The sequence below is a fragment of the Malus sylvestris genome, chromosome 1 (genome assembly GCF_916048215.2).
Source record: "Malus sylvestris chromosome 1, drMalSylv7.2, whole genome shotgun sequence".
Taxonomy (NCBI): Eukaryota; Viridiplantae; Streptophyta; class Magnoliopsida; order Rosales; family Rosaceae; genus Malus; species Malus sylvestris.
This window is the reverse complement of record NC_062260.1, coordinates 22,468,550-22,538,385: the sequence shown is the minus strand read 5'-3', so window position 1 is coordinate 22,538,385 and position 69,836 is coordinate 22,468,550. Positions and strand designations below refer to the sequence as shown.

General features: G+C 40.8%; 5 protein-coding genes and 1 non-coding gene across 18 annotated transcripts; 5 read left to right on the top strand and 1 right to left on the bottom strand.

The window, feature by feature from the left end:
* Nucleotides 1–15,030: 15,030 nt before the first annotated feature.
* On the top strand, nt 15,031–17,073 carry LOC126631297 (ras-related protein Rab2BV-like). Of its 2 annotated transcripts, none has more exons than XM_050301474.1 (3): nt 15,031–15,175; nt 15,273–15,481; nt 16,216–17,073. In XM_050301474.1, exons 2-3 carry the CDS (start codon nt 15,317–15,319, stop codon nt 16,696–16,698), a joined length of 648 nt encoding a protein of 215 aa, XP_050157431.1. In that variant the 5' UTR covers nt 15,031–15,175; nt 15,273–15,316; the 3' UTR covers nt 16,699–17,073. The 2 variants fall into 2 exon arrangements, with proteins under 2 accessions (XP_050157431.1, XP_050157435.1); XM_050301478.1 differs by having other exon boundaries at nt 15,031–15,179.
* Nucleotides 17,074–31,748: 14,675 nt separating this feature from the next.
* On the top strand, nt 31,749–34,540 carry LOC126614625 (protein NRT1/ PTR FAMILY 5.6-like). The gene is made up of 4 exons (XM_050282275.1): nt 31,749–31,908; nt 32,182–32,399; nt 32,612–33,156; nt 33,477–34,540. Exons 1-4 carry the CDS (start codon nt 31,749–31,751, stop codon nt 34,336–34,338), a joined length of 1,785 nt encoding a protein of 594 aa, XP_050138232.1. The 3' UTR covers nt 34,339–34,540.
* A 3,704-nt stretch (nt 34,541–38,244) lies between these two features.
* Nucleotides 38,245–42,359, top strand: LOC126631241 (uncharacterized). 10 transcript variants are annotated; one of them, XR_007626345.1, is made up of 9 exons: nt 38,245–38,754; nt 39,118–39,294; nt 39,401–39,550; nt 40,067–40,168; nt 40,257–40,327; nt 40,430–40,497; nt 40,881–41,012; nt 41,141–41,228; nt 41,377–42,359. XR_007626345.1 is itself a non-coding variant. In XM_050301425.1 (7 exons), the coding sequence occupies exons 1-7, from the start codon at nt 38,503–38,505 to the stop codon at nt 40,943–40,945; spliced, it is 885 nt and encodes a 294-aa protein (XP_050157382.1). In that variant the 5' UTR covers nt 38,245–38,502; the 3' UTR covers nt 40,946–42,359. The 10 variants fall into 10 exon arrangements, 3 of the variants coding, with proteins under 3 accessions (XP_050157382.1, XP_050157403.1, XP_050157374.1); XR_007626350.1 differs by having other exon boundaries at nt 41,808–41,956; XR_007626347.1 differs by having other exon boundaries at nt 40,881–41,228; nt 41,377–41,452; nt 41,808–41,951.
* A 221-nt stretch (nt 42,360–42,580) lies between these two features.
* Nucleotides 42,581–46,468, bottom strand: LOC126631227 (protein DA1-related 2-like). Of its 2 annotated transcripts, XM_050301406.1 has the most exons (11): nt 45,963–46,465; nt 45,637–45,803; nt 45,130–45,217; nt 44,901–45,024; nt 44,630–44,750; nt 44,455–44,538; nt 44,248–44,367; nt 43,926–44,138; nt 43,782–43,844; nt 43,539–43,654; nt 42,581–43,439 (listed from the first exon to the last, which is right to left on the bottom strand). In XM_050301406.1, the coding sequence occupies exons 1-11, from the start codon at nt 46,006–46,008 to the stop codon at nt 43,046–43,048; spliced, it is 1,536 nt and encodes a 511-aa protein (XP_050157363.1). In that variant the 5' UTR covers nt 46,009–46,465; the 3' UTR covers nt 42,581–43,045. The 2 variants fall into 2 exon arrangements, with proteins under 2 accessions (XP_050157363.1, XP_050157359.1); XM_050301402.1 differs by having other exon boundaries at nt 44,901–45,217; nt 45,963–46,468.
* Nucleotides 46,469–57,153: 10,685 nt separating this feature from the next.
* On the top strand, nt 57,154–62,842 carry LOC126631281 (serine/threonine-protein phosphatase PP1-like). Of its 2 annotated transcripts, none has more exons than XM_050301460.1 (4): nt 57,154–57,324; nt 59,507–59,744; nt 59,842–60,055; nt 60,164–62,842. In XM_050301460.1, exon 4 carries the CDS (start codon nt 61,898–61,900, stop codon nt 62,840–62,842), a length of 945 nt encoding a protein of 314 aa, XP_050157417.1. In that variant the 5' UTR covers nt 57,154–57,324; nt 59,507–59,744; nt 59,842–60,055; nt 60,164–61,897. The 2 variants fall into 2 exon arrangements, with proteins under 2 accessions (XP_050157417.1, XP_050157424.1); XM_050301467.1 differs by having other exon boundaries at nt 57,159–57,324; nt 60,164–60,756.
* On the top strand, nt 60,917–61,017 carry LOC126634077 (U6 spliceosomal RNA). The gene has a single exon (XR_007627190.1). It is a non-coding gene; the product is annotated as a U6 spliceosomal RNA (small nuclear RNA).
* Nucleotides 62,843–69,836: the final 6,994 nt, after the last annotated feature.

Sequence of the window (69,836 nt, the reverse complement as noted above, 5' to 3'; positions counted from 1 at the left end):
GATTATTTGGTGGTGGATAGCATGTCCCCTAACTCGTTTTCTTAACTTGTGAATTAAAATCTATTGGTATTATTTAAAATCTGTTTCTGTACTGTTTTTGTACGATTTAATTTAAATAGCAAATCAACTCCAAAAATCCCAAAAATTTGTGAGACTGTCGTACTGTGTGTCTAGTTTATGAGTATAAAATTTCGTTGCATTTGGATAAGTGTAAGTTAGTTTAATAATTATTGTTCGGTGGCTGGTCAGTGGAGACAGCCACCCTGTTTTTGTGACATTTTTAAGTATTTGGATAAAACAATCTTCTGCGGGAAAGACCCTTATTTTCATATGCTACAATTGACAAATCTTAGTGTTAATAAGGAAAATTAATAGGATTATTGTGTGCTACTTTGTGGTGCGTTATAAATTACTATCAACCATGAGTGGCGCTAGCTGCTCAGTCTTCTTCGTCGGGAGAAAGATGAGCTGCCTCCGAATGAAGAGATAAAGTGGATAAATGATGATACGATTGCTCATCTGATCGCTGCTGTAGAGCCTATTACCAATGAAGGTGAAAAGAAAAGATCTTCCTCACCTGCTTGTGAGCCTTCAGCTGAGAAGAAGCAAATAACTTCTTCTACTGCTTGCGGGGGCTCGTCAGATGCTGAGAAGCTTGTCATCGATTTGACTTTTCCAAATAGGACAAAAAAGTTCATTGAGTCCGAGCCTGTAAAACCTGTTACTCCGAAGGTAGCCCGATGTTTAAGTTTATGTTGAAGTGCACGTCGGGAACTAAGTCTAATTCGACTTCTCAAAGGCTCATCGCTATAAGAGCAGGAATGTGGATTTTACAACTAAGGTGGCGCCTAGGCCTGTTCCTCATTCTGTTGCGACTGATTCGTCTGTTGAGAAAGGGAAATCCGTTCACACGAACAGTTATAAGAGATCCACCAAATCTGAGGCTGAAGAGTTTCCCAAGGTTTGTGCACAGCTGAAGGCTAACCTGCTTAAGGACATTGATGCATGTGCTAAGTTTGTTGATAATGTTGGGAAAGTTTTCATCCGCTCAGGCTCTTTTGTGAATCGTCCTACCTACTCGATTAGGTCTTTCCTAATTACTAAAATGCACAAGACTTTGATTCTGGCAGCTGAGTCTATGCACATTGATTAGGATGCTGTCAAGTGTGCTAAGAAGGCCGAAGTGGCATTGATGGCACAGCTTTGCTCAGCTACTGAAAGATCGAGAAGCTCGAATTTGAACTCACCATTTTAAAAGGGTCTGATGTCTCTGCCTCTACTTCTATGCAGTTGGAGATCGTTTATCAGGAGGTCGCCCATTTGAAGGCTAAGTTTAGTATAACTTAGGCAATATTGAAAGCTGTAGAGAAAGAAGTCTGTCATGTTTCACCGATGGTCAAGGACCTTGAGCGTGTCAATTCAGATCTACAATCTGCTTGTTTTGCCAATGACGATGAGCTTGTCTTCATGCAGGCTGAAGTGTCTCATCTCAGGGGTGTTGCTAGTAAGCTTGAGTCCAAGGAAGTTAATCTGCAAGGTGTGTTGTCTGCTAGCGAGAACTTGAAAAAGGAACTGGATGAGCTACAAGATGCTCACACTAGGCTTATTGAGGAGAATGCGCTGATGAAGAATGAGAAAGTCGGTCACGAAGTGGCGCTTACTTCTTGTCAAGTCGATTTTTACAAGCTTGCCTATGTAGACCATCTTCAAGATAGGTCGTCGGATTATGAGTTTTCCGAGAAAGACTTCAAGACTTTCTCTATTTCAATAGTTGATCTGCTTGACTTCTTGTTTGAGCCTGCCTTTAGTGGAGCAGCTGAAGGTCAGGCAGTCCAGGCAGGGGCGGCTGAGGATGAGCTGATGGAAGCTTTGACTGCTAAGAACGGTGCAACTGCTGAAGACGTGGCAATCGATGGACCATTGGTTGCACAGGCTGCAGATGAGTAGTCTTTTTGCTTAAACTTAGGAATTTTCTTATTTTCCTTTTTGTTCTGCTTTATTTGAACTTTGTTGGCTTTCGAGCCGATTTATCAATTTGCTAGAAATTTAATAAACAGTTGTCCTTGTTTTGCTTCATCCTTCTATTTCGCCATGTTTTTTTGCAAAACTTTATAGTAGGACGGGCGGCTGGGCGAGCTGCTTCAATGAAACAGTTAATCCCACGTCGTCATTTAGGTTTTAGCTTTGACTTTGATGCTTAAGGAGCTTTACCTGCAAGAGGAAAAAAATGCAAGATTTCTAACTTATAGAGTCGGCGGCCGAACTTATAGCCTCCGAAGGAAGCAGGCGAGTTCGCGTAGCTGCTATAGTCGCAAATCTCAGCTTTAGGGGCTGCACGAGCCTTGGCCCTCCCAGAGCGTTTTAATAAGTTTTTAACTTATAAAGCCAATGGTTGGACACTTGTTTCTCGTAGAAAGCAGAGGAAATTTTATTGGCTGCACGAGCCTTGGCCCTTCCGAGGCGTGTTGCGAAGTTTTTAACTTACAGAGTTGACGGTCAAACACTTGCTTCTCATAGAAAGTAGAGGAAATCCGTGTTGCTACTATAGTAGTACTTCGGTTTTAGAGGTTACATGAGCCTTTGGCCCTCCCGAGGTGTGCTGCGAAGTTTTTAACTAATAGAACTGGCGGCATGACACTTGCATCTCATAGAAAGCAGAGAAAATCCGCGTAGCTGTTATAGTTGTTCTTTGGCTTTAGTGACTTCATGAGCCTTGGCCTTCTTGGGGCCTGCTGTGAAATTTTTTAATATATGGAGCTAGCGGCTGGACACTTACTTCTCGTAGAAAGCAGAGGAAATATGCATGGCTCATATAGTTGTATATTTCGCCTTTAGCTTTTGCAAAACTTAAATTGTAGACCGTCGGTCGGAAGTGCTGCTTTTAAATAAGCAGAGAGTCCACGTAGTTATCCTAGGTATAAGTCTCGGGTTACATATTGCCTAAAGTTGCATGCATGTTGGGTCGTCGGCCGAGCGTCTTACTTACAAAAGCAGACGACGTGCGTGACCACTTTAGGCATTATCTCTGGCTCTCGGAGGCGTTTTAGACTTAAGGTGTAGGCAAAATCATACCTCAGAGGCCATATCCTTTTGAGTTGTAACTTGATTCCGTAGGTCATTTAACTAGTATTGCAACACTTTAGAGCCAAACTACGTTCTTGAAGACTTGCATGTCAAGGACGAACCATCTAGTCACGCAAATTCTTTCATGGGCAAGAATCCTGCACTTAGCGTTTATTCCGATTAGAGACCCAGACTCCCGCAGAATTGAATCATTCAGTTAGCTAAGTCTTTTTAGGAGAATGACTATTGTGGCCAATTCTAGGAGTCGTCCGACTCAGGTAGTCAATGCATTCAGGGGGAACTTAGCAGTCATACAACCTATCCACGTCTGGATATCACGGATCAGTTTACCTTATCTTAATGGAAGAACACATGCCATGTCTGCAAGGGCAAATACGTCTTCTGCTGTCACATGGGTGGTTAGTTTGTTTATGCATTCGGCCCAAGCTTGTAAATAATTACTTCAATCTTCATTGAAAATAGAGAAATGTATTAACTTTGCTTGTAGGCAGTAATAATATAACAACTTATAATCTTCGGCATACAAGGTCTTGTTCGTCGAGCTACTTAAGTTTTTGAACTTTATTTATCTTGAACAGGGTCTAATGAATGGCGAGAGGTCACACGTAGTACTTTCGCAGGTTGTAAGCATTCCACTACTTTTCGATCTCTTTGTCGCTCATAGTGATGAGGGAGTAGCTGTCATTTCCGCCTACTAGGTTGATTTTGTACGGACCTTTCCAGTTGGGAGACATTTTTTTAAGCCTTCCCGATAGGCGGTGATGAATTCTTTTCTGTGGACTAAGTCTCATGGCTGGAACTCCCGGATCTTCGCCTTCTCGTTGTAGCTGGGGAAGAGTTGCTGCTAATAGGCCGTAATGTGGGTGATAACTTTCTCACGCTCTTTCTTTGCCAAGTCTAAGTTTATGGCCATCTCTTTCTCGTTCTGCTCAAAATTCAACAGTACAGTGTTGATGCTTGGCACCATTACATTGGGAATGATGATCGCTTTAGAGCCAGCGTTAGGGAGAATAAAGTTTCGTCGGTTGCTCGTCTCTTGGTGGTGCAATACGCCCACAGAACACCAGAGAGCTCGTCTGGCCACGTGTCGTTCTTGTCCTAGAATGACTTCTTAAGGTAGTTGAGAATAGTCTTGTTGGACTCATCGACCTACATGTTGTCCTGCAGATACCGGAGCGTGGACATATGTTGTTTAATGCCATATTTTTCGAAGAACTTCACCAAGTCTTTGCCCACGAACTGGGGACCATTGTCTATGACGATAGAGTGAAGGATGCCAAAGTAACAGATGATGTTTTTCTATATGAAGCGCTCTATGTCTGTCTGGGTAGTTGTAGTTATGGGTTTGGCTTCGACCCATTTTGTGATCATCATGCATATGCCCCTTGTAGCAGGCGACATTGGTCATACCAGGTCAATCGTCCACTGCATGAATGGCCAATAACTTGTCTACAAGTGGAGTTAGCTGACAAGTAGTGAGCTATATGGGAGAATGAGAACGAGGCTTGCTCCCAATCTTTGGTAATTGGATGATATGTCAATGTGCAAACGCCAGAAATCTCCTGTAGGTGGGACTGGTGCGGCTACAGCGTGCTCGACTGCCTCTGGGGCACTTTCGGGCTGAGTTGCTGCATCTTTCAGGCTTGGGGTGAATTCTGCTACGAAGTCCGCCAATGCCCAAACCTTTATTGTCGTGCAAGGTTGTTATGCTAAGCCGTATTGACCAAGTTCGCCTAGTTCCTCACTCATTGAGAAGCGTCTAGACTGTGTAAAACTAATCACAGTGGGTATTAGGTCATGACGATGACCGGATGCCTTTGAAAGTAAGGTATGAGCTTCCAAGCTGCAGATACCGGGGCGTGGACATATGTTGTTTAATGCCATATTTTTCGAAGAACTTCACCAAGTCTTTGCCCACGAACTGGGGACCATTATCTATGACGATAGAGTGAAGGATGCCAAAGCAACAGATGATGTTCTTCTATATGAAGCGCTCTATGTCTGTCTGGGTAGTTGTAGTCATGGGTTCGGCTTCGACCCATTTTGTGATCATCATGCATCTGCCCATTGTAGCAAGCGACATTGGTCCTACCAGGTCAATCGTCCACTGCATGAATGGCCAATGACTCGTCTACAAGTGGAGTTAGCTGACAGGTAGTGAGCTATATGGGATAATGAGAACGAGGCTTGCTCCCAATCTTTGGTAATTAGATGATATGTCAATGTGCAAACGCCAGAAATCTCCTACAGGTGGGGCTGGTGCGGCTACAGCGTGCTCGACTGCCTCTAGGGCACTTTCCGGCTGAGTTGCTGCGTCTTTCAGGCTTGGGGTGAATTCTGCTACGAAGTCCGCCAATGCCCAAACCTTTATTGTCGTGCAAGGTTGTTATACTAAGCCGTATTGACCAAGTTCGTCTAGTTCCTCACTCGTTGAGAAGCGTCTGGACTGTGCAAAACTAATCACAGTGGGTATTAGGTCATGACGATGACCTGATGCCTTTGAAAGTAAAGTCTGAGCTTCCAAGCTGCAACAACTAACGCCAAAATTAACTTTTCAACCTTCGAGTATCTGGTTTCTGCATCAATGAAAGATTTGGATGTATAGAATACAGACAGTTGGGCCCTCAACTCTTCTCGTATGAGGGCAGAGCTCACCGCTACCTCTGATACCGCCAGATAGATGTACAGGTTTTCCATTGCTTCTGGCTTGGATGGTAGTGGAGGTGACGTCAAGTACTACTTCAGGTCTTGAAATGCTTTCTCTTACTCGTCGTCCTATTTGTCTTTTTGTGCCCTTTTTATTACCTTGAAAAAGGGCTTACATCGGTCGATGGATCACGAGAGAAAACAATTGAGTGCGATTGCTCGTCCGGTCAGACTTTGGATCTCCTTCAGAGTTGTAGGAGACTTCATGTCCAAGATCGTTCTGTTATGCCTTGGATGAGCCTCGATTCTTTGATGGGTTACAAAGTACCTTAAGAATCGGCCTGAGGAGACGCCAAAAGTGCACTTGGTTGGGTTGAGCTTCAGTTTTTACTCTTGGATGATGTCAAAAGTCTCTGCCAAGTTGCCGATATAGTCTGACCGCTACTTGCCTTTCACTACGATGTCATCAATGTAAACTTCCATGGTTACTCCGATCTGCTTCTTGAACATTGTGTTTACTAGTTGTTGGCAGGTTACTTCTGCGTTCTTGATGCCAATGGCATGACCTTGTAGCAGTATGTTTTTCGCTCGATCACGAATGCGATTTTTTCCTTCTTAGGCTCCTGCATGGCAATCTGACTGTAGCCTGAGTATACGTCCAAGAAGCTTAGCAGCTAGTTCCTGGATGTTGAGTCAACAAGCAAGTCAATTCGGGGAATTAGGTAGTTATCTTTAGGGCTTACCTTGTTGAGGTCAGTGTAATCCACGAATACTCTTCATTTGCCATTCTCCTTTCTTATCACCAGCACGACGTTGGCCAGCCATGCTGAGTGCGTCACTTCCTCAATGAATCCGGCCTTTAGTAACTTGTTGATCTTTGCCTTAATAATCGCTACTCGCTTGGGTGTGAAATGTCACCTTTTCTGGATCATAAGTTTAGCAGTAGGATCGACGTGTAGCTTGTGGCAAGCTATCGCTGGATTAATACCTGACATGTCAGAAGGTGGCTTTGCGAAAACGTCATGATTTTCCCTAAGGAAAATAGTGAGTTCTTCCTTCTCCGTCAGGCTCAGACGTGAGCCAATCATAACCGTGCTGGTAGGGGTCAAGAATGATGTTCGGGCGTCTTCTTCAGGTTTCCATCCTGATTCCTTTTCTAAGGCATTGTTGACCTTGACGCCATCTTTTTAACTTGCTTGCTGTAATTGCTATTTGGTGGAGGTTGAACCGTCTTTCTGCACTTCAATTACTACTGTAGGGGCGAAAGACTTCTTCTTTATCTCCTTGAGAACTTGTACAGTGCATCACATAGACATGGCCTAATCACCTATGATATCTCTGATTGCTCTTCCAGAGATACAAAATCAAATCTTTTGATACTCGATCGAGGTCATAGCTTAAATCTTCACTAGCCAAGGTCGGCCTAATATCCCATTATGGGAAGATGGGTCGTTAACGATCATAAAGGTCTGCGGTGAGACAATTGGAATATTGGTCACGTCGAGCATGATAGTGTCCATGGCAGTTAAGGTAAGTCCGTTGAATCTGGTCAAAACCTTCATTTTGCGTTTGATCATGCTTTCCAGGCACATCTTCTGGATGACTAACAATTGTATGATGTTAACTGAGATGTCGTTGTCCACTATGATTCTGTCAACGATGGCATGGGCCAGTTGAACAGAAATCCCCAAGGCATCGTCGTGGGGAAAGTCTACTCCCTCCTCGTCCTGCTCGGTGAAGTCAACGATTGGTCCAAGTATAACATATATGGCTTGAACCTGAAATACCGATCTTGCCTGTTGGATCTTCCTCTTCTTTGAACTGTTGATGGCCCCCAGATGCTCAAACTCGGCAAAGCTGTCATTGATTCGGATTATTTTGGATGGGTGTTAGGCATCGACATCTACTTCTCACCTTGGTAGGGCAGCTGGCCTGTCGACATACTGGTCGTACTTCCTTCTTTCACGAGCTTCTCAAGGTACTTCATCCATGTGGTGTAACCATTAGTTGTGTGCCCCGGTACTCTGTGGAATGCGCAATACTTTGTCTGGTTCATCTTAGAGGTGTCTCCACTCATAGGTGGCGACATCTTGAACCACGACTTGTCCTTGAGGTCATGAATGGTCTGGTTGATCGGGACTGAAAACTTGGTATACATCTTGGGTGCTGAGCCTCCTTTTATCGAGGATCGATCCCTGCTTCTGCTTCTTGGCTTGTCCTTGTTATTGAGCGATTTATTGTTACCTTATTCTGAGTCGGCTCTACGTCTTTACGCAGGTTCTCAGGAAGCTTCTGTGAGCGCTTCGCCTCATCCAAGAATGAGTGATTTTCTGCCAAAGCATAAGAATCTGTTAGGGTCAAGTTCTCACCCATGACCAATTCTCTAAAAAGTGGGTGATCTGCTGGAAGCCTCTTTCGAAAAGTTGAGCATGTAATGCTATCATCGCATCCAACGATCTTCGCCTTCTCCGCCTTAAACCTCTTGACGTATGTGCGGAGTGACTCCTTTCGGTCCTTCTTCATGTTGAAGAGGTGGTTAGACTTTTTTTTGATTAAGCAGTAGGATGAATATTCCTTAGTGAAAACCAAGGAAAGTTTGTTGAAGTTCTGGATTGAATATGGCATCAGGGTGTTGAACCAGTCTTGCACCTTGCCTTGGAGCGTTGTGGCAAAGATCTTGCACATGAAAGCATCGTTATTGGTGTAAAGGGTCATGGCGCTTCGGTAGTGCATTAGGTGTCTGTTCGCATCTTTATCTCCTTTGTACAAGGTGAAATATGGTAGGCTAAACTTCTACGGTGGCTCCGTCTGCTCGATCTCGTCTGTAAACGATTACCTGCTCAGGTTGGCCACGTCTTTACGAAGGGCATCATCGGTAGTATCAATGCGCTGGAATTCACACAGCTGCTCTGCTAATAACCTTTGAAATTCCTTTTGAATTTAGGCATGGTGGGGCAGCGGAGCCTCCAGCTGCCCACCTACTGGTCCATATTGCTTTTCGGCATGTCCTGCTCATCTGTGCCGCAATCGCGGTGCACGTGGTTCATTCTGTACTCCTTGTCGTCGCACTTGGCGAGGCTACCAATGGAGCTTAAGCTGGACTGCTCTAGTGCTCTCCTCGGTCCGCCATGTGGTTGCCTACTCTAGTGCCTCGCAGGAGGATCTCCTTGTGGGCCTAGTCTCGTGTAGACGCTTCACCTAGAATGTCCTCAGTGTTTGTCGCAGTGTGAACCTAACCTCGAATACACATTGGCTCGTGAGCCACGTCGGGAATGAATGATTCTCTGCGCATCTAGGTGGGAGAAGACGTTTTCTCGAGGGCCCAAATGAAAGTGCATGCTACCCGAACGCACAGTTCGTGGTAGGCTAAGCAGCTCTTTGCCAGGATGTTGCTGGAATGAGTCACGTTCTTCTGCCCTTGTCCTACTTCGAGACACCTCGTCGGGGGCGCACTGCGTCTCAATATGCTCAAAAAGCTGGTTCACCAAGATGGTCTACTGCGCAAGGGCGCTCGTCAAATTGGCAACCTGCTGGGGTAGGTAGTGCTCACCATTTGGATTGGAAGAGTCAGGATAATGGGTGCCTCCATGTGTGGTGAAAGTGTAGTGGATTGCAAGTACAAAGCTTGAGCCCAAAGTGAGCATTCCTGCAGAAAAGTTGGGTGAAAATAACCCTATGTTGATCGTGTGACCAGTGGTCTAAATCTGGGTCGCCAAAGATAGCCTCAGATTTGATTAGGCTGCGGGCCAGATTATCAGAGCGGACAGGTTACGGGGCAGGCAAACTCGACTAGGTGGTCAGGTCGTGCGTATGAGAGCGCTGGGCTCGCTCGTATGGCTGCTGGCCTTGGGCATATGATGCTCGCTAGGCCGACGCTACCTCCTCGCGGGCTTGGGCTCGCCTGGTAATGGGTTGGGCTCAGTTGGCAACGAGCTGGGCTTGGGTTACTCTTGCTGGGTCCCTGTAGGTTTGGGCCTGGAGCGCCTGGGCTCGTTAGATGGCAGCTAGGGCTGCTGCAGTGGGCTAAGATTCTTGCCCTGGGCCTGCTGTGGTAGCTGCCACGTCGTGGGCCTTTTACCTTGGGTCATAGGTTCCTACGTAATGCAGTGGGCTGTTACTGCTGCGGTGGTCCTCGCCGTAGGCTACAAGGTGGTGGCCGCGGCGGTGGGTCTCCTCTCGCCGTCATGTTGAGCCTTAAAGATCGTCTTGTGGGGTTATGTCCTCATCTCTACTCTCTGGTCCAAACCCTTGTACATATGAGGTTCTGTTTGTTGTGGTTTCCGAATTTCCTACCATTATATCCTTTCTCCAGGGATTGATCAAGAAACTTTTCTAGGAAAAATTAATTGATATGACGTGTGAGAAATTCAATGTAACAGAAAATTCAAGAAACAAACGCAAGAGGCTTCTTCGAGTATTTGAATCAACTCTCAATGAAAGCACCAATTTGTCGATACAAATTTCTGCTATCTTCAGTCTTGACGAAAATGCACCTGCAAAACAATCAACACATTTGATCAAAGACCTAAACCTCATGCGCCCACGAGGTGGGGTGTTTAGGCCAATGGATCTCCGATGCCTAAGTCAGTTTCTCTGAGAGAGTAAAGTGTTTAGGGCTTTTTTAGGGTAGTAAAAGCTTCTGAAATTTGGTAGAATATGGGGTATATATAGGGGGAGGGTCGGCCATAGTGTTAGGGTTTTACCCTTCACATCGCGGCATCCTATTGGCCAAGGTTTATGGATAAATATTCTCAAAATATAAAATATGAAATAATATTTTGAGATAATGGAGTAATTATCCCTAATCTATTTAAATTGGGATTACTTACTTGATTGAAGTCAATCTTCAATTGGGAATGTATTAAAGATAGGATTTGGATAATTAATCCTTATCTTTAATTTGACTTTTCCTTACCAATGACAGGTGAGCTGCAAGGAAGAAAATATCGGTAATATCGGAAATATCGGTAGTCCGAAAACACGGAAATATCGATGGAAATATCGGGATAATATCGATATCGATAAAAATTACATGGAAACCACGGAAATTGTAAGAAAAACTTGGAAATTTTTAATGAAACTTTGTAGGATGTTTATTTAGTCAATTATCTATTAGTTTATCACAAAAAATTGGAAGGAAATGCATTGCATGATGAATTTAACTTATTTAAGTTGATTATATAGCGAGCTGGCAAACATTGTGAGTGTAGAAAATATGTAGTAATTAATGAAAGAAGTTTAAACACACCATAATAATTTATATATAATTAATTAGTACAATATTTGGAGGTTTTATTTAGGATATTAAAAAAAAAAAGGGAAGTGAATAAAATGATGAAGAATAATGTGCCGAATTTGCACTTTAAATTTCTTACACATAAGAATAAGACTAAACTTTAATTTGGATGCCGATTATGTTTTTTCAAGTTTATATAAAGTAAAAGAATTGAATTTTGGAAGCCAGGAGTGTGTCAATTGAATTTTGGCCGGCGTGCAAGGTATCAATCTCTTCGTCTCGTCGAGTAGTACAACTTTCCTTTTTGTTTCACTCAATTTCGTTGAGTATTGAAAAAGTTATACTAATTTGAATCTTACCCAGTTTCCGGCGACCTCAGTGGCTTTCGAGGCACTTTCCGGCCAAACCACAAAGAGTCAGATGTCGTGTGAGGTACCATTCTCTTCGTCTCTTTGAGGGCTACAACTTTTCTTTTTGTTTCACTCAATTTCATTGCGTATTGAAAAAGTTATACTCATTTGAATCTTACCCAATTTCCGGCGACCTCAGTGGCTTTCGAGGCCATTTCCGGCCAAACCACGGCGATTTGGCCGGCGTGCAAGGCATCAATCTCTTCGTCTCGTCGAGTAGTACAACTTTCCTTTTTGTTTCACTCAATTTCGTTGAGTATTACAAAAGTTATACTCATTTGAATCTTACCCAGTTTCCGGCGATCTCAGTGACTTTCGAGGCATTTTCCGGCCAAACCACGACGATTCAGAAGTCGTGTAAGGTACCATTCTCTTCGTCTCTTCAAGGGCTACAACTTTTGTTTTTGTCTTGCTTGATTTCGTTGAGTTTTGACAAAGTTATGGCCGTTTAAAGTGGGTGTAAATTTTCGGCCGAAATTCTGATTTTCTCCTATTGGGAGAGTCCCACATCGCCCATGCTTGCTCACTGCCCTCGCAATTTGTCCTATAAAACCCACATTCCCCTGCTCAGTAAGCCATATCTTGTTCGCCCTTTGGGCTATGATCAAGTGAAGTATGTGTTGAGTTTTCTCAACATATTTAAGTATTTTTTAGTATTATGTGGCAATATTATCGATAATTTTGAAAATATCGCGATATTATTGATATTATCGATAATATCCCGATATTTTGACGAAAATTTTGGATAGTTAAAAAAATATCGGATCTCCAATAAAATGATAATATTGGCGATATTTCGCCGATATTATCGATTTTTCTTCCATGGTGAGCTGTGGGCAGTCGTATTCAGCTGCTGAGACCTTCAGGGGCCTTTAGGGGTGTGAACTGTGCGTGGGAGTATCTAAGGAGCCTGCCCATTTATTGAGGGCAATCTTGTCTTTCTCAAGTAAAAATCCACGTGTCGCCTCTAGAATTTTTGAGATTATTTTAGGCTCCACGCATGACACGTTATGTGGTTTGCAAATTTAGTCTAAATTTTGGTCTACCCAGCAATACTCCTTTGCTAAACTTATCATGTTTGAATTTTGGTCTAAAACGAAATAATCCGTGAACCAATTAGTATCCTAATTTTACTCACCTCATATGTGGATCAATTATTATTATTAATATTTTTTTTAAATCAAATACGATATTCATTTCATAAGGGAACAATTTACAATCAAAGGGAAATGGTGCTAAGAATGGGCCTCAATAAAAACTTTCCCCGAGGAGTAACCCAAAAGAAAGGAAAATGAGTGTTCCGTACCAAACTAAATTAAGAATTGAAACTATCCTCCAAAATAAGATAAAAAATTACATAGGAAGGTTCTCAAACCAAGAAACTGGCTGTGCCAAAGTGAGACCACGCCGAGCTAACCTGTAAGTCACTGCATTGGCATCACGTCGCACAAAATTGGCCTTCCACTGCTGAACAGGTTGTAACAGCCTCCGTATATCAGTTAATATATGACCAAAATTTCCATCATTAACATCCAAGTTATTCTGAACAGCAGCAATGATCACCAGCAAAGTATCACCCTCCAATATCACTTTCTGACTATTCCATCGTTGAAGAAGCAGTGCAACCTCACGAGCCGCTGCAATTTCAGCCATTAAAGCCAAAGTAATCTCCTCCAGCTTTAACGCCATGGCAGCAATAAATTCCCCGGCTGCATCTCTTATAATTATTCCTACTCCTCCCCTTTTGTTCTGCTCATCCCATGCCCCATCAAAATTGCACTTAATCCACCCTTCCTCCGGCTTCCACCATTTCTGTACCTCGGCAAGCTTAGTCTTCGTTTGCACCGCGTTCCACTTTTTAAATTTCATCAACCAAGTATGTGCTTGAATTTGGATGTCCTATGGTGGTAAAACCGAGCCCTTCCATAATAGCTCATTACGAGCTTTCTAAATGTTCCATAGCAACATAAGCACTAAGTCAAAGCACTCCCTGGACATAATGGAAGCCACTCGCGCCACCCAATCTTGTAACCCAATATCCCCTTGTTGCATAGAATGTAATCCCAATGGACTAGCGAACATATCGCCATAGCTTGAGGGCACCCAAATCTTTAAACTTTATTTTAGAACGTCGGTTCTTTAAACTTTATTTTAGTCATTTGTTACTTCTGTATCCAAACACCCAAATCTTTATCTCGATTTATCCTTTGAACTTTCAAAGCGGTTATGAGTTCTAACAATGATTTTTAACATGACTATTTACTCCTCCAAATTAATTTTGTAAATTCGTTTAATTGACATAAAACAAGATAAATGTAGTTTAAAACGTTTAAAAATAATATGTACTTGTAAGTTTGTAACAATAATTGAAAATATGGTGAGAGTTCATGAAGCATTGCTAAGCTTCTTCAAGGGAAACGATAATTGCACTATTTTTTTTTTAATTTTTGGTCATTAGATTAGATAAAATCTATTTTAAACAATGTAATAAATATTTGTCTTCACTTGTAAGTGATCGAGAGGTCTTAAATTTGATTATCACCAAATGCAAATTTGAATCATATTATTGCTAGCCTATTGTGAGATCTAACCCACTCTTCCACCCCCTTAGGTTTGATTTATCGTTTGTTAAAAAAAAAAACAATGCGATAAATTCAAAGATGAGTGTTTAAAAAGAAATAAATAATTTGTATGTGTGATTATTGGGAGTTTTTATTTGGACCCAGCTATTCTCTTTTCACACCCAACTTTAATATTTTTGCACCTAAACTCTCAATTTTACCCTTAGAAAAACTAAAAGGAAAAAAATGAAAAAGAAAGAAAACAAAACCTAACCAACCCCCCCCCCCCCGCGACAACAACACTATTTCCGGCGACTCTCCTCCCATCGTCGTCGAATCTACCATCAGCGCCATCGTTTCTCCTCCTTTTTCACTTCTTCCTCTTCCTTCTCTCTTGTTTCTCAATTTTCGTCTCAGATTTGAATCCTAATGATCGAAAGGATCAGACCTCGACCTGGTGCTTTTGGCCTTAAGTTCTTCGTCATGACGATGGGGGTTGCTGCTAACGAGGTGGAACTAAGCGTCGTTGTTGGCAAACGCCGTGAACGACTAGCTATCGGAGAAAGTAAGTTAAAGACATAATCAAATGTGTATGCGCTGGGATCAAGTCCGACGTAACTTTTGTTAGCGGGAGAAGGCGGCAAAGCTAAAATTGAGAGGGAGGCAAGTGGTGGTGGTTTGGGTGGTGGTGCGATGTCAGGTTGGGGATGGGTTTCAGCCGTTAGGCTGAAAATGGGTGTAGAAAGATTATTTCGTATAAGGGTAAAATGGGAATTATAAAGAATATTTTTTGTTAATGGGTGTAGAAAGACATATTCTGGGTCTAAATAAAACTACTCTTGTTTTTATTAGAAGAGAAATAAGAAACCCTATTGGAGTTTTTCAGTGGGCCATAAATATGCCCTAAGCCCACATTTATAGCCTTTTTTCGGTCAACAAGCCCACATTGAGAACAGGCTTAAATTTTATGCGGCATGTCGTGTGAAGGGTTCGTTTACTTTAGACTCTCCGAATTCCGTGCGTCGTTTCCCACGTGAAAGGCCGTTTTAAGTGCATTTTCATCCGTTGTTTCTGTTTTTCTTCTTCTCTGGTTCCAAAAACTTCAATGCAAACACATTCCCAACAAAACTTAACGTTCAAAAAATCTTCTATCGTGTTGATCACCATTCTGCGCGCCATTGTTTTATGATTACCCACTTTCCGTTTGTTTCTCGGGAAAATCACATTGGAAAGAAAACGTAGGTAAATGAAACTGCTTTCTGAGAGAATGGGTTAATTTGTTTGGTATTGTGATTGCTAATGGCTTTTTGTTTGTTGAATTTTGGATCTGGCCAGGTGTGGGGTGGTGTGTGTGTGTGTGTGTGTGAGGAGTAGAACGTATGGCGTATAAGGTGGATCACGAATATGATTACCTCTTCAAGATTGTATTGATTGGAGATTCGGGTGTCGGAAAATCGAACATTCTTTCGAGGTTTACGAGGAATGAGTTTTGTTTGGAGTCTAAGTCCACCATTGGAGTTGAATTTGCAACTAGGACATTGCAGGTTGGTTTTTTTTTTTTGGAAAATATTGATCATTTGCAATTTTCCTGGTTTTATATTGTTCTGTTCTTTAATTTTTATTTGAATTGAAACAATGGTGAAGCAATAAATTATCATTTATAGAATTGTGGGAAATCATTATAATTGTCTTCTGATAGTTTATTTCGATCTCTTTAGGCAAAGTTTTATGAAGTACAAAAACTTTAGCGCCCGTCTGGTAACCATATCGTTGCGGTTCTTCTTACCAAAACAATGGATTGAGTTTTAGTAAGCCTTCGTGCATATCAACTTTAACTATTTGTTTATAGCCTGTGAAGCTCTAAGGATGAGAAGTTATTATATAACTTTACTTATACAGTTTAAGGTATAGTACCAAACTACCATTCTGCAGAATATTGTTTGGTAACGGTTGGATCTAAAATTTACCCAACCCTGCCGTGTTACAATACCATTGTAGCCGATTTCAGATGTAATTGAATTGTTTAGTGGCAGGGTTCTGTGCAGGGCTTGTAGGGCTTCTCTTGTTATGTATAGTAGAGAACTTCAGAATGGGATTATCATTTTTTATACTAAAAAAACCCTTCTCAATCTCACATGTCTAAACGACGCGTCTTTTACTGACAAACAGCTGTTAAAATCGAAGCGATTCATCACTTGGTTTTGATTTTTTAGTCATCTAAGTTTAAGGAATAGTTGCTTGCTTCTACGTCAAGATATATCCTTTTATTCTGATGCAGGTAGAGGGGAAGACAGTGAAAGCACAAATATGGGACACGGCAGGTCAAGAGAGGTACCGAGCCATTACGAGTGCTTACTACAGAGGGGCTGTTGGTGCCTTATTGGTGTATGACATAACCAAGAGGCAAACATTTGACAATGCGCAGAGGTGGCTCCGCGAACTAAGAGACCATGCAGACTCTAACATTGTCATAATGATGGCCGGGAACAAATCTGACTTGAATCACCTGAGAGCGGTTCCGGCAGATGATGCTCAAATCTTGGCTGAGAAGGAAGGTCTCTCGTTCCTTGAAACTTCAGCATTGGAGGCCTTCAATGTTGAGAATGCGTTTCAGACCATTTTGTTGGACATTTACCACATAATAAGCAAGAAGGCACTAGCAGCACAGGAGGCAGTTTCTACTGGACTTCCTCAAGGAACTACCATCAATGTTGCAAATATTTCCAGCGACATGAACAAGAGAACTTGTTGCTCTAACTAAGAAAGTATCGACTATCGATCTATAAGACGGAAAGAAGTAGGCATGCGTATACAATTTTTGTTTTTGTTTACAGAAAAATGTGGCTAAGTTTCTAACTTCTTGTCATGTATTTTAACCTCTAGACACTAAAGCGAAAAGCACAGGGTTTTAGTGAACCGTAGTTGAAGATGAACGTGACAGCGTCCACTGTTTCTGTTGATTTTTGGACTGGTAACTAAGGTAACCGGGGTCTTGTTATAGGCAAGGATTAGGTCAAAAAAGCATTGTATGTGTTCATATTTTTTTTTTCTTTTTGTTCTCCAAAATTCTTCTCTGATCTTGTGAATCTTTGTACTTGATGCTGCAATAAATCTTTCCATGTATTATATGATGTTATTACTTTTTGAAAAATGACAATCTGTACATTATAGAGATCTCAGAAACAATTGTTTGATTTCGGAAAAATACATGCGTTGAGTCGAAGTTTGTACAGTCTCACTCATCTGGATGAGACTTGAAAGACACGATAGGTTGAAATATTGTCCAATATATTAAATTAGTTCCAACGTTTAGAGTTAAGAAACACAACTTAATAGTAGTCTAATTTAATTCAAATAATTCAGTCCAGATCGAGTAACCAATTGAAAAGTGGAACAAGTTCCGCCGTGGATACTTAAATAGTTGTGTTGATGCACCCAGATTGGCTACGTCCACGGAGTAGAGGAGTTCTCATTAATTGTGAAGGGTTACACAAGTACACAGGTTCAAGCTCTCCTTTAGTGAGTACTAGTGAATGACGTAGTACAAATAACATTAGGAAATATTGTGAGAGAATGATCTCTATTTATAGAAGAGAGTTTCTAGTTTCATTCTGACATTGACACGTGTCGTGTTGTGATTGGCTTCTGATTTTGACACGTGTCGCGCTATGATTGGCTTCTGATGTCGACACGTGTCGCGCTATGATTGGCCTCCTGCTTGTAAGGAGACTCTTCTGGGTCCTTGACGGTATAACGTTGACCGGTGCTCAGTAGTTTCGGGATTGGTCAAGTATGGTACAAACAGTGCTCCCCTAAGTTCCCAAGTGAGGGAAGCTCCTTGGTTGGGGACTTGTAAGATCCAAGCCATTAAGTAATCACGAAACTTCTAAGTACCAAAGTGTGGTATCATTTTCACTTACCTTATCTGTCTCATACGTAGATGTGGCATCTTCTCTTGAAGTACTTTCCCTCCATCCAGGGGTGGTATCTTTAACCGATGAAGATGCACAAGGTAATGTATCAATTTCACTTGAAACTTGTAGTTTTGGGCTTGGTTAAGTGTGATACAAAACCCTATAGTAGGAGTCCCCCAAGTCGCCAGGCTAGGAGATTTGCCAAAAGAGGTAACAGACAAGGTAAGCAATCAGACTTCCAAGCAAGCAACCTGGATCGGAGGTTCGGCTTCGGCTTCTGGTTGATTGTTCTCCTTCTTCTTGTGTCGTAAACAGCAACAAGGATAAGGAGAAGCAAATGGAGAAGAGATGATATGAGATACTTTTACTTTTGAAGAAGTAACTTTCCGCAGGCTTATTCTTGAACTGGGTTGGAGGGTTTTCTGGTTTCCTCCAGAGTATAAAGCCGACTCAAGAATTTGAGGGTCAAAACAAGTCCATCAAATCAAGAGTGCGTTCGACCTTGATGATATGGGATACTTTTGTTGTTGACGAAGTAATAGATGAATCTGCATGTGTTCTGTTGCGCTTGTCTCCACATGCTTCCTTGTATCCTTCTTACTTGCCCTATCTGTTCCTCAGGCAGATGTGGTATCTTTTCTGGAAGCATAAGATGTTGAAGACGAGTACTCGAGAGCAATGTCAGGTAAGTAATCAGGCAAGGGGTTCCAGGCAGTCAGTTCTTGATTGGAAGCTTGATTCCAAGTGCTGACTGATTGCTCTCTTTTTCCTTGTCTTGTAGGTAAGAACAAGGGCAAAGGAAAAGATAGGGAAAAACCATGATATGGGATACTCTTGCTTTTGACCCTGATGATATGAGATACTCTTGCTCTGGTGTGGCTGGTTTGCATAGGTATTATTGGGGGGAAGAAAGCTGAGTATTTCGAGACGCTTCGTTGGGAGTGCCCTCTCAGATATGAGGAAGGGTTGAGCATTTTTGCAGGTCTGCCTATCCGTGGAGGATGGAGGTCGACATATATAGGAATCTCCCTAACAACAAGTAGTAATGTTATTCATTTACCCTTCTTGGTCGTAGCAATGTAATGGGAGCTGCAAGCTTCACGTGTTTTAACTTTGTCAGAGCACTTTGAAAAAGTGGTATGTGGTATCTGGAAAGCTGATGTTGCATGTGAAGATTGCAGACAAGCTTTATCCAAGGAAATCTGGCTCTCGAAGTTCGGAGAGCGATGCCTCTTCGATTTTCGAACAAGTAATCCTGTCGGGGATCTGGCTCTCGAGATTCGGAGAGCGGTGCCTCTTCGATTTTTGAGAAAGCAATCCTATTGGGAGTCTGGCTCTTGAGATTCAGAGAGTGGTTCCTCTTCGATTTTTGAGAAAGTAATCCTATTGGGAGTCTGGCTCTCGAGATTCGGAGGGCGGTGCCTCTTCGTTTTTTGAGCAAGTAATAATGTTATTCCTTACCCTTCTTGGTCATAGCAATGTAGTGGGAGCTGCAAGCTTCACATGTTTTAACTTTGTCAGAGCACTTTGAAAAAGTGGTCTGTGGTATTTGGAAAGCTGATGTTGCGTGTGAAGATTGCAGACAAGCTTTATCCAAGGAAATCTGGCTCTCGAAGTTCGGAGAGCGGTGCCTCTTCGGTTTTTGAACAAGCAATCCTGTCGGGGATCTGGCTCTCGAGATTCAGAGAACGGTGCCTCTTCAATTTTTGAGAAAGTAATCATGTTGGGAGTCTAACTCTTGAGATTCGGATAGCAGTGTCTCTTCGATTTTTGAGAAAGTAGTCCTGTTAGGAGTCTGGCTCTCGAGATTCGGAGAGTGGTGCCTCTTCGATTTTTGAGCAAGCAATCTTGTTTGGAGTGTTTTCTCGAATGTGAGTAATGGTTAGGCATTTTTGCCAGTCTGCCTTGCCACGGAGCACGAAGGTTGACACACATTGGGACTTTCTAGTTATCAAGCAGTGGTGCTGTTCCTTTACCCTTGTGGGTAATAGTAGAGTAGCTGGATCTTCAAAATTTATATGTCTAAACTTTTTCAGAGATCTTTGGCAAAGTTATCTGTGGTACCCGAGGAGCTAATATTGCGTGTGGAAAGTGGTGCCTCTTCGAAATCCGGAGAGTGGTGCCTCTTCGATTTTTGAACCAACGGCCATGTTGCCCTTTCTTTTATAAGGGCACCAATTGTGTGCAAGAAGTACATTCAGAGAGTTATTACTTATAGGAATTTTCCCCTTACTTCAGAGATTTATTGCACCTTATTTCTCCTTCATCATTTCTGAGAATGTCTGGCCCATCCGACCGTCGTTTTCACTTGAACTTTGGTGAAGTGGCAGCAATGTCTTCTCAAGACAACATATGGCACCCATCCTTCTTATCTCCTACTGGTCCTCTTACCATTGGGGACTATGTGATGAAGAATGATATGGCCGCTGCGGTGGTGGCCAGGAACATTCTCACTCCCAAAGATAATATACTACTTTCCAAACAGTCTGATGAGTTGGCTGTTAAGGATTCTCTGGCTCTCAGTGTTCAATGTGCAGGTTTTGTGTCTAATATGGCCCAACGCCTATTTGCTCGAACCCGCCAAGTTGAATCATGGGCGGCTGAAGTGATAAGTCTCAAACAGGAGATCAAATGGCTCAAGCATGAGAATAAACAGTTGCACAGGCTCGCACATGACTATGCTACAAACATGAAGAGGAAGCTCGACCAGCTGCAGGAATCTGATGGTTAGATTTTACTTGATCATCAGAGGTTTGTGGGTTTGTTCCAAAGGCATTTATTGCCTTCGTCTTCTGGGGCTATACCACATAATGAAGTTCCAAATGATCAACCTTCGGTGCCTCCTCCTTCTGGGGTTCTGCCTAGTACTGAGGCTCCGAATAATCACCTTATGGTGCCTCCTTTTTCTGGGGCTCTGCCTACTGCTGAGACTGCTCCTGAGCAACCTTTGTGAAGGCTCCCTCTTATTTGTTTATTTTGATTCATGTATATGTACATATTTGTAACTTATCGGAGATATCAATAAACAAGCTTTGCTTCATTTCAACGTATTGTGTTAAATACACCAAGGCCTTCTTCACTAAGTTCTTTGAATTTTTCCTTTTGTTGAAGCTTGTATGTTGAAGCTTTGTGAGTGAAGCATGTAGGTTGAGGTAGTGCTCCCTTAATTTCCCGAGTGAGGAAAACTTCTCGTTTGGAGACTTGAAAAATCCAAGTCACTGAGTGGTCGTGAGACTTCCGAGTATCAAGGTGCAGTAGCATATGGTAGGAGTCCCCCAAGTCTGCGGTCAATGGAGTTAACGAATGAGGCATTTCCTTTCTAAGTGGTAGCCCAAAACTCCTTCTTCATATATATTTGTTATGAAAGTTGTTAGGCCCAAAGAAGAGGAGACCTATGCAATTTTTTTTTCGAAATTTTTTTTTTCGATTTTTTTGTTCTTTTGGAATTTTCGAATTTTTGAATTTCTGAATTTTTGAATTTACAAATTTCTGAATTTTTTAATTTTCGAATTTCCAAAAAAAAAATATATATATATTTTAAAGCTTTGTAGGTGAAGCTTTGGTGTTGAAGCTTTATAGGTGAAGCTTTGAGGTTGAAGCTTTATTGGGCACCATGAATTGATTTTGCTTCACACTATCTTGATCAAGATAGTGTGAAGCTTTTGTGTTGAAGTTTTGTAGGTCAAGCTTTTGTGGGTCAAGCTTTTGTAGGTCAAGCTTTTGTGGGTCAAGCTTTTGTAGGTCAAGCTTTTGTGGGTCAAGCTTTTATAGGTCAAGCTTTTGTGGGTCAAGCTTTGTTGGACACCATGAATTGATTTTGCTTCACACTATCTTGATCAAGATAGTGTGAAGCTTTTGTAGGTGGAGCTTTTGTGTTGAAGTTTTGTAGGTGAATCTTTGGAGTTGAAGCTTTTGTTAGGTACCATGAATTGATTTTGCTTCACACTATCTTGATCAAGATAGTGTGAAGCTTTTGAAAATTTGTAGTTGTCCTCCATTGATGAAGCTTTTGTTGGTGAAGCTTTTGTGTTGAAGCTTTGAAGTTGAAGCTTTTTTTTTTGTACCATGAATTGATTTTGCTTCACACTATCTTGATCAAGATAGTGTGAAGCTTTTGAGAATTTGTAGTTGTCCTCAATTGATGAAGCTTTGTTGAATTTCCCTTTTTTTTTTTTTTTGGAAACTAGAAATTTGAAAATGTGGGAGAGACAACATATACAAATTTTTCTTCCACACTGTTGAGCAAGAGATTGTGATGCATGCCACACCTTGTAGTAGTCGAAGTTTTGGATGAACCATATAAATTGAATTTGCTTCTAAGGTTTGAGAATTGTAGTTGCCCTTCATTGATGAAGCTTTGTTGACATCATAAATTGGTTTTGCTTCACACTGTCTTAATCAAGAGTGTGTGAAGCTTTTGAGAATTGTGGTTGACCTCCATTGATGAAGCTCTTGTTGGCACCATAAATTGGTTTTGCTTCACACTGTCTTAATCAAGAGTGTGTGAAGCTTTTGAGAATTGTGGTTGAACTCCTTTGATAAAGCTCTTGTTGGCACCATAAATTGGTTTTGCTTCACACTGTCTTAATCAAGAGTGTGTGAAGTTTTTGAGAATTGTGGGGGTTGAACTCCTTTAATGAAACTCTTGTTAGCACCATAAATTGGTTTTGCTTCACACTGTCTTTATCAAGAGTGTGTGAAGCTTTCTACGAGTTGTAGTGTTTGCATTGTTACAGAGGGGAAATGTTTGAAGCAGATGCAAGAGGGCTGAATAGCTTGATCTTCATATGCCATGCATTAAAGTTATTGTTGGCTTGCAATAAGACTTTGTTAGTGACTATAACTCTTGTTGGCCATAAGTGCTCCTCCAGTTGAGTTATCAAGCTTGAGGGTTTCTGATTATTTGTGAATGCTAGGAGTTCACATGTACAAGTTGTACCATTTGTCTTCTGGTAGGTGGAATGAATGGTGAGTTGCTTTCATCACTTGGTTGTGGTACGAATGTGAGTTATTTCTTCCCCTGGTTGGTGGCATGAATGGCAAGTTGCCAAATGATATTAGAGTACGGGTTGTACATTTCATCACCTGGTTGGTGGCATGAATGAGAGTATCGGTTGTACATTTCATCACCTGGTTGGTGGCATGAAGATGAGTTCATTCTTCACCTGGTTGGTGGCATGAGTGGCAAGTTGCCAAATGATATTAGAGTACGGGTTGTACATTTCATCACCTGGTTGGTGGTATAAAGATGAATTCTTTCTTCACCTGGTTGGTGGCATGAGTGGCAAGTTGCCAAATGATATTAGAGTACGGGTTGTACATGTCATCACCTGGTTGGTGGCATGAAGGAGAGTACGGGTTGTACATTTCATCACCTGGTTGGTGGCATAAAGATGAGTTCCTTCTTCACATGTCATTACCTGGTTGGTGAAAATAAGGGCAAGGTGTCTAGGCACATTATAGCAAGTGTCGAATGACATAAAATATGTTGAACCCTTTCAAAGCATAGTTGGCTTATGTATGAATGTGTTGGAATGTATGATTGAACGAATATACTGTGAAGCTGTTCGTTTATTTGTATAGTCTTGTTGACATATACTTAAACTTTGTTTCATGTTGGAAGCATTCATGTTGAAGCTTTGAACCCGAGTGTTTCATTGCTAGGAATGTAAGAGGATTATGATCGAGTTGTCTAAATCACCTCTTTATTAAATTCATGCTAAATAGTCTTCGTTACATAAGATGCCGAATGGCTGAAGCTTAACACTTGTACAATGTGAGTTTACTTGTAATAGTACTTCAAGTGATTGGTGTTCTATAAATGGCCAAAGGTCTTGCTATCGGAGCTTCTAAGCTTGTAGGAGCTAGGGCGACTGATGCTAACAACTTCAAACGGTCCATCCCAGTTTGGACTAAGTGTTCCTTTACTCGAGACTTTGTCTCAGAGTAATCTTTTCTTCAATACCCAGTCCCCCACTTTAAAAGAACAAGGTTTGAACCTTGAGTCATAGTAGTTGGAGATGCGCTTCTTGTAGGCAACATTCCTCAAGTGAGCCTGGTTTCTGTGTTCTTCGACTAGATCTAAGTTGAGGGTAAGTTGTTTGTCATTTTCGCTTTGCACGTAGTTCTGGACTCGGAACGTTGCTTGCTCAAGGTCAACTGGGATAACTACCTCTGTACCAAAGGCAAGTGAAAATGGGGTTTCTCCTATTGATGTCTGATACAAAGTACGGTATGACCAAAGAACTTGGGATACAAATTCTGGCCAACAACCTTTATCCTTGTCCAAGCTGGTTTTCAAAGTTCACTTGATTATTTTGTTGATGGCTTCAACTTGTCCATTAGACTGGGGATGAGGTGAGGTGGAGAGGCAAAACATAAGTTGATGTTGAACTTAGAGCAGAACATCCTGAACTTATTGTTGTCGAACTGTCGCCCGTTGTCAGTGACTATCGCATTGGGAATGCCGAATCCGCAAAGGATGTTCTTCCATTTTTACCTCAGTAATGGTTGCCAAGGGTTCTACTTCGGCCCACTTTGTGAAGTAGTCAACTGCAACGATTGCATAGCGAACATTGCCCTTCCCTGCAGGCATTGGGCCGATCAAATCAAGTCCCTATTGGGCGAAGGGCCAAGGGCTGATCATAGGAGTGAGCGGCTCGGGAGGGGAGTGAGGAATAGTTGCGTAACGTTGACACTTATCACATGAGCGGGATATTCTGATGGCATCTTGGTGGAGTGTTGGCCAGTAATATCCTTGGCGAAAAGCCTTGTGTGCTAGGGATCGAGATCCAGCATGATCTCCGCAGACTCCTTCATGTATTTCCCGAAGGATAATTTCCGCCTCTGTGGGCGTAAGGCATCTTAGGTATGGTAGGTTAAAACCCCACTTATAGAGTTGGTCATTAATGATCAAGTAATGGGTAGCCTTGTATCGAATCTGCTTAGCTTGGACTTTGTCATTTGGAAGGATGCCATGTGCAAGAAATCTATAAATCGGGGTAATCCTATTATCCCCCTGTTGTAAGTTGCACACTTCCGCAGCCATGGTGCTTGGTGCTGCCAACAATTCGACCTGAATTTTTCTCCTAATCTTGTCTTCCGCCACTGAGGCGAGGCGAGCCAAAGCATCTGCATGACTGTTTGCCGCTCGAGGAATTTGGATGATCTGGTAGTGGAAGTGCTTGAGCAACAATTGTGTTTATGCCAGATAGGCTGCCATGGAGCTATCCTTAGCGTCAAAGTTGTTGGTGACCTGGTTAACCACCAATTGGGAGTCACTGAAGATATCAATCCGTTTAACCCCAAGGTGTTTGGCCAAACGTAAGCCTGCTAAGAGGGCTTCATATTCGGCCTTATTGTTCGACGCTTTGAATTTGAAACGAATAGCATACTCCATCGCCACTTTGTCAGGGGTCGTAAGGATTAGTCCTGCTCCACAACCCTGTTGGTTGGACAAGCCATCAACATATAGACTCCATGCTGGGGTTATTGGTTCTATTTTCTGAGCTTCCGAGGGTAATGAAACCACTTCTTTAGGCGTAGAAACAATGTCAACAAGATATGTGAAGTCGTCAATAAAGTCTGCCACTACTTGGCCCTTCTCAGCTGGCTTTGGTTGGTAAGAGATGTCAAATTCACCCAATGTTATCGCCCATTTGATCATTCGCCCGAAAGTGTCAGGACTTTGGAGTATCTGTCGAAGAGGATGATTAGTAAGCACGATGATGGAGTGTACTTGGAAGTAAGGGCGAAGTTTTCTAGCAGACATGACCAATGTTAGAGCCAATTTCTCAATGTTGGAGTATCGTGTCTCCGCATCTTGTAAGGCCTTGCTAGCGTAGTAGACAGGTCGTTCGACATTACCATCATTTCTAATGAGAACGGAACTTACTGTTGAAGCCGATACCGACAGTTAGATAATGAAAGTGTCACCAACCTCAGGTTTGGAGAGCAGATGGGCTTTACTCATGTAGTCTTTGAGGTTCTTGAATGCCTCAGCACATTCATCAGTCCATGTAAAGTACTTCTTACTTTTTTTAAGTGCTTTGAAGAAAGGAGCACATCTGTCTATAGCCTTAGAGATGAACCTAGTTAAGGCTGCCACCTTGCCAGTAAGGTTCTGGATGTCTTTTGAAGTTACCGGTTCCTTCATGTCGAGGATTGCTTTGATCTTCTCGGGATTAGCCTCAATGCCTCGTTGGCTTATCATGAAACCTAAGAATTTTCCAGAGCCTACGCCGAAGGCACATTTGTTAGGGTTCAACCTCATTCGATACCTCTTCAGAATGGTGAAAGTTTCAGATAGGTTGGTGATGTGTTGGTCAGCATGTTTGCTCTTGACTAGCATATTATCAACGTAAACTTCCATGCTCTTCCCAATCTGTTCGGCGAACATTGAATTGACCAGTCTCTGATAAGTCACTCCTGCATTCTTTAGGCCGAAGGGCATGACATTATAGCAATATAGTCCCCTGTCTGTAGTGAAGGCTGTGTGTTCTTGGTCCGGAGGGTTCATGAGGATTTGGTTGTATCCTGAGTAAGCATCCATGAAGCTTAGGAGTTCACACCCTGCCGTAGAGTCTATAAGTCTGTCTATGAGAGGAAGAGGAAAGCTATCCTTCGGGCATCCTTTGTTTAAGTCGTCGACACAAATTCTCCACAAGACCTTTTGGAGCATGAGACTTTCCTTGGTCGGATTCTTCTTAACAAGAACAACATTTGCTACCCACGTTGGATAATTGACTTCGCGGACGAAGCCTATGCCTTTGAGTTTTTCAACTTCTGCCTTCATTGCGTTGTACCGTTCAGCGTCATAAGATCTTCGCTTTTGTATCACTAGCTTGGTCTTGGGGTCAATACTTAAGCGATGACAGATTATATCGGGAGAAATGTGTAGCATGTCCTCGTATGACCAGGCAAAGACCTCAGTGTTCTCTTGCAAAAACGAGATCAATGACAACTGAATGGGTGGTGACAAGGTGGTGCAAATCTTCACCATGCGATCCGGATAATCTTTTGAGATAGAGACCTTCTCCAACTCTTCAGCGGGTTGTGCTTGCTGGGTGAAAGAGTCATCTCGAGGGTCGTCGGGTTGACTATTGCCACCGTGAAGATCCAAGTTGGCTTCGTCTGGCTAGTATTTATGACTTGGTCATTTATACAAAGGGTTTCCTTGGGCACAGGCAGGTGTTGTTGCTTGACCGAAGTGTTGTAACATGATCGTGTACTAAGCTGATCTCCTCTGATGTAACCATTACCATAGGGGGTTGGAAATTTCATCAACAACATATTTGTGGACACCATGGCCTTGAGATCATTGATGCATGTGCGTCCGAAGATGACATTGTATGTCGTTGGGCAATCAACCACTAGGAAGTTAGTGGTAATGGTAGCTGTGTAAGGGCATGTACCAATGGTGAAAGGTAAGTGTATGCTCCCCAAAGGTTGCACAATATCACCGGAGAAGCTTATTAGAGGGGCAATCGAGCGATCGAGCAAGTGTTCAGCTACATTAAGTGCCCTGAAAGCTTCAGCAAACATGATATTGACCGAAGCCCCCATGTCTACCAGGATTCGTCGTACTTCAAAGTTGGTTATGTGAGCTTCCACAATCAGTGGGTCGTTGTGAGGGTAGATGATACCTCTTTCTTCCTCAGGGTAGAAACATATTGGATCCTAGTTAGGCTTTTGATACTTACCTCCCGTGATTTCTTCCACGTGAAACACTTGGTGGCCAGACCTTAAAGCTCGTTCACTATTTTTCATGGCCCTGTTGGAAGATTTAGATATGGGTGTGCCACCACTTATGGAATATATCACATTCACCTGGCGTTGGTTACGGTTACCCCTTGGAGGGTGAAGGAGGAATTGATCAATTTTTCCTTCACGTGCCAAAGCTTCAATATGATCACGAAGGGTGATACACTTCTCGCCATCATGGCCGTTATGCTCGTGGTAGCAGCAAAACGTGCCCGTGTTCTTCGTGGGCTTGTAATCCGCGTGCCTTGGCTTTGGCTTCGGTATCAAGTATGCTATGCTGGGGTAAATGGCCACGCATGTGGCATTCAAAGGTGTGTATGCCTCATACCTCGGGGTAGGGGCTGTCCTGACACGTGCTTGACCCACTGTGTTAACTGCCTGGGGTCGGGGATTATCATGGCAATACCCTTGGTTATCACGGTAGTGTCCCTTACTCTTTTTACTAAAATGAGACTGGTGAGGATGGAAATCTTTCCTTTTGCCTTGAGATTGATATGTCTATTGACTTGGCAAAGTATTAAGTAAGGCAGGGGGAGGCATCGCTGCCGTTTGGAAGGTCGAGGTCTTCTCATTTGGTTGGATCTGGCTTCCATTCCCTACTTGCTGATAAGGGGTGGTTGTGAGGGGTTTCCCTTGATATGTCCTTGCCTCAACGGAGGCACGGTTGTAAGCATGTGCCATCACCTCAGTGTAAGTTTTTCAAGTGTTGGCATTGATCATGTACTTGAAAAAACAATCACGTAGGCATGCCGTGAAGGCCTTGAGGACGGTCTTATCATCTGCCTTAGCGCAGCGAGAATACTCATGGCTGAAACGACCAGCATACTCTCGTAGTGACTCATCCGGCTTCTGGCGAATAGTGTACAAGTCATCTGCAGAATGCAAGCGATCAGTCTGGAAGATATGTTGAGAGACAAACAGTTTCCTTAGTTCCTCAAATGAGTCTACTGTCTCAGGTGGAAGACGGCAATACCTAGAGCTCCGCCAGAGAGGGTAGAGGGGAAGAGAAGACATTGCTCTTTGTCGGTGTGCATCCGATATGCCATGGTGGACTCAAAGAGGTTAAGGTGTTCAATTGGGCCTTCCCTTCCAGTATAGAGTTGTAAACCAAGCTTTTGTTTTGTCTTCACTTGAATGGGGGTGTAAAGGATCCTCCTTGTGAGAGGGCCAGGCCCGGGTTGGTTCCAATCAAGTATCTCGACCTGACGTTCGGCCTTCAACTTGTTTACTTCATCAATGAGCTGTAGGATAAGAGAGTCTTGAGTGGAGTCATATACCACTAGGATTTTCTTTCGTAAGTCTCCATCACCTCTTAGAAGTAGGAAATTTTGAGCAAGAGCGTGTGATTTTTCCTTGGACTCGCCGTACTGACTTCTAGGGCAAGTCTGTCAGAATACCTCAGAGTCCACTGTACCTTCATGTTCCTCTAGAACATGTCGTTCTTTCCCTAGATTGGCAGCTAGCCTGGGTCGTAGGAGGGGACCGAGTCTTTCAGAAACCCTTGGGTCATTGATCTTCGAGCATATGTGGAGGGGATTCTCTCGACGTTGCTTTAGGAAGTCTCGGCAGTCACGATAAACGGCTTTCGATCCTTCCAACCCTTCTACAATGAGGTGTCTTCCTTCACTTCTCCTGCTTTGGGTCGAAGCAGCTGGGTTGAGAGAAGTCTCATGTTGATCAATGTTTTGATGATTAGCTCGCTCCTCATCAGGGATACCCATGTCGAAGGAAGATAACCCTCCGTGTTGAGGGCACCCAGATGATGGTTGATGTTTATAGGGGCAGCAAGCTCGCGTGTTTGAGTACGCATAGTTTTGTGAAGCGTCTCAAAGAGCTTCTCATACTGCTCCTGGAGGACCTCATTCTTCATTGCTATTTTGTTGTTTTGAGCTTCTAGCTCATCGACTTTAACTTGAAGAGCAACCCTTTTTCCTTCCTTCTTTCGTTGCTTCGCACTAGGTGCAAGATGGGTGTCATTCTGTGTGCTGTGGCTTCCTTTGCTCCCCATGTTGGAGAGGGATGCCTGGTCAAAAGAGAATGTACGAATGGTGGAAACCAGCTTGACAAAGCTGAAGAGAGTGGGAATAAGTGTCGTTTCCCACAGACGGCGCCAAATGTTGATGCACAAAATCAGTGAGGACTTTGGTACAACAGAAAGTGTTAAGTTTGTGACCTTCGCTAGATTGCTCCGGTCACTAGTGTGGATAAGTAAGTAAATGGATAAGGACAGGGAAGCAAACACAAGATGTACGTGGTTCACCCAGATTGGCTACATCCACGGAGTAGAGGAGTTCTCATTAATTGTGAAGGGTTACACAAGTACATAGGTTCAAACTCTCCTTTAGTGAGTACTAGTGAATAATGTAGTACAAATGACATTAGGAAATATTGTGAGAGAATGATCTCTATTTATATAAGAGAGTTTCTAGTTTCATTCTGACATTGACACGTGTCGTGTTGTGATTGGCTTCTGATGTTGACACTTGTCGCGCTATGATTGGCTTCTAATGTCGACACGTGTCGCACTGTGATTTGCCTCCTGGTTGTAGGGAGACTCTTCTGGGTCCTTGACGATATAACGTTGACCGATGCTCAATAGTTTCGGGATTGGTCAAGTATGGTACAAACAAGTTGCAATCTTGCAATGTTGCTTAATGACCAAATCGTTTTTTTGTTCTAGACTAGTCCTCAGAGATCAACTCAGTAAAAAATCAATCAAACCAGAAATTGTTAAACCATTTAATTAATATTGTCGTAATTTCAATGTTTAAGTATAAAAAAAATATTATGTATATTTATTGAACAATTAAATGACTAAATGATTTTGTATTTAGTTATTTTTCTTTGTAGAGATGATCTTTGAGCAAGCACTCCACTAATAAACAAAGAAACTCTCTCTTCCTACAAAAGCAGGGTACTCTCCATATTTCTAGTTTGTTTCAGTACCATTTTTATCCATTATTTTATTAACAATACCAAGGAAAGGATGAAGCAATAAATAGAGAGATTTTCAATGTGCCGGCCGTGTTGCTTTGAAATTTGAAAAAAAAAATCGATCAATTATATTATAAGACTAAGTGTACCAGACAATGTTTCCGACTGAAAAATGTCTCCAATAAATGAGAGCACATTTATATACATTTATTTCATTAACAACAAGCTTTTTAACTAAAATGGTCCATAGATTTGCATAACTGCTCACTTTGGTCCATGAGATTTGAAATCGATAGAATTGGTTCATGAGTTTGTCCACAGTCAATCATTTTGGACATTTCTTGAAAAATCTCAACAAAATAAGGATAAAATAACAAAATATCCTCAATTTTTGTCAAATTATTTTGGCCTATTGTTTATTATATTGAGAGTAATTTTGTCATTTGAATCTTTATTTAACATAATTTTTCACTGAATGATCAAAATGATTGATGGTGGACAATCTCATGAACCACTTATATTGATTTCAAATCACAGAAACCAAAGTGAGGCAAATCTCAGATACCATCAAGCAATATACTTTAAAAAACGGTTTTGGGTGCGTAGATGCTAGACGAGGATTTAGCCTTTTAGGATGCAGAAAGTCATCGCACTTGAAATGTCTTTAACAATTATCGGTAATATGAACCATGTTCTTAGCATCTAGATGCTTGAAATAATATAGCAGGGTCGAAAAATAGATCTGCAGGCCTGCAAATTTACTCCTAAACGTTAATGCCAAAACGGTTCTGATTTCTTAATCTAGAAAATTTGTTGCGAGTTCGCTTTCATATCGAACAAATTAACCTTTTAACCAAAGGATCGAATGACAGAGTCCCTTAGCTGTAAAAAAAAAAAAAAAAAAAAAACAAAACAAAACAGTGAGAAACAAGCACAGACTTGAATGAAAAAACAACAAACTGGTTCTTCCCATAAAAGCAGGCACTCTTGGTTTGAAATTTGTATCATTACAAACTAAACTGTTTCTCGTAACATTTCTCAGCTTCTTTTGTTGAATAAAAGAATGCGTCGAGCGGGGGGTTCCTAGAAGTAATAGTCCCTTCTCTTCCAGAAGGGTGGGTGCTTTGCGCCCTACATCGACTGTTGCTGAGGAACTAATCTTGCCTTATCTTCTATTAAGTTTTTAAAAAAAACCTTAAAGATGAAGCATGATAGATTGGAGAAAAGAAAATCAGGCAGTCATGCTTTAGATATATTTAGGGACGACGAGACTTGGGTTTATGATTCATCCATAGATCATAAAGGACAAGTTCCTCGCCGTGCTTCTACCGGTGTTTGGAAAGCTTCTCTGTTTATCATCAGTAAGTGCCTCTGTGTGTTTGTGTGTGTCTTTATATTATTCAAATCATCTTTGAAAGCCAGCATTTCATTCTTTTTTTTTTTTTGTCAAAGCATTTCATTAATTTCTTGAACTCTCTTAACCCGTTAATTTCTGAGTATATAATCGGCCATCTTCGATCGTATATATTTGTTTGTCATATACACGATCAGCTGTGTAAAGCTGTTTCCGGTTTTATATATTTGTTTGTCTATCTCTCTCATCAAAGTGATTGATATATTTATTTTTGTTGTAGCGATTGAATTTAGTGAACGGTTAAGCTGGTTTGGACTATCAACAAATCTCATCTCCTACCTCACCGGAGTGCTTCATCAAGAAATCAAAACAGCAGCCAAAACTGTGAACTTTTGGTCAGGAGTGACAACATTAATACCCTTAATTGGAGGATTTTTAGCAGATGCCTACACTGGCCGATTCGGCATGGTTATGGTTTCATCCTTCATTTATCTAACGGTGAATATATTAAGCCCTAACTTACCAGAGAAATTTACCTGCACAAGGGATGACACTATGGTGGTATCTTTAGTAAGTGACGTATTGTCATGTATCATTCGCTAAGGATACTACCAAAGTCCCCTGTCGCAGTTTTTCTCCCAAATTTATATTCAATCGTACTACTCATAAATATTGGACTAACACCTTATACAAAATCCTTAAATCATCAGGGTCTAAGTCTGCTGACAATGTCGCAGTTCGTCCCTAGTCTAAAGCCCTGTGATACAACCCCCTGCCGACTGCCGCCTCGAAAGCTTCATGAAGTGGTGCTTTTTGTTGCCTTGTATTGCATCTCTCTTGGAACTGGAGGGCACAAACCATGTCTTCAGAGCTTTGGAGCAGATCAATTCGATGACGATCACCCGGTAGAACGAATCAAGAAAATGTCCTACTTCAATTGGTGGAACTTTGCAACCTGCTGTGGGCTGCTTCTTGGGGTGACTGCTATTGTCTATGTTCAAGACTTTTTGGGTTGGGGTGTTGCTGTTCTTGGTCTCACAATCTTCATGGCTTTTACAGTTGTCACCTTCTTTATGGGGAAGTCTTGCTATAGGTATAGGCTCCCAGAAGGAAGCCCTATGATCCCTTTGTTGCAGGTATTTGTTGCGGCCATAAGAAAAAGAAAGTTGGCCCATCCTTCAAACCCTGCTTTGCTATTTGAAGTTCCCAAGTCTCAAGCCCATGGAAGGCAACTACTTCATACAAATAGGCTTAGGTAAGCAAACATATGCCTTCATTATCCAATTACAATTTATTATTGAATGCAATCATTTAGACAATATAGACCGCATTGTTGACCACATCTCAAATAGAGATAGAATCACAGATTTTTGTTAGTTCATTGTCATTTGCTCTAATTCGTAGGTTTTTAGACAAATTTTTTATGCATAAAACTTTTTTACCATATTATTGACCACTTCCCAAATATAGAGGTACGACCTGTTTTTGTAAGTGTGTTTCGTCTTTGTAAAAAATCGTTCAGTAAATGTGGTTGAAATAGCAAGACTCAGTATGTATTTAGCTTTGTTTTCTTAGGTTTCTAGACAAGGCAGCGATCATAGAAGAGAATGAGAGCACATCTTGTTTGCAACAGAAACACAATCCTTGGAGATTGACAACACTGACAAGAGTGGAGGAGGTGAAGCTTCTTTTCAACATGATCCCCATATGGATAACCTCAATACCATTTGGATTATGTGTCGCACAAGCCCCAACATTCTTTGTCAAACAAGCTGCAACAATGAACCTTAATATCACTGACAACTTCAAAATCCCACCAGCCGCAATCAACTCTCTTGCGGCCATTGCAATGTTGATCTCTGTCGCAGTCTATGACAAGGTTCTTGTTCCGGTTCTAAGGAAAATCAACGGCAACGAACGAGGGATGACCATCCTCCAAAGGATTGGAGTTGGCATGGTTTTTTCAACAGCATCAATGACAGCTGCAGCATTAGCTGAAACAAAAAGACTAGGAGTTCATAATCCAAAATCTCTGAGTGTGTTGTGGCTAGCTCCCCAGTACATAATTCTAGGGTTTGGAGATGGGTTCACTCTGGTAGGGCTACAAGAGTACTTCTACGACGAAGTTCCCGACAACATGAGAAGCATAGGGATTGCTTTGTATCTGAGTGTGATAGGAACTGGGAGCTTCATAAGTAGCTTTCTGATTATGGCTGTGGATGGTATCACCGGAAAGGCAGGGAAAAGCTGGTTTGGAAAGGACTTACGTTCAAGCCGTTTGGACAATTTCTATTGGCTTTTGGCAGCAGTGAATGCGGTGAATTTCTTTGCTCATGTGTGGGTATCTATTCGATATACGTACAAAAATGTGGAGAGGAGGAGGGTAGTGTCTGATAATGATTCTGAGTGTAGCAGCAGTGATCAACTTATGCCTTGATAATTATTATGTGTAAATGAGGAAATTGAGCATGCTTAATGGTTCATTACGTTTGTCTTGTTGAATGTTGAACAAATTTGTTTAATGTTTTTAAAATTAAAAACTTCCTCATTGTCAATTTTTTTAATTAGGATACAACAAACCACCCTTTTCCCACTATTGAATCCTAAAGCGTCGTTGGGTTTGGTTTTGTTTCAAGTCTTCCGTTATTATATCCAGTATTAAAACAAATAATATATCCACTATTCTAATTATTCAACAATATTCAAAATAAATTTCCCTATTTTTAGCACTGTAAAATTAGGGATGTGTTATCCACACACCCCATTTTACTTTTCACACACCATTTGTTAATTTCTGTTTGTTGATCTTCTTCAATTCATCCGATCCGGCGGCCGAAAATTAGAAAAGTGTGTGAGAAGTAAAAAAATGTGTGTGGATATCACACCCCTATAAATATTATGCGTTACTCCAAAATAACAAACTAACAATCTATTTATCTTAATAGCAATATTGTGTGGTATGAAACATAATACTAAAGTGGGGAGAACAAAAGAATAACAAGTGCAAAAGAAATTATAAAATTAATATAAGTAGTTCGATTCAACTTAAGTTGTTTTCATGGAGGGCAGATTTAACCAAACAAAGCGAATTACAGTTAAGTGAATCGAAATGCTCAAGGAGTTAAATAATCTCAAGACATCCAACTAAGATGTAAAGGCATCTGTTCTCCCTTCTGAAGAGAATCCAGTTCTCCATCTGGGGACTCTGCCTTTGAAAAATTCAAGCCAAAAATCTCAAGACATCCAACTAAACGCTCCTGAAAATCCAACACGATGTGCCTGAGCACAGCGAGACATGGAGGAGGAATGCAGCTTATGGAAGCTTAACGAGCAGTGGTCTACAGAAGAGTACTGGTTGTAGAATTAGTACAACAGCCGAAACTTCCTTGGCTTTAACTCTTCAAGCGAAAAAGTGAGCATGTCGATCGGAAAGAATTAGGGTATAAAAGAAAGATCCATACGGCATGATTCCACAGGGCAAAGCTTTTGTTAATTAGTTGCTAGTGTCGATATTTTCATCGAAATATCCGAGAAATCAATGATCAATATGGAAAGTTTGGGGGGTGTGCAAATTTCATGCATTTCACCTGTTGCTAGTGTCGATATTTTCATCGAAATATCCGAGAAATCAATGATCAATATGGAAAGTGGGGGGGGGGGGTGGGGTGTGCAAATTTCATGCATTTCACCTTATTTTGGCAAGATAGATGAAAAATAATGAATATCCCGATTCAATATATATATTTTTGGGAAAAAATAATAAATATCCTGATTCAATATATATATTTCTTGGAATCTTAATGAAATACTTCTAGTACTGTTCATTTTTAACGTTAAGGACATTTTTACTCTAAAAAGTCACTCACGATACTATTCACTTACAACACATTTTTGTCTTTTTGATTAAAACTCAAAGTTTTCAAGCTCTTTTAATTTGTTTTCCTTATATCTTATCGGAACTGAAATTTGAATTTTTTTTTGAGAAAATGTTTATCTAATTTTGACTAAATTTCTACTGCAAATTTTCATAATTTTTTTTTAAGACAATTGCTATCAATATCAATATTTTTATAAATTTGCATATTGATATTTTCACGTCTATCGAAATTTTAAATACTAATTATTTTGCGGAGAAAAAAAGTTATAGAAATTATTGTATAATATTAAAATACCGCCTCGTAACATAACCAATCCACCAACATAAGTTATAACATGGTGCAATCAGAGGCCAAGAGCTGGTGGGATAATGGAATTTATATATATTTTTTTTTCAATTTATGTGCTACATTCCAAATATTTCTGAATTTTTTTGGCAATGTCGTGACACCTAGTCACAACCCATGATGGGATGGATAACAATGCTAAACAAATGGAAATAATAAGATAAAAAGTAATCAGATCATGGTCTTTGCACTAATCGTCATTAATTCTATATTATTAGTAAGGAAAACGTTTCTTGTTAACAAACAATATTATCTATATTAAAGGGTTGGAGAATAATAATATGGTTCAAATTTACTTTTGGCGAAAATTGAATTTAAGACATCAGTTACCAAAAAAAAAAAACCATTAAATTGTAATACTAGCTAAGTGACAATAAAAACTCTTAATAATGAAAAATTAATATTTTCTCGTTTAACGTAATTTCAATTACTCAACCCTAAGATACTATCATGAAAAGAGAAAAGATACTATCTTGCTTGGACTCAAAGCCATCCAAGTTCCACTTTTCTTTTACATACTAATGCATTTGAACCTACCACTAAAGGGAACCAAGATAATGCATAATCCTATTATGCTATACTTTTTGCTTTTATATATATTTGCGAAAGTTATACACAATGAACAAATTCACATTATGGTCACTAAAGTACAAGTTGGTTATAAATTAGGAAATTTTTTAAGTGTAACGGTTGCACAATCCCGTAGTGTTATATTTTAGACGTTATTATAAAGATCAACAATAACATTGATATTTCATAACTTAAGTATCATAAATATTATGTCTCACTTTGCTACACGAAAATCACATGTATTAGTTGAAAATTGAATTGGTGCAAACAATAACATTCTAATTTGGAATATAACATAAGAGCTTGAAGGCCACAGCTAAATTTTGCTAATAAATTAGAACGAAATTATGTTTCATACAATCGTAGCTTTGCATTATTGATTTCTAAAAAAAAAAAATTAGGAAGAATAAAAGTGAATGGATATGGTTTTGCTGAAATGAGGATTATGTTCATTACCCAATTTATCACTGTTTGATAAATATAAATTTCAAGATTTGTGTAATGGATAAACTCAAGGGAAAATTTCAAGATCTATATGAGAGTTGTGTGACTGTCGTATGCAACTAAAGCTCAAGGAAATTTTTTATAGGACGGCAATAAGGCCGGAAATGGTTTATGACATGGAATGTTGGACGGTGAAGCATTAACACGTACATAAAATGAATGTAGCGGAGATGAGAATACTTCGTTGGATGTGTGGGCACATAGAAAGGATAAGATTAGGAATACAGATATCCGAGATAAAGTAGGAGTAGCTGAAATTGAAGAAAAATGAGAGAAAATCGGTTACGGTGGTTTGGACATGTAAAATAAAGGCCTACTAATGCTCTGGTCAAAAGATACGATTATAGAACAGAGGTTCAGGGCCAAAGGGGTAGAGGAAGACCCAAGAAAACGTGGCACAGAACCCAACGCGATGATGTTCTAAGATTCATACAACCGACTCTACTTAGTAGTAAAAGGTTTTGTTATTGTTATTGTAATAAACACAAACCTAAATAAAATACACCCAAAGTGAATAGTGGATAGGAGTAAAATACTTTGTGGAAAAATTGTTGGTCGGTGGGTGAAAAGTACAAAATAAAAGATAAAAAGAGAGACAAAAAGTTTGAAATTTTGAATGCTTAGCCCTTCGGGAATGCTACGTGGCAGACAAGTAGTGGAGAACACAATTAACCGACTTATGTTCCTATTACAACAACGTTAACCTCGCCAGCTGGCAGCAATACGCCCACTCGAAAGCTTTTTTATTTTTTATTTATTTGTGAAAGTACGCATGCGAACTTGAAGCTGCTTGCGTAAAAGCATATTCGAAAGCGAAAATAATCGGTAAGTAAGATATTCCGCGGCGGTAAAAAGTGCCTGCATCCAGTTGTATTATAACACCACCCACATCAAAAAATACTCACTGTCGTGTTTACGTATCAACGGTCTCTTTTTATTCACCAATAGAAAACCGCCATTTGTCTGTGCTAGGTTAGGACGCAATGCACTTGATGCCCCCCCCACCAGACTTGTTAAGTTGACAAAGACAGAAAACCCTAATCTTTCCTTAAACGCAGAGTCTCGGTGAAAGCGGTCAAACGGCGTCGCTTGGTACATTCTTCTACCCCCTTCCTGCGTTCAAATTAAGCAGGGAGAGCAGACAAGAGTAATGAAGAAGCTCCGCAGCAGAAGCGGAAAACTGGGTTCGTGCAATTTCTAATCTCTAGGGTTTTTTTTTCCGGCATTCAATTTCTCTCAGGTTTTGGGAGTTGGGGGTGAGGTTGCTTCGTGGCGAAGTTAAGGGATTCTAGGGCAACCCAGAAATGCAGACGGAGGCGAGAGTTGGGGTGGTGGTGGAAGGAGGGCAGATTGCTCTGAATACCGGCCATGGAGGCGTGGCCGTCGAAGGCGGCGTGAGGTCGCTGGCGCAGTCGCTGCCGCAGAAACAGACGAAGCCGCTGCACCAACAGCAGTCTCAGATCGGTACGGTGTCACAGCTTCTCGCAGGAGGTGTCGCTGGCGCTCTCAGTAAGACTTGCACGGCGCCTCTTGCTCGGCTCACTATTCTCTTTCAGGTGGGTCTTTTCCTTGTTTTCCCTTCATTTTTAATGTTTGTTTTTGCAGGCTGATTAATGAGTTTTTGTTTAACTTAATATATTATTTTGGTGTTTGGTGTGTTCTGTTCAATGAAATTTGGTTAAAAAAAAAAGAACTTCGAATTAAAAAAGTCGGTGTTTTCAAGTTACTGATCAAGTGAAGATCGGGTTTTGTTATGCTTTAGTGAACAATGAGTCATGCTTGGTTTTATTTTTAATGAAAATTTGATTAAAATTTTGAACTTTGAATTAAGCCCGAGTTTTCGGGTTACTGAACAAGTAAAGATTGGGTTTTGTTATGATTATCGAACATGCTTTACTGATATCATGCTATCATTTTAGGTGCAAGGTATGCACTCAGATGTTGCAACGATGCGAAAAGCTAGCATATGGCGTGAGGCCTCCAGAATTGCTGGTGAAGAAGGATTTAGAGCTTTCTGGAAAGGAAATTTGGTGACAATTGCTCATCGTCTTCCATATTCTTCCGTCAATTTCTACTCATATGAGCAGTATAAAAAGGTTGGTAAAAACACTTGGTTCATGTTACCTTCATACAGTTCAACTGGTCAATTAAGTTATTGTACCATTGCTTGATGTTTAATTCATTGGGTTTTATGTGGTACAGTTCCTAAAAAATGTTCCTGGACTGGAAAATCATAGCGACAACTTGAGTACAGACCTTGGTGTGCATTTTGTGGGTGGAGGATTGGCCGGAATAACAGCTGCATCAGTCACATATCCTTTGGATCTTGTAAGGACACGCCTTGCAGCTCAGGTAATTTGGAAAGAAATGCTTTCTTTTACTAGATTTTGTACTTATTTGGGAAGTGGTTTTAAATGACTGAAAGGGCTTATAGAGAATGTTTTTGAAACCAATACGTAGTAAAAATGCAAGTTAATCCTGGAAGTGCTTCCTTCAGGAAGCAGGAAGAACTTCAAGTGCTTTTGGAACCCAAAAACATTTTCTCTAAAGGTGCTTGCAGTCATTTAAAAGAACTTCCCAAATGAGATTTGTAAGTTGTTGAACCATTGATTGCCATGTTTGGGAATGCATGCCGCGTCAATCATTAGTAGTTGGCATATGTTTTCTATTTTTAACACTTCCCCAGAAGTTAGTCTTGTTGTATATTTGAAGCATACCTACAGGGGCATATGTTCAACTATATTCTGAACCATTTCATCCTTTTTGAATTACTGTATGTTAGTCTCTGATTGAATTTAAGAGCTCTGCCTTGACTGAAAAATTTTCATATGTATTTTGCTCCACTATTGTTTTATTGGAAATTTGCAGACAAATGTGATGTACTACAAAGGAATTTGGCATACACTGCAAACTATTACCCGGGATGAGGGTATTTTTGGCCTCTATAAGGGACTCGGAGCAACCCTCTTGGTATGCTCAAATTATTTTTTGTAACTTCATTCATGCCTAGAATCGTCACTTAGTGTTTTATCTGACTTCTCTACTATCTATAATGCAGGGTGTTGGGCCCAGTATAGCTATCAGTTTTTCAGTTTATGAGACCTTGAGAGCTTCTTGGCAGTCGCATAGGTGGGTTACTTAGTTCTATGGTTTATATGTTACAATTACCTTTGCATGCATGCTTTCTTTAGGCCAAACATTATAATGCTAATTTCGTTACCTTCACATCAGGCCTGAGGATTCTACTGTGTTGGTTAGTCTTGCTTGTGGGAGCCTTTCAGGAATTGCATCATCAACAGGTGAGTGATCTTACACTTCCTATTTTCTTAGATCTCTTGAAAAGTGTTTCAATATAGTTTCTCGTGTCAGATAGTCTGGGTGGTTGTTCTTAATGGAAGTCATAGTTTGTATTGTATAGATATCAGTGTCAAGCTTGATGGTGGATGTAATGCTTCTTCTACCCATGTATAGCTTTAAAGCAAATTTTCTTTTCACTTTTTACCACTTCAATAATAGTTTCTGTTGGATTACTTTTAAGTGTTACATTTGGTGAAATACCCCTAACCTAAACTATTGCATTGAAATCTGATTAGAGCAGTCTTGTTACAGTTAACAATGTGGTTGAATAATTTGGTTTGTTTAATTAGAAATGTCAATAATAAATAAAAGTTAATGTACATAGCTGTTTTCTATGCTTTTGATGCAGAGAAAACAGGTTGTGGTGCAGGCTCTGCACCAAGTCTCTAAACAGACTGACCCTTAGAGCCAGAAACCAGGCCGGAGTGGGTTTTTAATCCGGTATTTGAGAATCTTAGTAAGGAAGCTGACAAGAAATTTCTTATGCATCATCACTCATCTAACTTATTTTTGTTTTTATGATAAAGACCTTGTTTTGATTAACATCATCTTTCCAACATTTCTTCGGTGACTTGTCTCCCAAAGGTTTGCAGTCGGTTCTATTATAGGGTGGAACTGCTCTCAGGTGAAACTCTGTCTTCAGTTATCAAATGTGAGAGGTGTCCTCTTTGAGGTATGCTTCTCACTTAGGTTTCCTTATTCCAATGGCTTCATGGGTATTGTATTCCTTCAAGCCCTCGCCAGTGAATGCGGGGATGCTCTTGGGCTGGTGTTGCCTTCACTTGGATCTTAATCTCTAAATTTTCTTTCCTTTATTTAAGGCAGACTATCTTCCTTCATTTTGTCATAAAAGTGTTAGTGTTAGCTTTTTAAATCATCTGCTGACTGACCTGTAAGGTATGTGAACACCTCATTATTACTGCCGAAAAAACTAAATTTCATTCAAACTTGCACTAGATTGTCAAGCTGCATAGTGGTAGTAGTCGAATAGCCAATATTACTCAATTTATTTGGGAGTGGTTGCATAGTGCTTAAAGTCTGATCGTATTTTTAGTTTTATTTTTGTTGCTTTTAAATCACTTTCTCATCTTGACTTGTCATGTGCCACTTTCTTTGCATTGTTTGATTTGTTAACTGTTCGAGACCTGATTTCATGACCTCGGAGAATGTAGTCTTCAAACAGTATTATAGTATGATGGCATTTACCAACGGTGTCCAGCTCTTTTCATTTTATTCTCATTATATTGTGCAGCAACCTTCCCATTGGATCTTGTGAGGCGACGGAAGCAGTTGGAAGGCGCTGGTGGCCGAGCTCGTGTCTACTCAACAGGCCTTTTTGGCACATTTAAGCACATCTTCAAAACAGAAGGGTTGCGTGGCTTATATAGAGGGATCCTCCCAGAATACTACAAGGTGGTACCCGGTGTAGGTATCTGTTTCATGACGTACGAGACGTTGAAGATGCTTTTAGCGGATGTCAGTGCTGCTATATAGTTTCACTAGGTACTCATCTTTCCGGAAAGCGATACTGTAGGAGGGGCGCCGAACGAAGCTGTTAGAACAAAATCTCGTGGCAGGTAGTTTTGCGATGCTGCTGTGGGGAATAGATTTTTGTGTGTATAGATTGACGATCCTACATCTCTCACATTTTGAATTTGTATGCGACGCAATTGTCTCTTACAGTAATCAGAAATATTCAATCTTCTCCTCTGAGAAATCTTCAATTTACGGGACGTTTCCTGCAGCTGTAATTCTTACTTGTCTTCGAATTAACAAAGTAATCTAGCATTATACGGTGTACTAATCTATCTATTTGCTAATTTCTCGTCGTGATTGTCACTCCGCATGATGTTATCAATCTACTTGTTCTCTAAACGTGTTTTAATTTTACGATTCTACACCGTTGGTACACGAGATATCTACTGTCACACTGAAAAACTTGCCGTTTTCCAGAAACATGCTTCTCTTTCACAACAATTGTTCTACACATTACTTGCTCTCATACGAAGAAATCTTTCACAAAACTTCTCTTAGAAAATTCCATAACACAAACTCCATTAAAATTTGTAAGAACAGAAAAATCACATAAACCAGTACTGAGGTGCTTATATAAAAAGTGGGTAAAAAAAAAAGTTGAGCTCAAAAATGTGTTTGGTAAACACTTAAAAACAGCTTATTTTCAGTTTTTTGTGAAAAAAACTGAAAATGAGCTTATTGTCACAGCATAACAGAAACAGTTTTTTTTTTCAAAACACCGCAATACTAAACCAGCTCAATCTCAAGTAAAATAAAAATACATGGATATAATTGTTTATTATTAATATTATTGATTGGAAGAGTGACAAATTGAGCTTGTATCCTCTCCCAGCGCCCTAGAGCTTCTGTGATGAGCTCAATCCGTTGTTAGGGTTGAGCAAAATAATATCTTCAGACTTGAATGGCCGTATAGAGCAGAGAGAACGGAGAAATAGCAACATTATTTTGTCCTCATTACACCGGGAAGTTTCCGGTGTGGTGAATGTGATCCAATGTGCGACGCAAACCATATTTATTCACAGCTGCATTGGCTGCTCGAAACCCTCCTCCGTATGCAGGTGAAGAATCGTGGGCGATTTGGTGCTTGAAAAACTCCCCTAGTTTGTGTTCAACTTCCGATTTTCCACCTTTTTTGGAGGAAAACGTGAAAGAGGAAGAGGAAGCAGCAGGTGAAAATGCAGATGAAGATGGCATGCTTTTGAATCTCGGCATTACTTCTGACTCAAGCCACATGTATGAAAGCACCTGGCAGATGCCTTCCTCTACCTCGGGATTAAGATTCCGGTAGCCATTGAGGCGTAACCAGCCGTGCATCAACTCATGGGCAAGAATGGCACCAGTCAGTAACCTGCATCCAACATGAATATTGAAAACAGTCAGATGAACCTTGTGTGCTGCCAGTTTGATAACCATTTCGTTTTTAGTTGAAAGAGCCAACTAGCATTACCTTGGGAGACCATAGAGAACAAGAATGGCAGTAACTTCGCAACTTCGTTTCAATTTCTGAGGTTGGGTTCTTATTCCGATAAATTGATACCCTCCGATTCTCGGCCTTCTGAGGATCTGATTAGTAACACATGAAGGAATCAAGAGAAACAAATGAGAAAATTTCGTTGAGGTCAGCTTCATGAATCATTTCAATTTTAAGAAAGAACGAAAAGAGAACTAGTAGAATTGTCTAAATTCGTACACTGGTGACAGTCTGCTCTTCCGAAAGGCATAAACCCCTCGTCTCGGGCATGTGATGGAGGCCCTGCAAAGAACCAGTGATGAATTAGAGGAATTCCTCAAACCGAAAAAAACTCAAAGAACAGAGCAGGGATTTCGACATTACACTCTTTTCGCCTACAATAGCTTCGTTAAGTGCTTGTCTTTCGACCAGAAGCATGGGTATTTCCTGCTCCAATCTCATGTACATCCCTTCGTAATAGTCTCGTATGGAGTGATACAATGGCTGACAGTCACCGGTGTCCATGATAGCAGATTCCATGCACTCGTAGCATAGACTCCGCCCGTCCCCCAGTGAAACGTACCTTGCATCCCAAGACTTCCAAACGAAGAAAAAGAAGATGAAGAAAGCAGAACAATTTGATTTAGCGTTCGTAAAGTTTCAATTTCAAGAAATACTTTAAGGAGGTGCTAGTGTAGATTAGTACCTCTAAGCGTTCACAACTGCAGCAACGAGTTGTGTTATCATGTTCATGTGCTGGACAGTACTTCTGTGACCAAAAAGGATGGCATCTATACTCGATCAAACCAGCTCGATTCGTTGGAATCTGAAAATTTTCGAAGCGAAGAATTATTAATGTCAAAGTAGGTTACCATAACGTTTCTATATATTTAGAGAAATAGCCTTTTCTTACAAATTGATGGCAAACTTCACACTTGGGATGAGACAGCTCTTTAAAGCAGGACTTGTGATACGGATCCTTCCCTGACAAAGAAAACTAGGATCAAGAGAAAACGCCGGTAAGAACTAGACCATGGCGAAGGGAAAAACAAAAACACAGCTGAACGAGTCCAAGGAAGAGAAACTACCTCATTCTCAACAATCGGTTGGCCACAAGAACGGCAACAGAAGCACTGGGGATGAAAAAAGATCCCCATGCACGCCAGGTAGTTGCCAAACTGTATCTCGTGTTTACAAACGCCACATATTCTGCTAATCAGACACAAAATGCACAGGATTAGTAGCAGCAACTTTCAAGCTTCATTAACACTGAGCAATTTGGTATGTAAATAAAAAAATTGATCAAACCGAAGATCCTAAGCTACGAGAAACTAAAAAGTACACCTGAAAAAATGTTACCTTTGTTGTCCATAGGGATAATACGGTGGAGGGGCTTGGGCATATGGAGGATAGAAAGGTGGAATCGGACCTTCCTGAAGCGACCTAGCAAGCTCTTCATCCTTTTCTGTCTGCCATCTATGTCCTGAATATTGCAAAAGAAAATATGCCTGAATAACGACATTGTGAAAAGACGCGCGCGCACAGAGTGTAGTATTCGGGGGTCGGATCTTGAAGAATGGAAACTTACTGCTTGGTTTTTTCAAATCTTCGGCCAGAGACAGTGCAATTGCATGGTCTAACTCCTCTTTCTCCTTCTGCGCTCTAGAGCGGTCATCCTGATCACACAAGAAAAAGATAGTTTACTCGGATTCTCACTGTCATCGTTGTAGCTTTCTTTGTTGCACTTTCGTTCTTATAGTTTCATTCCGTTAGCACCATTTAGTCCAATTCATCAAATAAGGCAAAGTTACTTCCATAAAAATTTGATGGAAAAATCAACTCAGTTGACGGGTTCGACCAAAGTGAAAACATAACAAAAATGATCGACATGGATGAAGGTAAAAATCCGAGTAAAGATACAAGCACTTAAAATCAACTGGGAATTATAAAAATCCCATAATATTTTGCAGCCGAAATCAAACCAAAATATGCTATAATTTTGTAATCCAAACAAAAAGAACAATACTAACATATATTAACAGTCTGAAGTTAAGAAAACGTGATCACAAAAAATAAGAGGGGTTGGTGTTCAAACCAATGATCGAGGTAGCGCCCGCGAAAGCATGTTTTCATCACCAATAAGCTGCGGATTCCGGTTACTACCAGCAGCGGCTTCTCCACGACTAGGCCTACTCCTGAAAAGTTTACTGAGCCATTTCATAAAGCGTGACTTCCTCTCTACGTATGAAGAAACAAACTCCCCTGCTTACCACAAACATTTCAACATCATCTCCCAACTTTAAAAAAATAAAAAAATAAAAAAAACGTCCTCTGTCCAAACAAACATAAGGCACAGAGTTTGGAAATAAATTAAATCTGAATAAAAAAAGTTGAATATATATATAGATATATGTGTTATACCAGAAATACAAGGGTGAGAAAGCTGGTTGACACCTGAAGCAACCATTGAAGATTAAGCTCCTTATATATAGAACGAGGGCTTCGCCGGAATCACGAAGAACCTTGAAAGGGACGGTCACAGAGAGAGAGAGAGAGAGAGAGAGAGAGATTAGGCGACGGACGGCTCGAAAGAAAAGAGGGAGGACAACAAGGCACCAGGCAACGTCAAAATTAAAAGGCCGAGAGAGAAAGCAAGCAAGAGAATCTCTGAGAGAAAAAGACAGTGGTTTTAGAATGTAGACAGAGAGCCGCAGAGAGCCGCAGATTCTTGGCTTCCACAGCAATGAAGTTCAATTCATTTCGCTCAAAACTCCAAGTAAAAGAAAACCTCAAACTCATATATTTGTATGTGCACATACAAATATACGTATTAGTCCTCCTACACTAAGGGTTAACGGTAGTTAAGTTTATCGCCGACATATTAACAACTGCAATGTCAAAGTCTCAACAATATCGACAGGTTCTTCTTTTAGAAAAGTGCAGTTAAACACATTGTAGCAAAATTCTATATGTATATATATGCGCGGTAGAGAAAAATATGGAATCTGGTGAAGCGGAGAACACAAAAGTAAGGGTGGAGGACAGCCGGATGAATCGAACGAAAAGATGAAAAAAGTGTGGTGTGCGTAAGCATCGTCGTGGATTGGAGTTTGAGAGATGGAGATGGAATGGATTGAAGAAGAATGTACTTTTCTCTTTCTCTTTTCTGCTTGCTTTCTTATTTTGAATTTTAGAAGGACTTTATGTTTTCCGGGTTTTTACTATTTAGAAAGTGGTCAGAATATTCTCTTTATTTACTGATTACCATGGACCTCCATCCCCCATATGGGCAAATATTAGGAACAGTAGGTTCATCTAGTCACGTGATTATGCGGCTACACATACAAAAAGAGAATTTTATATATTGCATTCTCTCATCCTCACTATGGTCTAACTCGATTTTCACTTAATTTGTATATGGCTAGTCGGACATGAGTTTTCACCCCTTGTATGGCGATTATGGCCGAGAAGTCTATTATTAATATAGTTGTCTCACCACAACGTGATTCAATCTGATTTTTTTAAAAGTTCATTTACTTATTCGCACTACAGTTTAAGTACATGACATATCAATATAATCTCTTATTCATATTATAACACGTGAATTTATATCATTACACAATAATATGACCGTTACATTTAAAAATTTCTCACCTTTTATGATTATATCCAATAATAAGCCTGTTTAAAAACAGCTAAACACCACCTTTAAAATCTATTAAGATTAAAAAGTCTTCCTAATGGTGGTCCATTTAAAATAGCAGGTTTTATTCTCCCTTTTGCTCTCTTTTCCCACTTTTTTCCCATTTGGTTTGTCAAGATATTAAATTCTCTTTGCTTCCTATGGAATTAGATACTTCTGTTTTTTATATTAATTCTCTTTTCTTTTCCTAGGTTTTCACATGGCAACAATATTCCCTCAAAAAATAAAAATAAAAACCTCCCTTCTCACGTAGACAACGCAAGATTCCATTCTCATCAACATCACAAGTGAGCCATTTGCAGGGAAATTTATATAATCCTATCAAAATGTAACTTTCATTGACTTCTATATAATCTTAATTGACACTGGCAAAAGCAAAGTATTATGATTTCATAGATCTTTGGTGCGGCACGGACGTAGACACCAAATCTGAGGTGGATGAGCCATCTAGCTAGCTCGCTTGGGACTTGGGAGAGAGTTTTGAAAAGCAACTTACATGCAACAGATTTATTGTCATTCGTCATGTGGTGTTTCAGTACATATGACATTATATTACTAGACTGGGACACTAAAGTAAGAGTAAACTCATTCTATATGTCAGTCATTTCTCCTGTTTCATGCATGTCATGGATAATTTATAACTTTGTGCATGTGTAGTCAAAATCCACTTTACAGCTTAAAATGCTGTTACCTTTGGTAGTTTATTGACCTTCTTTTTGGCCTATGGCAATCAAAACGCTGTGATTTTTCAGACCATATTATGTGATTTTCATGTCCTCTACCATTTCTAAAATGCAAGAGATTCTTGTATATAGAAAAATCTGTATTCGTAGCTGTTTTGGTAAGAGACGGAGACAGAGTGGCTGATACTTTTATGTAATTGTCTGCAACAAGCAACTGGGGCAAAGTCGGTTTTTGCATGGCAACTGTCCTATAATATTCCTAAGCTACACAATTGTATACTATATGATGGCTCATTTCAGGATAAAAGAGGCCTTTTGCTAGCCGTCCATATTCTTATTTTTTCACTTCTTTATTGATCTTGGCTAAAGCCTAAAGGGTAGGTTTGGAGTTGGACCTCCCTTTCCCTCGTAAAGAAAAAGTGTTTATATATCATGTTACTGATACAATTAATCTCACAACGTCACATGATATTACTAAATTATGTGTTGCAATATATACGAATTGGTGATCTATTGATATTTTAGGGTATAATATACTAAAGAAAAATGTGTTATTGTGTACATAATTTGGTTAAATCACATGACGGTTTGACAATCACACCAGAAATAGATTTTCATAGGAATATAATCTCTAGCCAATAGGTTGTGACTTGAACCATATTCACAGAACTTTTGGCAGCCTATAGCTGGGAACTTTTTTACTTTGAGAAATCTGAATTGCTATCGCAGTTGTACGCATTTGATATTTTATTCTCAGCTTGAGATCTACAAATATTTAATCATTTCTTTTGTGTGTTAAGTAGAAATTGTGAGTAAGAAGCAGTTGATGTTAGATGCTAATTAAGATTCTGGTAAACAGCATGCAATATATTTATTTTCGGGTTTAGGGTTGCAGTTGCAGATGCCATGCCTGCATGCATATGGAAATTGAAAACCCTGCAGTTGCAGATGCAGTAAAGTTAACTTAGAATTTATTGCTGTCGTGAAAAGAGGAAGCGATCAGAATTCAGAGCACATTGTGGATGCAAATTTCTTCCTCCTTGATCTTGGACAATTTTGCACCTACAAAACAATTAAAACCTTAGGTTAAGGCCAAGAGCCTCACGCACCCACGATGAATGAGGGGAGCTTTGGCCGAAGAACCTCCGATGACAAAGTTAGAATTTAGAGAGAAAGAGTGTTTAGAGAATTTTGGGATTTTTGCCAAAGTGTTGGAATTAGTGTTTGGTGAAAATGGGAACCAATTTATAGGAGAGGAAAGGATGGCCGGCCACTTAGTAGGGTTTTAGGTTTTGTTTTGGTTTAATTAGCCAATTAATTGGCTAATTAAACATAAAAGGAAATGCTTTTGTGGTTATGGAATTTATTGGCTAATAAAAAGGAAGAAATGGTGAAAAAGGTAGAAAAGGTGATGGATGAGGTTTTGAAATGGGGATAGCCGGCCCTTTTGTGGGAGTTAGGGTAAAGTGAAAGGTCTAAATGCTAATTAAGGGAATAATTAGCTAATTAACCCATTAATTAGCTATTTATCATTATTTTAGAAGGAATGTTTTAGGAATTATGGAATAAGTATAGTATTTAGCTAATTGATTAGCTAAATAATGAAATAGGAAATATATGAATAAATTAGGTTTTAAGTTGATACCTATTTTGGGCACTTTTGACTTGGTTGAGGGATAATTGCCCGCTGCTTGCGTGTAGGAATCCCGGTATGCCCCAAGGGTAGTTTTGTCTTCTTTTGTCAAAAATCCACATGTCGCCTTGTGAATATTTTTGGCTCCACAAATGCCCCCACACATGTTGGGCTGCTCGCAGAAAAGGGCAGCAGGTGTAGAGATCTTCTTGCTTTAGGAAACTTAGGACTGCTTCCTATTTTGATGTAGATTCTCTCTTTAATAGGAAATTAGATCCTTCTAGGAAAGGGAAATAAATTTCTCTCAAAGCCTATTTAAGTCCACCTTAAGTGGGTTATTAAATCAACTTTGGAGAGCGATTTATTCTACCCTACAAGAGAGAGATAGCTTAGAGGATATTTGTTCCCCCTCCTCTAGCAATTTTCTACATCTTACCTGTGCAAATGACTGTCTTTCGTTGCTTTCTTCGTCTTTTTCGTGCCGCACTGAGGTAAGAAAAAATTAATTTTCCTTGTCTTCTTCTTTGATGGTGCTACCTCGGGGCAGCCGTCGGGGTGGTGCGGCACGTCGGCTGGCATGGGCCAGGAGTCGGCTCGACATGGGCCGAAGAGGTATTGTGGCAGGGACCACTGCTTTAAGCTGCTCAACTTGGCTAGAACCAAGGGCAGCTTGTATGGCTGGGGCCACGGACGCTGTGGCGCGATGCTAGGCGAGTCACATAGCTCAAGTCTTTTTGGACTTTTGGACATGACTCGAGCTAGGTAGGTGATTGAGAGAAATGAAGAGGTTGCGGGCCTCATGAGCTGCTGGAATGTTGGGTTGAACTCCCCTGCTGGGTACCACGAATGGCGTTGGCTACTTTAACTCTCTTCGTCAGGAAAAACGTAGGCTGTTCCCAAAATAAGAGGTGAATAGGATCAAGGCGGATGCATTGGCTCGTCCAATCACCGTTATGGATCCTGCTGCAAGTGAAGGTGGAAAAATGGATTTTCCCTGCCTGCTCAAGAGATGCCGGTTGAGAAAAAACCAAAGACTTTTTTCGCTGCTTTTGCAAAGGATGAAAAGTTGATTGCTGCTTATAATCAAGTGATCCACTTTAAGAGAATCGTCGATAGGCTTGAACCCCAAGTGTTGGAACTTCAAGGTGTACTGAAGATCAACGAAAGTTTGAAGAAAGAAGTGGATGAGCTGCAGCGCGTCCATGTTGGTATTGGTGAAGTAGTTGGAGAAGTTGGTGCCCAGGCTAGAGCAGTCGGGGGTGATGTCGCGGCTAAGAGCTTCGCGGCTGCTGAAGGTGTGGCGACCGAATAGTCGTGAGATGTCCAGGCTGCTAAAGTGTAGTCATCTAGGTAGCCTTTAAGATTTTCTTTGTTTTTCCTTGTAGCTCTTGTTTTGCTTGAACTCCTTCGGCCTTTACTAGTTGTTTATAAACATGTTTTCCTTAGTTTTTCTTCATTTTTGCTTCTTTTGTTCATGCCCTAACCTTTAGACTTGATAGACCAGTGGCAAGCATGCTACTTTTTTATAAGCAGACAAGCTCGCGTAGCCTATGCAGCCGTAGGTGTTGGTATAGAACTTTGCAAAGTTGTTAGCCATTAGGTTGGCAGCCGGATGCCTTACTTACAGAAGCAGACAAGTCCACGTAACCACTAGGATGTTAACCTTGAGTTTCTCCAATTCCGTAGGTTGCGTAGCAAGTATCACAACATTTTAGGACTTGGTGTAAGTTGTTCTGCGCTTGGCAGAGGTGAAGCTTATCGACTACATAGCATGTCGGCAGTGGATAAAACTTCGTATATGCGTGCTAGCTTGTTTAACCTTTCACAAGAATGTGCGGTTGTAAAAGTCTAGAGCGGTTTTACTGCTCGAAGGGCAAGCCGTAAGCAGTCTTCCGAAATCCGGGCTACCTTAGTGCACTCAGTAGCAGCTTTAGGATTCCAAGGCAGCCGTCCATCGGATGTACTACGTAATGTGCCCTCTCCGTCTCTAGGGCCCAGTTCCTCACAGATTAAGCCAAGAGACCCAAAATCCTTCAGTTAGCTAAGCCTTGAAAAAGACCATTGCGGCTACTTCTAGGAATCCCGACACAAGCCATCGTGCATCTAGTTATACTAGGGCAGCCCAGCTCATCCACGTCTGGATATTCGGAGTGTAGAGTTTATCCTCCCGTTCTTGGAGAGCTGACCCATGTGGGTGTCGGGGAATTGGTTTACCCTCTCGCGTTGGAGAGCAATTAGTTTATCCTCTCGCACTGGAGAGCATGGTTGGTCCCTCGGGGGGTGCAATTCTTGCGGTAAGTCCCTAAGAAGAGCGCGGTCTTCTTTTGAAGTGCATGAGTGATCAGTTGTTGTAAGCATGCAGCCAAGCCAAGTCATGATTACTTCTGAATTCCTCATTGAAAAACGAGTTAAACGAACGAGAACTTAGAGGTAAGGTAAGAACTGCATAACAACTGGATAATCCTCGGCTGGTGAGGTAGTGCCCGTCGAGCTGCTTGAGTCTTCGGGCTTTGATGTAGCGAGTGGTCACACATGGTACTTCCTCAGATTGTAGGCGTTCCACTATTTTTCGATCTTTTTGTCGTTTTATGGTGGCGAGGGTGTAATTGTTCTTGCCACCTACTCTGCTGATCTTGTACGGACTTTCCCATATAGGATCCATATTTTGGGAGCTTTTTCTGCTGGCAGTGATGAAGGTTTTTCTTATGACCAGATCTCCAGGCTGGAACTGCCGGATCTTGGCCTTTTTGTTGTAGCTGGAGAGGAGCTGATGCTGCCGGATCTTGCCACCTACTATGTTGATCTTGTACGGACTTTCCCAGATGGGATCCATATTTTTGGAGCCTTTTCTGCTGGCAGTGATGAAGGTTTTTCTTATGACCAGATCTCCAGGCTGGAACTGCCGGATCTTGGCCCTTTTGTTGTAGCTGGAGATAAGCTGATGCTGGTAGGCTGCGATGCGAGTGATAGTCTTTTCGCGCCTCTCTTCTGCCAGATCTAAGCTTGTGGCCATCTCCTTTCGGTTGCTCGTCTTTTGGTTGTGCGATATGCCCATAGACATCCTTGGAGTTCGTTTGGCCATTTTCTTTTCTTATTGGTAAAGTAGTTGGTTGTCACGATCATCATGCCTTTGCCCCTAGTAGTCTGGCTGGTGATTAGCTAGGACTCGGAATGAATGGAAAGCTTTTTCACCACCAAGTCTTTTATCATTCAAAGACCTGCTAGTGGGGCTTCGTACTCTGCTTCGTTGTTAGATGCTTTGAAGTTTAGAGTGATCGCCTGCTTGAGCATTGAAACGTCTGGGGTGGCAAGAACCACGACTGCTCACGAGCCTTCGTAGTTGGATGCGCCGTCGACATGCAAACGCCAGAAATCTCTATTAAGGGAGCAGGTATGGCTAAAGTGTGCTCGGCTACCTTCGGGACGTCGTTGGGCCGAGTTGTTGCGTTCGTCAGAAAACTTACATCTGCCAGGGTCTACGCCTTTATCGTCGCTGGTTTGGATTTGGCGGAATAGTGCGTTATGATGATGATTGCTTGCGTTTGAAGGTAAAACTTAAGCTTTTGGGTTACAACAATTATCGTCAAAGTTAGCTTTTGAATTTTTAATAGCATCAAAGAGAGCTTTTGAACTATAGAATACAGGTAACTGTAGAATATAGGTAGTCGGGCCCCCAGCTCTTCTTGCATGATGATAGAGCTTATTGCTACTTTAGATACCGTCAAACATGCGAATAAGTCATCCGCTGCTTCTAGGGAGGTGATGTCGGGTACTTCTTCAAGTCCTTGAATGTGCATTGGCGCGCCTTATCCCAAAGTGCATGCTTTTCTGCCAAAGCAAAAGAGTCTGCCAGAGTTAGATCTTCTTTCATAATCAATTTTTCGAATAGCGGGTGGTCTGTGGTAAGTCTTTTTTGGAAGGCTGCTCTAGCTATCGAGTCGTTGCATCCGACTATTTTTGTCTTCTCTACTTTGAACCTCCTCACATAGTCGCGAAACGACTCCTTTGGGTTCTTCTTGACGTCGAACAAATGGTCAGACTTCTTTTTGATCGAGCGATAGGATGAATATTCTTTTGTGAAAACCTAAGAAAGTTCGTAGAAATTTGGGATGGATTGTGGCGGCAGGGTGTAGAACTAATCTTGAGCCTCGCCTTGTAGAGTGGTGGCGAATATCTTGCACATGATATCATCGTTGTTTCAATAAAGGATCATTACGCTTGGGTATAACTTTAAGTGTCTCTTCGGGTCTTCATCTCCTTTGAAAGATGTGAAATATGGCATGCTGAACTCGCGTAGAGGCTCTGTCTGCTCGATCTCGTCCATGAAAGGTGACCTGCTTATGTTGGTCATGTTCCATCGTAGTGCCTCGTCGGTGACCTCGTTGCGTTGGAAATCATGCAATCGCTTGGTCAATAGTCTCTCTACTTCTTCCTGATTTTGCCTTTGTTGGGGTAGCGGAGCTCTCGACTGCCCTCAGCCATGACTTGTTGGTCTAGGCTGCTCTTCTATGTGTTTGGCTTGTCTATGCCGCGGATGCAGTGCATGTGGTGCGTTCCTAGCAGGCGAGCGAGTTCTTCGCAGGCTGCTGGTTGAACTTGAGCGGGATTGAGTGACTGCTTCTCTCCGTCCGTCGTGCTGCCTACTCTGATGTGAGGTGGATGATGCTCCTTATGGGCTTAGCCGCGAATGGACACTTTTTCCAGAAGGTTGCTCATGTTGACTATCAGAGTATGACCCCAACCGTGAATGTATGCTTATCTGTGGACCTAGTCGAAAGTGCATGCTCCTCCGCGCGCTAAGACAGGAATGTACACTGCCCAAACGTTCGGCTCGTGGCTGGTCGAGTGGCTGCTTGCCAGGACGCTGCTGGAAAGGTCTGTCTGCCCTTGTCCTACTTCGGGATACCTCGTCCAGGGCACATTGGATTCTGATGCGTTGCAAAAGTTGATTCACCAAGGTTGTCTGTTGTGCAAGGGCACTCATCAATTCTATGACTTATCGAGACAAGTGTTGTTCACCATTTGGATTGGAATAGCTTGGAAGGAATGCGCCTTCTTAGGCAGTGGAAGGGTGGTAGACTCCGAGTGCGAGATTTGAGTTGGGAAATGTCAAATCCGTGAAAAAATGTGGTGAGAATGCCCCCAGCTCGATGGTAGGTCCGGATGGTTGAGATAATCTTGGGCTGACTTGGGCTGCTTGGAAAGCCATGAGAGCAGGCTGGGCCACGAGAGCAGGCTGGGTCGTGAGAGTGGGCTGCTTGACTGGAGCTGGCTGGGCCACAGGAATGGGCTGCTCGTCGGGAGCAGGCTGGGTCACGAGAGCATGTTGCTCAGTAGGAGCAGGTTGGGCCGTGAGAGTGGGTTGCTCGACGGGAGCAGGCTGGGCCACAGGAGTGGGCTGCTCGAAGGAAGCAGGCTGGACCACGGGAGTGGGCTGCTCGTCAGGAGCAGGCTGGGTTACGAGAGCAGGCTGCTTGGCAGGAGCAGGCTGGGCCGCGAGAGCAGGTTCCTTGGCGGGAGCATGTTGCTTAGTATGTGATGCATGCGAATGCGAGGCTTGGGCTCGGGCCCGTGCAAACTTGGATGGCATGACTTGGGCCGTGGTCTTGGTGCTGTGAGCCTTGGATGGCACGGCTCGAGCCGTGGTGAAGGCACCATGAACCTCGCCACGGGTGGCTACCTCGGTAGCCACCGTGGTGGTTCCCATGGTGGAAACTCGTGGTGGTGGTGCTGCTCCACTTATTATCGCATTTAGCCTCACGGATCCCCGCAGTCCCATTTCTTGAACATTAGAATTTTCACTTGTGGAATTTTCTAAATTTCTAGCCATTATATTTTGCTTATACGTTTTATCAAAGAACCTTTGGAAGTAAAAAATTCTAACAATAAGAATGTATGAAAAATATTCAAATGGACTAGAAAATAAAGAAAAAAACCTTTTTGTGCGAGAGTCTTCTACGAGTATGGATTTCAACTTTCAATGAAAGCACCAATTTGTGGATGCAAATTTCTTCCTCCTTGATCTTGGACAATTTTGCACCTACAAAACAATTAAAATCTTAGGTTAAGGCCAAGAGCCTCACGCACCCACGATGAATGAGGGGGGCTTTGGCCGAAGAACCTCTAATGCCAAAGTTAGAATTTAGAGAGAAAGAGTGTTTAGAGAATTTTGGGATTTTTGCCAAAGTGTTGGAATTAGTGTTTAGTGAAAATGGGAACCAATTTATAGGAGAGGAAAGGATGGCTGGCCACTTAGTAGGGTTTTAGGTTTTGTTTTGGTTTAATTAGCCAATTAATTGGCTAATTAAACATAAAAGGAAATGCTTTTGTGGTTATGAAATTTATTGGCTAATAAAAAGGAAGAAATTGTGAAAAAGGTAGAAAAGGTGATGGATGAGGTTTTGAAATGGGGATAGCCGGCCCTTTTGTGGGAGTTAGGGTAAAGTGAAAGGTCTAAATGCTAATTAAGGGAATAATTAGCTAATTAACCCATTAATTAGCTATTTATCATTATTTTAGAAGGAATGTTTTAGGAATTATGGAATAAGTATAGTATTTAGCTAATTGATTAGCTAAATAATGAAATAGGAAATATATGAATAAATTAGGTTTTAAGTTGATACCTATTTTGGACACTTTTGACTTGGTTGAGGGATAATTGCCCGCTGCTTGCGCGTAAGAATCCCGGTATGCCCCAAGGGTAGTTTTATCTTATTTTGTCAAAAATCCACATGTCGCATTGTGAATATTTTTGGCTCCACACACATTATGTAACAAATGACTCCATTTTGCTCGTGGTTTAGGCTGAGTATACATATGGGCTTTTTTTAGAGTTGGGGGTTGCAAGGAGTGCGTGGTTCAGTTATAGCTTGAAGTAGGGTGATCTCTCTTCTTTATTTATTTATTTATTTTTTTGGTTAAATGATAGGTTTTGTTAGATTAGATATTAGATTACTCACAGACGGAATTTGAACTCACGCCTTCATGCAAAGACTCAATATTTTTTCACCACTGTGATAATGAGCCACTTGCCTAGGGTGATTCCTCAGTATATTGTTTTGCTTGCTGGGTTCAGCCCTCCAAATTCCAAATGCGTAGTACATGTTTTAATGACAAATTTTAAAATGTCACCAACGTACTGTCATTTGATATTACTAATTATTTATTATAACCAATTTTTATTTTATGGTACGCACCACTATGTGATAACTTGATAAGGAAAATCAACGTTAGATTTCACATATGTCGGGATCTAAGATTTTTGTATAGTTTTGATACAACTTATATCACTAAGTGATATGTACTATTATAGCCTGATTCCATTTTATCGCACATATTTTTTTACCCTAGGTCCTTAATATTCGAAAAAAAGATCCTCTCTAAATCTCTTCTACTAATATCACTTGATCAAGTGACCCATGCCTTTCAAATTTCATCCAAAGATCTACCTGTTTTGACCTATTCAAAGCTGTAATAATTTTTAACCGTTAGATAAAATTTACAAAACTCAGATCACTTGATCTAGTTGCCTTGATGGAAGAGATCCAGATCTCTTCTCTTAATGTACAACCGTGCAATTACAAAACGCGATAAAAATTCGTCAATTGGTCAACGGGCGAGACATGTTAACGCGGCAAGTCTACGGTCTCTCTTTCTCTCGATCCAAATCCAATAGCTTTCCCTTTCTTCTTGCTCTCTCATTATTTGCTGCACTTATTACTCTTGATCAAAGCTCGTGAGTTGACCAACAAAAGATCAAAGCTTGTGAGTTTTCCTTTTTCATTCAGTTCAGTAGCCTTTACTTGTTCATATAATCTCGTTCTTTTATAAATCATGCATATTTTTACATTTTTAGTGTCTGGGCTTTTGTTAGTTTTGTCCTAATTATTCTTTGATTTTACATCATTTCGTATTTCATTGAATTAACTTTCCCTAATTCATGGTTTTGAGGTAGATCATGATTCTTGAGCTTTGTTACTGGTTCTTTGTTATATTATATAAGATCGTACAGTTAGAATTTTGTTCTTGAATATATATCTTTAATTTCTTATAAGTTGGGTTTCCTTAATTTGTTGTGATCTCATAATATATATATATCCTACATGGGAAGAGATTTTTATTTTTATTAAAAAATTGAGATTAGTTGTGGGACTCACACCACATTAAATTTCAATGACGGAACTAGGGGTGGATTTTTTTGCCAAATTGCCGTGCCAACCGAATTACCAACCGTACCATACCGATTTTGTGCCAAATTTTTTGTGCCAATCGGTAATGGTACGGTATTGTACCGTACCGAAATTTCATGGTACGGTATTGGTAATGGATATCATTACCACGGTATTACCTTACCGTGCCGAACATATAATATAATATATAATTTATAAATTATATAATATATAATTATATAACACATATTTATAATATTCTAATAATTTGATATGATGAAAGAGGCTCCACCTCGGTTCAAGATTCCAAATAAGAAGAAAATTGCGGCTAGTGTGTGTGATTTATATGTGTTGGAGAAATCTAAGTTATTTGAAGCAATGCATAATCAAAGGGTAAGTATCACAACCGATACTTGGACATCGGTACAAAACATTAACTACATGGTAGTTACCGCTCACTTCATGGATAGGGAATGAAAGTTGCACAAACGGATTATAAACTTCATAAAGATCACAGGTCATAAGGGAGAAGACATTGGGAAAGTTCTAGAAGTGTGTTTGAACCAATGGAGGATAGAGACGATCTTTAGCATGGGGGAAACTTCTATTTGTTTTGGTTCGTAGCTTCTATTTGGATTGTAAACTTAATTTTCATCATGAATCTTGATGCATCATTTGAATTATTGTGTGTGTGAATTGTGAATGATGAATAATAGATGAATTTAGGCTACAAAATATTAGATAAAGGTACAATAAAAAAGTTTTGCACTTGAATTGGGTTAAAAAAGCCAAAACAAATTTTGTCCCAAAACAAAGTGGCAATTACCATTGCCATACCATGCCAACCGAACATTTGACAATACCTAACTTTGGTATACCGAAAGTTTGGTATGGTATTGGTAATAGATTTTATCAAACCGAAAGTTTGGTACGGTAATTGGTACGAGGGTTTTGGTACGGTAACCGTACCGAACCCACCCCTAGACGGAACTATCTATTTTTCAAGTTGCACCTTATAGATCATCCTTGCAAAATATTAGTGAAATCAGAAATATTTAAGACATCTAATTGAGTTAAAATAAATTGACAAAAACTTTGTTTTGTAAGAAATAATGAAATTTCATCGTGATAATTAAATAGGCAAATAGTTTCCGATTGAATTGAATTTTTGCAAGGATGATCTATAAATCGAGACTTACAAAATAGACAATTCGGATCGTTAAGCTCGACGTGGAGTAGGTCCAACAACTAATCCCCATTTTTTGAAAAAAAAATGAGAATCTCTTTCTATCATGTTTGATTTGAAGTTCCCCATTTTGGTGTTTCTTGGTTTGTGCCTTAAGTTCAATAGTGATCTCAGAAGCGAGTAACTTCGTAATAATGTTGTTTATGCTGTCAAATAATTGAATGGGAGCATACTTGTATGTGATTGATTTGAATGGATGCATGTATTTATGGCTTTTGAATAATTAGACAATCAATCTAGAGCTTTATTCCTAGAACTTCGTGATACTACTACATTCTACTACATTGGAGGAGAGAAGTGTTGGAGAATAGGATTCTACATCGATCACATGACAAGATAATATATAATTAATTTATAGGAGTTTCCATTCCTAATATCACCAATGTCTTTTGTGATAAAACTTAATGCTTAATAATAAATTATTAAATTAAAACAATATCGGTTACATTAATGGTGGACCATGGTAGACCTAGAAAGTTTATCAGGATGTCCGTATTCTATTAGACCAATTCCTACTTGCGGTTGTTTTCAGTTGCCTGGCATATAGCGCTATGAGTGGTGGGATTCGCACAAGCGTGAAAGGATACATTAATGCGAAACGCGTCACTTTGACGTTGGAGCCGACAGATGAGAACAAAGAGAATGAGATCATAACTAGACATTTGAGGAGTGAGACCCTATTAGATGCTGCTGCTGGTTGCTTGGATAAGAAGCCAGCTGAAGTTCCTCATGACCTACCATGGCTGAGCTCTGCGGCCTCTAATTTTGAAGTATATATTTCCTCCAACATCTTATATTCTGTACCTATGCACGTACGCATTTATGGTTGGAGTTAGAATTTTATGTGTATATTGTCCGTGCCTGCAGTTAGAATGCATAGAAACTCCTCATACATGGATTGGAGGAATGGATCCTGCTCTACTGGACGATATTATCAGACGGTTTTTTAACCGATCAGCTGCACGGCCGTTCTTAAATCTGGTATCTGAGTCTGAGGTGATGCAGCTTTGTCATTGTTCCAGAGAAATCATGCTTGGCCAGCCCAATATACTTGATCTTAAATCACCTATCAGCATTATCGGTACGTCAGCTTGCTAAAAACCCTAAACCCTACCTAGCTACATATTGTTACAGTTTATATTTTGCCTTAATTAATTAGTAAAAGAAATTTGTCCGTTTCGTTTTTCAGGCGAAAAATTTAGTGAACGATTATCAACCCAGGTTAAAGACTGGGAGTTTACCATCACGGAAGCTAGTGGCAGTGCCAATTATTTAGCTTACGTGTTCTTGGGTGACTTTATGGAATTTGCGGAGGGGAGTAAATGTTTATTGCTTGCTTATAAGGTTAAGTATCCGAACAACGTTTTTCTTCTTAGGGGAGATGATGAATGTGCTACAAATCAGAGATACGCAACAAGTTTCAGAAGCGAGCTGTGGGAAATCTTCAACGACTGTTTTAACTGCATTCCTGTGGCAGCTATTGTAGACGGCAGGTTCATTCCAAAACCCACAATTGATGAAGAGAGGTTTCCATCTCACTCTCCTCTCTATTTCTGACCACCAAATTGAATAAATTAAATGGAAACACCAGGCATCGGGCAAGATTAAACAAAGGTGCATGATAAGCTAAAAATGATGTGTATTTATCATTTTCCTGCAAGTGACAAGGGGTTGGTTTGATATAGGGACTAGACCTGTACTTAAGGATGGGGATTTGCTGAATGAATACTTAATTGAGAAACCTACATATGTTGGAATGAAAATTTCTCTATCTTTTAGTCATTGCATTTGGCTTATATCCGGAAGGGAACCCCCAGAGCACAAAACATTGCGTCAAATTAGAGAATGGAAAATATAAAAAGAAGGAAGCGCCAGTCCCACATCGGCCAAGAGTGCAATTTATGAACTCTTTATGTACAAGTGTCTCACCTTAGAGTCAGTTTGTCCCTTCGTGGACGTCTGAACGATACAGAGAAGATTAGCATGGCCCCTGAGCAAGGATGACACGAATAAATCGAGAAATGGTCCAAAGTCCAAATTTATGTCTTCTTCTTGAATACAGTTGCGAGAAACAAATTTGTGTGATCTTTATTTTTGTTAAAACACGTAGATGGGAAGACTGTCGACGAAATTCCCATTCGAGGAAGCATATTGCACTGGCGAGAAAGGGGATCTGGAGCACCAGTTTGAGAACCAAGTCCATAATCCCCTGTAATTATATCGTGACAGTTTAACAAGCCACTTTTGTTAACGTGGAGTACATCTCCTTGTTGTAAGTAGACAAGGCAAGATTACGCCCTGACAATGCCTTACTAAAATAAGCGATTGGATGACGTTCTTGGCTTCAAGAAATGCTATGCCAACTTCGAAAGCATAAGTTTCGATCACAAATTGCTTATGAAATCGGGAAGTGCAAGAACTGGTGTGGAAGCCAAAGCTTCTTTTAAGCTTTCAGAAAGCAACTATGGAGTCGGCGGTCCATGAGAAATTGCCATGCTGCAACATATTTGTCAATGGCTTGAAGATGTTTGGCTACTTCAATGTTCCGATCAGTTCTAAGGAGTGAAAATGTAAAATAAATTGAAACTGTGCAGGGCGTTTAAATGGGAAGAGGCAGCTTTTCATTTCGTTCTTCATAAAAATCTCTACAGGGCTGAAGCTCTGGGAGAGAGTCATTGAGCATAGATTGAGGCAAGAGACACGGGTTTCGGACAACCAATTCGGGTTCATGCCAGGGCGCTCAACCATGGAGGCAATCTATCTCTTACGAAGATTGATGGAAAGATATAGAGATGGGAAAAATGATTTACACATGGTCTTTATAGATTTGGAAAAAGCGTATGATAGGGTCCCAAGAGACATTCTTTGGAGGATTTTAGAGAAGAAATGAGTACGAGTAGCATATATCCAAGCTATACAGGATATGTATGAAGGAGCAAAGACTGCCGTAAGAACTCATGAAGGACAAACCGAAAGCTTTCCCATAACTGTAGGATTACATCAAGGCTCATCCTTAAGTCCTTACCTTTTTGCGTTGGTAATGGATGAGTTAACAGGACATATTCAAGATGATATTCCTTGGTGTATGCTTTTCGCAGACGATATAGTGTTGATAGATGAAACTCAGGAAGGGGTAAATGCAAAGCTTAACCTTTGGAGAGAAGTGTTGGAATCTAAAGGTCTTCGCCTAAGCCGATCAAAGACAGAATATATGGAGTGCAAGTTCAGTGCAAATGGAGGCCAAAACGAGTTAGGGGTGAGGATCGGAGATCAAGAAATACCAAAGAGCGACCGTTTTCGTTACCTAGGATCTATCTTGCAAAAGAACGGAGAATTAGATGGAGATCTCAACCATAGAATACAAGCTGGATGGATGAAGTGGAAAAGTGCATCCGGCGTGTTGTGTGACCGCCGTATGCCACTGAAGCTCAAGGGAAAATTTTATAGGACGGCAATAAGGCCGGCGATGTTGTATGGCACAGAATGTTGGGCGGTGAAGCATCAACACGTACACAAAATGGGTGTAGCGGAGATGAGGATGCTTCGTTGGATGTGTGGGCACACGAGAAAGGATAAGATTAGGAATGAGGATATCCGGGGTAAAGTAGGAGTAGCCAAAATTGAAGGAAAGATGACAGAAAATCGGTTACGGTGGTTTGGACATGTGCAAAGAAGGCCTACTGACGCTCCGATTAGAAGATGCGACTATGGGACAGAGGTTCAGGGCCGAAGGGGTAGAGGAAGACCTAGGAAAACTTTGGAAGAGACCCTAAGAAAAGACTTAGAGTACTTGGATCTAACGGCGGATATGACACAGGACAGAACACAATGGCGTTCTAAGATTCATATAGCCGATCCCACTCAGTGACTCGGATTTTCCAAGTCTCCAACCGAGAAGTTTTCCTCACTCGGAAAATTAAGGGAACACTACCTCAACCTACATGCTCCACTCACAAAGCTTCAACATACAAGCTTCAACAAAAGAAAATTCAAAGAACTTAGCGAAGAAGGCTTTGGTGTATTTAACACAATACGTTGAAATGAAGGAAAACTTATTTATTGATATCCCCGATAAGTTACAAATATGTACATATACTTGAGTCAAAATAAACAAACAAGAGGGAGCCTTCACAAAGGTTGCTTAGGAGAAGTCTCAGCAGTCGGTAGAGCCCCAGAAAGAGAAGGCACCGGAGGGGGATCATTCGGAGCCTCAGTACTGGACAAAACCCTCGAAGGAGGAGGCATCAGAGGTTGATCATTTGGAGCTTCATTAAGCGGTACAGCCCCAGAAGACGAAGGCAATAAATGCCTTTGGAACAAACCCACAAATCTCTGATGATCAAGTAAAACCTGACCATCAGATTCCTTCATCTGGTCAAGCTTCCTCTTCATGTTTGTAGCATAGTCATGTGCGAGCCGGTGCAACTGTTTATTCTCATGCTTGAGCCCTCTAATCTCCTGTTTGAGACTCATCACTTCAGCCGCCAATGATTCAACTTGGCGGGTTTGAGCAAATAGGCGTTGGGCCATATTAGACATAGAACCTGCACACTGAACACTGAGAGCCAGAGAATCCTTAACAGCCAACTCATCAGACCGTTTGGAAAGTAGCCTGTTATCTTTGGGAGTGAGAAGGTTCCTGGCCACTACCGCAGCTGTCATATCATTCTTCATCACGGAATCCCCAACGGTAAGAGGACCAGTAGGGGAGACGAAGGATGGGCGCCATATGTTGTCTGGAGAAGGCGGGGCTGCCTCTTCAACAAGGTTCAAGTCAAAACGACGGTCGGAGGGGCCAGACATTTTCAAAGGTGTTGAAGAGAGAAGAGGTCGGACAAATCAAGATCTTAGAAGTGCAAGAATGGAGCTTCTACTGGTGGATACTCAAGTGTGCTTTGGAACTTAATGTCAGCCCCTATAAAAATCTGCACTCGACGAAGCTTCAGAAATCGAAGAGGCGCCTGCTCAGAAATCGAAGAGGCGTTTGCTTTCTCAAAAGCTGGGCTGCTCAGAGACCACGAGGGTCGATCTCAGAAATCGAAGAGGCGTTTGCTTTCTCAAAAGCTGGGCTACTCAAAGACCACTAAGGCCGATCTCAGAAATCGAAGAGGCTTGCTTTCTCAAAAGCTGGGCTGCTCAGAGACCACGAGGGCCGATCTCAGAAATCGAAGAGGCACCTACTTTTCCAGCCTTGTCAGCACCTGTCACACGCACACTCAGCTTTGCGGAAATTATGGGCATTCTGTCGAAGATTTCTGGCGAAGTAGAAAGCACATGAATCGTACTGTTCAATCACCCACTTCCCACACGCAACAGTAACTCATGGGTACCACAGATAACTTTGCCAAAGTTCTCTGACAAAGTTGAGACACGTGAAGCTTGCAGCTCCCGCTACATCGCTCTGACCAAGAAGAGTAAAAGAATTGCAAAGAAACAACACTAACAAAGTTTAGACACATAAATTTTGAAGGTCTAGCTACCATATTATTACCCACAAGGGTAAAGGAACAGTACCACTGCTGGATAATTGGAAAGTCCCGGTGTGTCAACCTCTGTGCTTCGTGGCAAGGTAGACTAGCAAACATGCCCAACCTTTACTCACATTCGAGAAAACACTCCCAACAGGATTGCTTGCTCCAAAATCGAAGAGGCACCGCCCTCCGAATCTCGAGAGCCAGACTCCCAACATGATTACTTTCTCAAAAATCGAAGAGAGGGTAAAGGAACAGTACCACTGCTGGATAATTGGAAAGTCCCTGTGTGTCAACCTTTGTGCTCCGTGGCAAGGTAGACTAGCAAACATGCCCAACCTTTACTCACATTCGAGAAAACACTCCCAACAAGATTGCTTGCTCCAAAATCGAAGAGGCACCGCCCTCCGAATCTCGAGAGCCAGACTCCCAACATGATTACTTTCTCAAAAATCGAAGAGAGGGTAAATGAACAGTACCACTGCTGGATAATTGGAAAGTCCCTGTGTGTCAACCTCTGTGCTTCGTGGCAAGGTAGACTAGCAAACATGCCCAACCTTTACTCACATTCAAGAAAACACTCCCAACAAGATTGCTTGCTCCAAAATCGAAGAGGCACCACCCTTCGAATCTCGAGAGCCAGACTCCCAACATGATTACTTTTTCAAAAATCGAAGAGACCGCTTTCCGAATCTCGAGAGCCAGACCCCCAGCAGGATTGCTTTCTCAAAAATCGAAGAGGCATCGTTCTCCGAATCTCGAGAGTCAGACCCCCGACAGGATTGCTTGTTCAAAAACCGAAGAGGCACCACTTTCCCAACTTCAAGAGCTGGATTTCCTTGGATAAAGCTTGTCTGTAATCTTCACACGCAACATCAGCTTTCCAGATACCACAGACCACTTTTTCAAAGTGCTCTGACAGAGTTAAAACATGTGAAGCTGACAGCTCCCACTACCGTGCTATGACCAAGCAGGGTAAAGGAATAGCATTATTACTTGATGTTAGGGAGACTCCTATATATGTCGACCTCCATCCCTAACGGACAGGCAGACCTGCAAAAATGCTCAACCCTTTCTCTTATCTGAGAGGGCACTCCCAACGAAGCCTTTCGAAATATTCAGCTTTCTTTCCCCCGGATAATACCTCTGTAAACAAGCTATACTAGAGCAAGAATATCTCATATCATCAGGGTTAAAAGCAAGAGTATCCCATATCATGCTTTTTCCCTGTCTTTTCCTTTGGCCTTGTTCTTACCTGCAAGACAAGGAGAAAGAGAGCAATCAGTCAGCATTTGGAATCAAGCTTCCAGCCAGGAACTGACTGCCTGGAACCCCTTACCTGATTACTTACCTGGCATTGCTCTCGAGTACTCATCTTCAACATCTTATGCTTCCAGGGAAGATACCGCATATGCCTGAGGAACAGATAGGGCAAGTGAGAAGGATACAAGGAAGCATGTGGAGACAAGCATAACAGCACACGTGCCGATACATCCACTACTCTGTCAAAAGCAAAAGTATCCCATATTAGCAGGGTCGAACGTACTCTAGATTTGATGGACTTGTTTTGACCCTCAAATTCTTTAGTCGGCCTTATACTCTGGAGGAAACCAGAAAACCCTCCAGCCCTGTTCAAGAATAAGCCTGTGGAAAGTTACTTCTTCAAAAGCAAAAGTATCCCATATCATCTCTTCTCATTTTTCTTCTCTTTATCCTTCATGCTGCCTGCAAGATAGGGAGAATGTGAACAATCAGCCGGAGCTCTGATTGCTTACCTTGTCTGTCACCTCTTTTAGCAGATCCCCTAACCCGGCGACTTGGGGGACTCCTACTACATGGTTTGTATCGCGCTTGACCAAGCCTGAAACTACAAGTAAGCTTCAAGTGAAATTGATACATTACCTTGTGCATCTCCACCAGTTACAGATACCACCCCTGGATGGAGGAATAGTACTTCTAGAGAAGATGCCACATCTACCTATGAGACAGATAAGGCAAGTCAAGACGATACCACACTCCGGTACTTGAAGTTTCGTGGTTACGAGATTATTCTCCCACAATATTTCCTAATGTCATTTGTACTAAATCATTCACTTGTACTCACTAAAGGAGAGCTTGAACCTATGTACTTGTGTAAACCCTTCACAACTAATGAGAACTCCTCTATTCCGTGGACGTAGCCAATCTGGGTGAACCACGTACATCTTGTGTTTGCTTTCCTATCTCTATCCATTTATATACTTATCCACACTAATGACCGGAGCAATCTAGCGAAGATCACAAAAAGTGACCGTTTTCGCTACCTAAGATCTATCTTGCAAGAGAACGGAGAATTAGATGGAGATCTCAACCATAGAATACAAGCTGGATGGATGAAGTGTAAGAGTGCATCCGGCGTGTTGTGTGACCGTCGTAGGCCACTGAAGCTCAAGGGAAAATTTTATAGGACGGCAATAAGGCCAGCGATGTTGTATGGCACAGAATGTTGGGCGGTGAAGCATCAACACGTACACAAAATGGGTGTAGCGGAGATGAGGATGCTTCGTGGGATGTATGGGCACACGAGAAAGGATAAGATTGGGAATGAGGATATCCGAGGCAAAGTAGGAGTAGCCAAAATTGAAGGAAAGATGAGAGAAAATCGGTTACGGTGGTTTGAACATGTGTAAAGAAGGCCTACTGACGCCCCGGTTCGAAAATGTGACTACGGGACAGAGGTTCAGGGCCGAAGGGGTAGAGGAAGACCTAGGAAAACTTTGGAAGAGACCCTAAGAAAAGACTTGAGTACTTGGATCTAACGGAGGACATGACACAAAACCGAGCGCAATGGCGTTCTAGGATTCATATAGCCGACCCCACTTAGTGGGAAAAGGCTTTGTTGTTGTTGTTGTTGTTGTTGATCTTCTTCAATTCATTGATCCAACGGTTGAAAATTGAAGAAATTTGTTTGTCTCACAAACCTTATATACTATTGTCATCTGTGACCTCTGCTGCAAAGGTACGCATGTCCATTCGTTATTTTACCAACAATGATACTGTAGTTCATCTTCTGATTGGAGTTGCTCTGCGGTTACTTGAAGAAGCTGAAATGGAGGTGACGCTGGGGAAGGCAGGGGAAGAGGAGAATTTTGGCTTTTACATTTTTCCCTTTTTAAGTTTGTTACCAATAGATAAATAAATTGTGAATTGACCAATAACCTTTTCTATTAATGCCACATGAGCAGTCATGTCAGCAAATTTAACGGAATAAACAGATCGCGCCAAAGTGAAGCGGATATTGAGATCAGGGTGTTAAGTAAATATAGAAATATAGAGAATAATTAGAATGATGACTTTGAGGTACGACTTGAATCGTTTCCTTAAAGTGTTATTTGCCCCCACTCAAATGAGTTTGCTAAAGGGTTCTTGGCAAATCACTTCCAGGATACAACAAAGTATGGAATATTCGATTAGCAAAACCAAATTATATTCTCTTAGAAATAACTAGAAAGAAATTGTATGAATATGATGAAGAGAGAAAAGAGAGCAAAGAAATTATGTAGACAACAAATTTCTGAATGAATCTTTTCTACTAATGTTACCAATATATATAGAGAGAATTGCACCTTTAGACATATCCTTTGGTTTTGGGTGTATCCTCTCACCATGAGATACAACTGAACATTGCAGCAATGTTTCTAATGGATATGTCAGATGCAAAAAATGCATTCGGATGCATCATACCTTTTTGCCAAAATAGAGAAAATGTGCCGCGTTTAATTGGAAAGGGTGTGATTGTTGGGTCAATGACCCAATCCCATCATCTGTCAAATATTGCTGGTGCACTGCACCAATATATATATATATATATATATAATTTATATATTTATTATTGAAATCTCTAACAATCCTTCCCAATTTCAATAATATATAATAAATAATATTACAATAATTCTCTCTTTATAATTATCACAAGCATACCGATATAATCATGCATATAATAAAAGTGTCTTTCAAATTAAACCTTTAATTAGTGTAAGTAATTCAAAGTTATAACGAATGCGATGGTGACCTAAGTTTAAACCAACTATTCTTATGTTAAAACCGGAATCACTACACACATGACTATATTTTATTTCCTTAAAGAAATTTCTGAACCAATTAAGCACTATTATGGTCTTGTGCTTCATCCTGGTTTCATAAACATTTACAAGAGAAAACCCAACTATTGGCAGAAGCGACACCACTTCTTATGTTCATATAGGTGAGGTTCCTTCCCATGTCCCTACTACTATAGACATAACTACAAATAACCTCATTAAGAGATAAAACTCATCCTCCTAAACGTAGCAGTCTTGCACTGATCATCCTGGAATGAGCTATATAATAATTTTCAGTGATTTCACAACCACTTAACAATAACTTGTTATTACCCATTAAACTTTTAAACTAGTGATGTTCTAGACAAAGTCGGATTACCATTATTGGTGGCTAATTTTCAGTAAAGGGTTTTAGCCTCATTCCACTAAATGTACTAACTACCAAAACTCATGAAAGTGCTTTCATTAACGGATCCGCCAAGTTATTACTTAATTTAACATAAACAATATTAATAACTCCATCAGTTATTAATTGCTTGACATATTCATGTCTCAAGCTAATATGTCTAGATTTTCCATTGTATACCTTATTGTATGCTCTAAACAAAGTAGTCTCACTATCACAGTATAAAGAAATGGATGGCATTGGTTGTGGCCACAACTCTATTTCCAATAACAAATTTCTAATCCATTCCACTTCTTTACCTGTTGCTGCTAATGCTATAAATTCAGATTCCATAGTTGAATGTGCTATACATGTTTGCTTCTTCGAAGCCCAAGAAATTGCTCCTCCGGCAATTGTAAAAATTCACCCTGATGTAGACTTATTATCATTAGCACTTGTTATCCAACTTGCATCTGAATATCCTTCAAGTATTGCTGGAAACTCAGAGTAAGTTAAACTCAGGTTAATAGTTCTTTTAAGATAACCAAAAATTCTATTTATTGCTTTCCAATGAGCAGTACATGGATGACTAGTGTATCTAGAAAGTTTGCTTACTGTAAATGCGATATCTGGCCTGGTACAATGCATGGCATACATTAAACTTCCGATTACACTAGCATACTCAAGATGTGCAACGGACCTACCAGAATTATTAAGCAAAGTCTCACTAGGGTCATAAGGGGTATTTGCTTCTTTTATTTGTAGATGCTTAAACTTAAGAAGCAATTTTTCTATATAATGTGACTGATACAAAGCTTAACCCCCACTATGCTTCTTTACTTTAATTCCCAAGATAGTATCTACTTCATTCAAGTCCTTCATCTTGAATTTTGAATTTAGATACTCTTTAGTTTCAGATACACCTTT

What these genes read in the sequence shown, in the direction of transcription:
- LOC126631297 (XM_050301474.1), top strand. Translation starts at nt 15,317, where the DNA reads ATGGCGTATAAGGTGGATCACGAATATGATTACCTCTTCAAGATTGTA. An exon ending in TTGCAACTAGGACATTGCAG is followed by an intron (nt 15,482 to 16,215) that starts GTTGGTTTTTTT and finishes ATTCTGATGCAG; the next exon opens with GTAGAGGGGAAGACAGTGAA.
- LOC126614625 (XM_050282275.1), top strand. Translation starts at nt 31,749, where the DNA reads ATGAAGCATGATAGATTGGAGAAAAGAAAATCAGGCAGTCATGCTTTA. An exon ending in AGCTTCTCTGTTTATCATCA is followed by an intron (nt 31,909 to 32,181) that starts GTAAGTGCCTCT and finishes TTTTTGTTGTAG; the next exon opens with CGATTGAATTTAGTGAACGG. An exon ending in CTTCATACAAATAGGCTTAG is followed by an intron (nt 33,157 to 33,476) that starts GTAAGCAAACAT and finishes TTGTTTTCTTAG; the next exon opens with GTTTCTAGACAAGGCAGCGA.
- LOC126631241 (XM_050301417.1), top strand. Translation starts at nt 38,503, where the DNA reads ATGCAGACGGAGGCGAGAGTTGGGGTGGTGGTGGAAGGAGGGCAGATT. An exon ending in GCTTCTTGGCAGTCGCATAG is followed by an intron (nt 40,328 to 40,429) that starts GTGGGTTACTTA and finishes CCTTCACATCAG; the next exon opens with GCCTGAGGATTCTACTGTGT. An exon ending in AGGAATTGCATCATCAACAG is followed by an intron (nt 40,498 to 41,807) that starts GTGAGTGATCTT and finishes TATATTGTGCAG; the next exon opens with CAACCTTCCCATTGGATCTT.
- LOC126631227 (XM_050301402.1), bottom strand. Translation starts at nt 46,008, where the DNA reads ATGGTTGCTTCAGGTGTCAACCAGCTTTCTCACCCTTGTATTTCTG. An exon ending in GGGCGCTACCTCGATCATTG is followed by an intron (nt 45,218 to 45,636) that starts GTTTGAACACCA and finishes TTGTGTGATCAG; the next exon opens with GATGACCGCTCTAGAGCGCA. An exon ending in GCAGTTGTGAACGCTTAGAG is followed by an intron (nt 44,139 to 44,247) that starts GTACTAATCTAC and finishes TTCGTTTGGAAG; the next exon opens with TCTTGGGATGCAAGGTACGT.
- LOC126631281 (XM_050301460.1), top strand. Translation starts at nt 61,898, where the DNA reads ATGTATGAAGGAGCAAAGACTGCCGTAAGAACTCATGAAGGACAAACC.